The sequence below is a fragment of the Vanellus vanellus genome (genome assembly GCF_965231255.1).
Source record: "Vanellus vanellus genome assembly, chromosome: 16".
Classification (NCBI taxonomy): domain Eukaryota; kingdom Metazoa; phylum Chordata; class Aves; order Charadriiformes; family Charadriidae; genus Vanellus; species Vanellus vanellus.
The window spans coordinates 11,634,889-11,700,768 of record NC_138921.1 but is presented as its reverse complement, the minus strand read 5'-3'; the positions used below and the strand labels follow the sequence as shown (position 1 = coordinate 11,700,768).

The window sequence follows — 65,880 nt, the reverse complement described above, 5'->3', positions numbered from 1 at the left end:
TTTGGAGTGGTATTTTTCCTGGTTTGGGCGTAAGATCTGTGCAAGCCCCCTGATGGCTACATTGCTTGGCTCTAGTTATGTGGAGCGGGACCAGCACGGCAGGGACCAGAGCTTCCACTCTGACGATCCATGCTAAGACCTGAGCAACTGTGTGATGGTAAGGGCTGTCCATATAATTGATAATCTGGCTGTGCCTGATAATGACTTATTCTAGGGACAGGTCAGAATTGTATGTTTTCTGATGGTGGGGAAGATTTTGGTTCCCAAACAGCATTGAACAGCTTAAGAGGCTCTGGCTGGACAGCTGCACTGCAGGCAGAAAGCCCCACTTGAGGCAGACGGGCACCCACAATGCTGTGTAGCTAATGATTGTCACTTTCAGTGTCATTTAGTAGCGATTGCTGTAGGAGCAGAATTATCTGGGGACTCTTCTTTGGTTATGATGACACTATACATCTTATAAAACGGAGCTGAGGTTACCATAATGATGAGACTCTATTAATTTAATATGATATTGCTGCAGGGCCTTTTCATGGATTGTCTGAAAGATTAATATTCGTTAACAGAAACACTTTGGCAAATCAAGTCACCATTTCCCATTCTTCCACTCCACCCCTGCATTTTGGGATCTGCCATTTACTTTTTCCTTCACGCCTTTAGGTTCGTCATACCACATCCATCAGCATGGCAAGAGTTTTACACACTTTTTTTTTTAAAAGCGCTCCAAGAATATCTTCTCTGCTTTGTAGGGCATTGTGTCTTACTATTTTGAAGTCTACTATTACAAAAATAAAATGCAAGGTCATGTTGGGGGAAGAGGGAAATGAGCGGGTCACATAACTGACAACTTCAGGGCTTTTTGGAAACCCACCAGGCAGATGAAAATGGAAGTTTCCCCCATATGTGGAGCAAAAGGGATTTGTTCCCAACTGGGAAGAAACAACCGTTATAAATCCAGATGCCTTCCCCCTTACAGGGAGTGCTGTTCTCTGTGGCTCTACCTGTGACTACCAGAACTCTGCCGTGTTATTTGTAGGCCTGCGCCTTCCCTCGGGTAGCGCTGATGGGACCCAGGTAGCTACAGCAGGGTCGTTGTGAGTGAGGGTCTCACCACCGTGTGAGTTGCGAGTGGCTCTGAGGAGATAAGGGAACCTGTGTGCCTGTGCTCTGGTTCGGCTCCCCGCGAGGCTGCCCTGGTTCCTGCTCTCCAAACAAAAGCCTGTGGACTCTGGTGGTACGAGCTGGTGGTGGCCTGACGCCTGTGGCTGAAGGGAAGACTGCTACACGTGTGCTAATGAGATATCCAGCTCATCTCAAGTAGGAAGGAATTAAACACTTACATAAGAGTTACAAGTGTGTCACTCTGTACAAGTGTCTGGAGTGAATTATCCCCTGTGAGTGAGCGCTGTGGTTCGTCGTAGCAATGCATGATTACAAAATTTAGCATTTCCCATTATTTTCACAGAGCTTCACGTTTGTGCAGGTCTCTGAGTACAGCCCTCTTGTAATACAGGTTTTTGGAGAACGCCCCATGTTTCAGGGTACTTCCTGGCAGTCCTTCCAGTAGCATCATCTGTCCGTGAAGTAATTGCTGTAGTAGGACTTGTATTTATTCAGCTGCTGCCTGTAAAAGGAGCAGAGCAAAACACAATTATTCTGTTTAGAAAAGGCTAAAGACACAGAGGTGTGCTTTTTTTTTTTCCTTCAAGTCTTCTCCCCTCTACCTAAAAATGGTAACAAGGTGGGCTAAAAAAATCTAGTCTAGTTAAACTGAGGTAGCTGTAAACACAAGGCTGAAGATGGAGATGCTGAGTGTCTCTTCGCAGTGCCATTCTGATCACTGTAGTGGGTGTGGGGATGTCCCACAGTTTTTCAGTGACCTGAGGGTTTCCATGGTGAGCTTCTGCTAGCGCAGCTTCTGGGATGTGGGACCTTTGGGGCCAAGGCAATGGAACCAGAGCCCCACATGTAGGGCATGGCCAGCTGCACAGTATTTAAATATTCCTGCATTTGTCTGGTCCCTAAGTAGGTTGATCTATGTTGTGTGGAGCTGTGGCAAGTTGTGTTGCCAGCTGCACAAGCTACTGGGGAGTGGTGGGGAGGAGAAAGTGAAAGTGTATGTGGAAAGGGCAGAAGGAGAAGAGAAGGCCTGTACGTCTTCCCAGCTCTTCTTCTTTTAATTCAGTATTTTTAATACCCTACTTTAAATTGCCCTTAGCTTTGGATTTATGAACCACGTTATGCTTTGATAAAATAACCAGTCCTATGTACTTACAGGTTTTATTAAAAAGATCAGCAAATAAATATAAAATGAAACCTGCATATTGCTAAACTAATCTGGTACAATTTCACTAAACTACCAGAATGGAATAATGCAGCAATCAAAGGCTGCTATTACAACTGAATCCATAAATCAGTGGATTCAAATTAACAATTCACCAAATTAAACCAGCAGGTAATCAAATTCAATGATAGGGTTGATGCTAAGAGGGATTGCTCTGTGTTGGTCTCATTGGAGAAACATATGTAGAAGCCAGGTCCTTTCAGTTGATGATATAAACCAGTGCTTTGGCCAGTACAGTCCTTCAGCTGGTGAAGGGCATAAGCACATGGGAAGTAGATGCAGATGGGACATTAAATTAAATCCTTCCCAGGGATGTACCTCAGTGCAGACAAATGCAGAAAATTGATTTGCATGTGTATCTTGCATGAAATTATCAGCATCTGCAGCATGGCCTCTTTGAGTCTTGTTCTCTTCTCCGGGTCCTGTTCTTCTACCTTCAGTACCACTGAATCTCCCAGCAGACTTGCTCTGGAGACAGTGATTGGGTTGCAGGCAGCCCTGCAACTCTTCAGACCCCTCGGTGGCTGAGAAAGAGGGAATTTCACAGCCCGGTGTTCCCTCCTGGGGGGTCCTGCTACTAATGCCAATCTGCTACGGACCCATTCATAGCAGAAGGGGATGTATATGGGGTAGGGAGGAAAGTCAGAAGCCATCATGCTCGGTGGTGGCTTGAGGTATCACGATAGTGCTTGGGGCAGTCTGGGGAGAGATGAGGTGACTACTTCCCGCCTCCCCTCCTTCTAGATGGGGGGAGGGGAGTGGGGAGAGGTGAGGAATAATGGAAGATTGGCGAAGAGGATTATAAAGGTGCTCAAGTGACTTGCAGCTGGGGTGCAGAAAGACACATATATCATACTAATCGTTGTTTAGTCTTGTGTGCTTGACAAGTAGAACATCTGTGCCTGGATAACATAGGCCTGTGACAGACTCGGAGGCACACTATCGAACACTCTTCAGGTTCCTGCCCTGCTGTGGGGAAGAACAAAGCACAGTGCTGAACTACACCTGGGTGAATCCCTGATACACAGGCGAGAACAGCAGGTTTGGTAACGCTCCCTGGCAGGGCCCGAGCTCCGCGGCGCCTGCGTTCCTGCTTGCGTGTCTCTGCCTGTGTGCTGCTTTGGAGATCCCCCCAGTTCGCGAGGTAATGAAAAGAAACTTACTCTGTGCGTTCCATCTGTGGTTTTGTGGTTGTTCCTGTGTCCTTCCTGTGCCGGCTCGCACGCTGTGTGGAGCGGGATCCTGCATTGCCAGCTTGATCCGTGGCACAGCAAAGGCAATAATAAATGACCTTTTTACTTCACAAAACCTGCTCAGTTAGCAGTAAGCATATGTTCTTTCAGAAATACTCTGGTAGCAGCATGAGGGCAGAGAGGGAGAGGCCAGCCAGGAAGCTTGATGTCAGCCTTCTCGCTGAGGTAATGGACATAAAAATCTCCATATGCTGAGAAGTCATTTTAAGAAAAAGTATTAACCTAATTAGCCCATTTGTCTCTTCTCTCATCAAGCATCTTTCTAACAACAGTTGCTTCCTGCCTTAAATCAGGAAATTAATACAGGTAATGCCAGAACTTGTGTTTTGGAGTTATTAGAACAAGTCGTCTTGCACTTTAGAATAAATTCACTTCAAATTCTCTCTGCAAACTTGTCTGCTTTGTGTCTGTATGGACTAGGGAATTTCATTGCTCTAAGTTGGCGTAGTGAAAGCTAGATTTGAAAACAAATCTATGGCTTTTTAGTAGAAAGGCGAAAATAAGGAAACCGAAATAATAATGGAATTCAAAACAGAACTTTTATTGGAAAGTGGGAATTCACTTACAGGTAATGCAGGAATTGCCTGAGGGAAAAGCAGTCACACGGAGGTGGCATACAAGCAGCTGCATTTGTGTGTTTAAACAAAAATGGATGGTTGAACAAGGCTTGATGTAATTTTGGTTCTAAAAAGGCCTGCAAATATACTTGCTAGCAATTTCCCACCAGAGCTCGGTGGCTTAATTAGATGAGTTTAGTTAGTTCAGTTCTATACAGCATTGCTAATCTGCAAGAATTGGAAATTCCTGAATCTGCCTCAGATATTGGTGACACAATGGTTAAAAATGCAATTTAAAGGCTTTTGCAGATCCCTTGTTAATGCAGAGCTGTAGGAAATGCCTTTCTCCAGCCTTAGGCTATTAGACAAAATTTGGATTAGGAATGCTGTTGAATGCTACAGAAGAGCAGGGGCTGTTTAGATGTGAAGTCTTTCACTGATAAGTGTCTAAATACTTTGGTTTAAATGGAAACTTGGGAATGTTCCTGGGTTCAAGGATGTGATCTAGTAGAAAATAGTTAAAATCACACCAGGTACCCAGTTCCGAGTCAGTAAAATTCAGCTCCAGAAAATCTTGATCCTTGAGCTCATCTCTGAGTTCTCCATCTAGCAGAAATATTAGCAATTACCTGGCAGAAGATCTTCAAGCTGAAAGAGCCGGACTCATTTGGCATTGTGCACTGCCCCTTAGGACTAGGCACTGCCTGTCCTGGGCTTCCATCCAGAGGTTTCGTCATTATGATGTTTATGAAGAAAAATTCTCATGCATCTATTATAAGAAAAAGATAGCTCCAAGATTTCAAGGTTAATTAAAACCAGGCTGATAGTGGGGAAGACCAGGAGCTGGTGTATTTCTAAATAGCCAAGAAGACGTTTCTCAGGAACATAAGCGCTAACCTGGTAGAGTAAAGGGAAACTACTGAGTGTGCACCTAAGCACAAATCTTGGCCAAGATTGCAGGAGGTGATTAGCTGCTTAACCAATGTCAAGATGTCATCGGCATTGTAAGACTGCTCTGTATACAAAAGCAGGCATGCAGCGCTGTTTGCCAGAAGATGGCACTCAAAGTATGGCATGCTACATGTTTTGCAGTCCTATCTGCTTGCTCCTATTCTATCGGGTAATAGTTTATGCACATGCAGACTTAGAGCTGGCAGAGTTCTGTATAATCAATATAGCCTAAGCTTTTGTGAGCAGCTACATCCTTGTGCCTAAAAGGGATCTGTGATTAAGGAAAATTGTATGGTGGGGCGGTTTTATTTTCCTGCAAACAAGAAGTCACTGCTGAAACGCTTATCTCGGTGAGTGACTTGCAAGCTCGGTTGAGAGGCTCTGGGTTTTGTTGCACAATTCTAGCATCACTCTGTATCTCTTGGAGAGCACAGTTCCACTGCAGTGGAATTCCTCTGTCTGCAAATACGATACAGTGCTGTCAGTCTTTATAGCCACACCTTGAATATAAGAGGCATACTAGCTTTGGGACCTCCTGGAATAATTGAGTGTGTGGGGGCAGAAATGGAGTGTTTTTTTGAATGAATAACAGTTTTAAAATGGAGATGAAAAGTCTCATACCTAAGGTGGAGCTGGAATCGAAACAATACCAATTTCACAATGTGTCTTGTCAGTAGAAAAATTACTTTTAAGGAGGGGGCAGGAAGGGGGGAAACGTGTAGAACTGTTCTCTCCGCTTTCTGTGTCACAGTTTGATGTAAAGAACATCAGAAAAGCTTATGCTAGTTGCCAGTGATCTCTGCAGAGTGTAAATAGCTTCATGAGAGCAACAGTTCTCAGGCTATGGGTGCTCTGTGTGTCTGTACATAACTGAAATGTGGGTCGTAAATAAGGAGAGAAATAGGGCTGGGACTCCACAGGGTGCGAGGCCACTGGTAACTCACCAAGGACCATGTGGGTCCTGTCACCCCAGAGTTATGCTGCTGTTCCTCACACTTATGTCGTGGCATAGGCTATTCTGCACGATACCTCACTGTAAATTGGGTCTCTTCAGTCATATTTCTATCCACAGATAAAGCTATAGCAAAGTAAATGAATGCTGAGGGTATGACACCCCCGACCTTCTTCCTCCCTTCTCCCAGGCTGCTCAAGTCCCTTCCCAGAAGTGCACCCCTCTTGCGTTGTGCATCCAGCTATGCGTGTGACCTAAGGTAACTGTAACTATAGCGGAAGAGGAGACTGCAGTGTATCTCCTCCCTCTCGTACACCCTCCCCAAGTATTTGAATAAGTAGTGCGTAGCTGTGTCATACCTTGCTGCACTGTGACCGCTCCTGACAGAGTGACAGAGCAGCTCTGTACCATCCTGCTAGGGCAGGACTGAAGGGAAGCAGTTAAAGGAAATCCTTACATAGTGCTTGGGAAATGGGGTTGGGTATCGTGTGTAGATTTCCATGCAAAATCTCCTATTGCTTGTTTTGAACATGCAGCAGAGTAGATCCTGAAGTGGTGACTAGGGCATGACTATATCAGCGGGTGTCTTTCCATGACAACAGAGATCAGAATGTGAAGGACGCACACCCCGCTCAGCACCGGACCATCGATTCCCCTCCTTGATCCATAGCTGTGAGCAATCTAGGAGATGTGATACCAACTTTCATACCAAATGTTTTGCCCAGGAATGCTCCAGGAGTAACTGATTCTTTCAGCTGCCATCTTGCAGAGTAAGCAATAAAGAGTTCTAACACAGATGCCTCTTCCCTCCCTCAGCAACTTCCCCCTCCCCCCCCATTGTTATTCCTTTATTTTCTTGCATTATGGTCCATTCACGCAGACTTTCCTTAAGCTAAATGCACATAAAGTTTGTGAGCAGTAGAAGAGAATTACTTTTGCTTTGCAACTACAATAAAATCTTTCTTTTTTTCTCTTCAGCAGCAGAGTTGTACTTAAGGGGAATAAGTTAATCTTTTCATATCAGGGCAATAAAGGAACTGTGAAGTCCATCCAGAGCTTATATTTGGCCACTTGGGCGAGTACAGCTGTGCAGTATTTAAAACCCAGAAACTGCCAGATCTGCACTTCTTTCCCTCATCATTTACCTGCACGTGCTTCTATCGTGCTTAAGCCCAAATATTAATGACTCTCTTATTTTTCTTTTTTCTTTTCCTTTTCTCCTTCCTTCAGCTCTTGGGGAAATAATCCTATTGCAATAATGTCAACATGCTTTAATTTTCCTATCTGGAAACCATTCTTCTGAGGCTGAAGTTAAGAAAACAAAATAACAAGCAGTGGCCTCAGACTTAGTATTGCTAATACTGATTTGATGGATTTACTTTTATCACACTACTGAGCTAAGTGAAATTACAGAAGGCTAGTGAGCAGCCGTGGTTCATTCTGATTCCCATGTGCTGCTCTTGATTATGGCATAAAGACAGGTCAAGTGGCTCATTTAAATGAGTAGCTGGTGAGGCTGGGACCTGTGAAGGACAACAGAGGTTGGCTTAAACCAGAAAAGGCATTAAGTTCCCAACTATGATTCTGGAAATCCTCTCCAGATCTGAGTACACCCACTGAAGAATCCCAAGAGGGGTAATCTATCCAAGCAACCAACTCGGCCTATTGCAAATTTAATGTGGGTCTGGGAACTTCAACTTTTTTTTTTTTTTTTTTTTCTTATCATTGCTTGGTTTAGCTAAACTCTGCCAGAGTCCAGATTTCTGACTTGGATTATACCAAGGATAAGATGGTCTCGTGTGCTAGTGGGTGGAGAACAGCCTTGGACTAGGATTCACTGCTAGTGCTGCTACAGTTTTCTTAGGGAGTATAATTATCCTCTCTGTTTTCCCTATAAACAGCCTAAACACATCCATATAAACACATGCCTCAATGCAAATCCATCCTTTTCCTGCTCAGGAGTGTGAGGAAGCAGCACTGAAGAGCCTCAGCAGACTGAAATGTCCCCCCAAGCTTGTGAGAGACCCAGTGCTAATGGAAGGATCCTGATGTGGCTGAGTCCCTGGGAATCCCTGGCTGCTCTCCAAGGCACTGCATCAGGATGACAACTGAAACGTAGATCTCATTTTCTTGTAATTCATCAAGGAGTCTGCCTCTAATTGTGCGCCTCAGGGGTCCCTATCTGCTTATGCACTTCCCATAACTTAGTAAGTTCTTAATGGATTGCACAGTCATCAAGCTGCAGTGTGCCACCTTATTGGAGTGGCTTGTGTTGGCTTTTCTTACTGTGTTTTTGGGTGGATCTGGGGTAGTTCTGCTGCCTCTGGTGAAGATTTGGGTGTAGAGAGCTCTTCTGTGGTCCTTGAGGAGAAGAAGCTGTCCTCAGGCTCCATGAAAGTAACACAGATGTCAATTCTATCTGGATGCTCATGAGCTGGAGGAGTGAGGTAGAAACAGTTCCTCCCCAGTTAGCTCTTTCTGCTCAAAATTGAACAGATGGAAGTACAACTTACAAACTGAAGTAATGGTAAAAGCAAACCCCTGGGTTACCAAGGATTTGTCAGCTTTAGGCTAGAGAAAAGCATGAGCTTCTACCTGTTTTCTGCTTGGTAGAAGGGCGAAAGTGATCAAAGGCAGAAAGCTTCACTCTGTCATTACAGCTGAAGCTTTTAAGTGTGTCACTGATGACCCATGACTTCCCTGCAGGTTCACAGCCACTGTTCACAGCCGCTTAGTCCTTCTTAAACATCCATTTGGTCTAATGGATGGATTTATTTATTTATTTTAGGAGCATATGTGACTGTGTATTCTGAACTGTGTGCAATGATTTCCTACAAATAATCCAAGTATGTGGGTGGGCTTTTTCTTTTGGTAATGGGCCTCTAGCAGCACTCCAGCCTTCATGGTCCATATATAACAAACCTTGGAAAAAGCAAAGTGAGATACTGTGTTACAGAGAAAAATAAGGGAAGATCTGAAAAAGAGGCAAATTAGAATGAGGGGGAGGGAGGGAACTCAAATGTAAAAGAAATACCATGACCTTTTCAGAAAGACTGAATTGTGATCAGTCTTCTGAAGTTTGATTGCCATTTCTGATACTCCTCAGTTGCGTTTCCTGTTCTTGGCTTCATGTATGTCCATCGTTTCATCTCTGCCCCAGCTACTAAGGTATCTTTGCTCCTTCTTCCTAACTCTGGTTTGAATAACTTTAGATTTTTATTCTCTTTCTGCCATTAAAAACTTCCAGGATTTGGTTTTTGAATATAGGTGTTGGCCAAAAAATTCAGATCCTGAATGCCATTTGTGTAGAAGCCCCACCGATGCCAGTGCTGTCTGCAGCTTCCTCTGACACATCCTTCATGAAACGTGCCTTTGAATTCCAGCCTCAGTGGCAGTTCTTGTGACATTCAGTCGCTTTTTGAAGCTTGTTATGCCACTCTATCCCCTTACTCAGCTCTTAGTTTGATCTTGGCCGCGGCACCTCTTGGGGCGTTTCAAGGCAGGCAGGATTATTCAGCCAGTGCCTGTAGATAGTAGAACATGAAGGCTGGGGCCCAAGCACCGATACGTTTGTCTGGCTCCTTCCTTCTGCTCCCACCAGGCTCTCTTTAACTGCCACTGTTGCTCTGTCGGTCTCTTCTGTATCCCTGCGCCCTGGACACTGCCTATAGTTACTTTCCCACAGGGTCGTAGCTCTCGTCTCTGCTGTGTTGAGAAAGCTTGCAGCAGGGTAAATAAAAACCGATCTACCTCCTCTAGTGCCCCGTTACATGCGTGCTTAACACGACTGAGCTCAAAGGGTGGCATATGTTAAGTGCATCTGCACTGTATGTACAAGATCTGTTAGTTTTGGGAGAAAGCCACGTATCATGTAAGATGAGGTAATAATTTAAAGTGATCCAGGGGCCCATGTAGCAAAAAAAAAAAAAAAAGCTGCTTTTAAGAAATATTTTTAGAATTCCATAATTTTCTCAGGAATTATTCAGAAATCTTGCTCGGTCCTTATTGTTGTATACAAAGTATTATTAGAATATGATTTCAGTCACTCTTGCAAGCAGAAATCAGAGTCCTAAATCACCTATCGCTTCCATATTTAGTTGGAAATATGAGAAAACTTTCTTCCTAACTTGAGGATTGTTACAACTACAAAATTGCCTTGTGCCATTGAGGTGGTGTTTTGGTAAACATGCAGAGTTCTCCTTAAGTCTTGCATATGACTCGGGGATGTATGCTATCTCTTAGGGAACTGGGTAATGATTACTTTTTTTATATCATCATGTACGGTAAATACCAAAGTTTGCCGTCATCTTCACTGCTCAGGCTGTCAGAGGGAAGCCTGAACTTGAACATGTAGCAGCACAGTGGGCTTCCCTCTTTCCTCACTCATAACAGCAGAAAACTTAGTAGCAGAGTGGTGTAGGTGTAGAGGGAGGGCTGCTTTTGGGGAAAGATTCTGTTCTATTTAGTAACCAAGACAGAAAGGGAAGAGTCAAATACTTAGTCCCTCAAATCCCCAAGGTAAATCTGCTGTTGAAAGTTTTGTTCTACAGTTTGTTGCCACAACTCTGTGTGTATACACAAATATTATTCTGGGATTTGTTTCATTTCGGGTTATAAATAGTTGCAAAGTGGAAATGGAAAATATTTCTGGTTAAAGGAGAAACAACTTTATGGATAAAATAGATGGTGTGGTGTTGATCATGTAGGTATTAGCTTAATTATTGTGCAAGTGCTTTCTGAAAAGAATCGTAGAGCAATCTGCTATCATAAAGTAGATTAATTTCTGTACTGGAAGTTCCACACTGTCTGTCTTAAATCACTTGTGGTGCATTAGGTAATAGAAGTAAAGCGACGGTTTGTCTAAAGGTATAATTCTCCTTGATGAAGCTTCCTCAGTAAGTGCCTTCTTGACTCCGGTTTGGCTTGCATTTAAAATCTTTGTGAATGAAAAATGCCTGCCTCGAATCAAAACTTTGAATAAAACGAAAGCTGTTTGGGAAAGTTCTATTTTCTGTAAAACTGGAGGGTTTGAAACTCTTTAATGTGTAGTATGTGGCTAGAATGACAGGGTAAGTGTCTGGAGAGATTCCGCGCACCAGGTGAACGCTTCAGGGTTGATTCTGGTTTTATTGCTCTATGTTATTTTTTTTTATTATTGTTTTTGTTTAGTCTTTAGGGATCTCTGATGGTTCAGGCAGCGGATGCACTTGTAGAGTCCTTGGGCAGCTCCGGCTCGCGCTCTTCTGAGGAAAGGTTTTCCCAGAGGGTTTGTTGCAGAAGTAGGAAAGCTGGAGGGGAGGCAGGCAGCTCCCCTGCTGCTAATAATAATAAAACAAAGCACAGAGGAGTAGAAAGGGGTTTTGATCATGTTTTCCTCCTCTGCAGGATTTAAAGGTCTTTTAACAAGTTGGCAGATGTTAGTGGAAGTCACTTTCCTGTGACCTCAGGAAGAATCTGGACCTCCCTGTGAAGTCTTAATCACAGGACTGACCTTCTCGGAGGAAAAGAGCTACCGTGGAGGGCGGGCAGGGGTATGGGTCTGCCAGCTCTGACCCTACTGCAGGCTGGTCTCTACTTCATACCAAAGAGTGTCTATGTAATGCTCAGCCAGCCAAAGACGCAAAAGCCTTACAATTAAATGGGCAGAACACATCCTCTGTTAAGAGACTGCCACTTTGCCTGGTGTGAGCTGCTGTGTTCTTGAGTTGAAAACGGAGCAGCCGAAGCCGTACATCTGAACAGTGGCAGTGACAAGGAAGGGCATTAAACACTGAGTGTCGGTCCAGGTTTGTGCCTTCCCACTGCCCTCTGAACACAGCCTGTGCCCGGCCGCACAGCATCACTCCTGTGAATGGGACAGAGCTACGTGGGGCTACTTTGGCTCAGTCCCACCAAGGTTGGGAGAGTTTTGGTTTGGCTGATGTGACCCACTGCTGATTCCCACCTGCCGTTCCCCAGTCTTGTTCAGCCTCGGCTCCCGTTGGCAGTTGAGAGCTCTGCCATAGCGGTGGGACGGGAGATGTGATATCTGAGACCGGGCTTTGCCTTTACTGTGGACTTTTGCATATCCAGGGTTGTAGCCTCGTGTCATGCTCAGCCTAGTCTGAGTTTCAATTTCTGCTAGCCAGAAACACTTGTATTAGGTGCTTTAAAACACTGGAAAAGTTCATTAAATAGCATAAAAAGCTGACACTTTGCCCTCTTTAAAGTGCAGGGAAACTGAGGCTAAGGTACAAAGTTATTTTCCTCGGCAGCAGATGGTCCACAGCTGCCCCAGGGGACGTGTGTATGCCTGGTCCCTGTGTCATCTGCATATGCCTTGAGCAATGCTGCCTCTCGCTGTGAAAACGTGTTTGGGTTCAAATAGCTGACCTAGAGCAAAATGACTTTACAGAATGTGCGGGCGGTACCTACCGAATGTATTTTCACTGTGAAATACTCCCAGGTTCAGCCACTGAACAACTCCATCTAATCAGAAGACCTCTCCCTTCTCCTCCCCACCTGAGAGTGTCTTCAGAAAGATTACTGCCCCAATAATTCTGCTTTCTGTCACAGAGGCTTCACTGCGCCATAAAAATGACACCTTCTGTTGTACGTGCGTGCTTCTCTGACACAGATATTTACTCAGCCCCGCAGGACCAGCCTCGTTTCCCGGCTTCAAAGCATCGTCTTCTATCTCCTTCATACATCATCACCAGCAATGCACAGATATTAATAAAATTCAGACAGAGAGAATGATTATTGTTGGTTACGTCAAGTAAATTTAAATGGTTTTGCCTCTTTGGTAAATCACACCCGGCAGTCTTATTTCATAAGTTATGTTGACTCCCAGGGACGGGAAGGTTGTGACTAACAGCTGTTGTTTTTACAGAGTCACTTGCCTTGGCGGGAGGAAAACAAAGGCAGATAAACGTAATGTGATTTGGGGAGTCGCTTAGCGTAGGCTTGTCAAATGGGGCCGTCTAAATCCCAGTGATAAACATGGGCCCTTTGCTGGTTTGTGACCAATAGGAGCTTTTTGTACCGTAAAGTTCAGCTCCTGCATTGGAGAAAGCAGCTTCTAATGCGAGAGCACCCTGTATTCCCCCTGTAAGCGGCACCAGATGCGTCTATTGAATTAAATCCAAGGCTTTGATTTTGGAGGTAACTGTCTTGTAGGAGACAGAAAGCAGATTGCAAGTGGCTTGCAGAAGGCTGCCTGGATTCAAGTGAAGCAAAGCGTTGTTTGGTACTTGTCTGGGGCCCTTGGGACGATGAGGAGAGGAGAGCCGCCGCTCAGGGCTGCCTGAGCCCATGGTGGGGCCCAGCGTCCCCGGGCATGGTGGCTCCACGGTTTTCTCAGTTGGGCGGGGTGTTTGCATTTTAACTCAAGTCTAGGTTGTGTCTTTAAAAAAAAAAAAACAAACAAACAAACCCCAAACAAAAACCTAGTGGACATCTAGGACTACCAAATATGAGACAAACTTATTCACTCAAATGCACCGCCTGGCCCTGAGTTGTACTGAATTCCCAGGAGGTTATTTTTGTCATAAAGTATTCACCAAAAGAAAATGCAACTTACAAAAAAAAAAAAAAAAAAAACCAACAGGAATAAGAGCTTCCAGGCGCTTCTGTTAAACAATTATTTTGCCTCTTGTCTGGCCATGAAACAAAGCACCACTTTCTCTTAACAGACCCCTGCCTTTCCCCATTCCCCTTCACAGCCTTTCTTGTGTGCACCAACCCGTGTTTTGCCCAGATGATTCCCCCCCCCCCCCCGTGCTTGGCACAATGTACAAGTCTTCACTGAGATCAGATGCTGACAAGCTCAGAGTATCTCTTGGCCTCTATTGAACTCAAGGGAGCTCTCGTGGCCGGCTGCCTGCTCTCTGTCTGGGGAATGCTGCCGGCATCGGGGAGTGCAGACCTGGGTGCTCATCTGGCTGCCAGTGCTCCAGGCTCCCATGAGGTTTGGAGAAGTTGGTGGTCCGTGCTCCTTGCTCGAGGCTTCTCTCTTTCACGCTTATTTGCCTCAAGCAGCTCTAACGGCACCTTTTGCTCTGCCCCCATCTTTTCATTAGGTAGTAACAAGCCATCCAGGCACTTGAGTTGGAGACTTTGACACTCAAATTGTTTCGATGGTAAACTTGTTCCTGCACAAGAGGCTTGTTGCCATCAAAGCTTCTTGTAAACAGTCTTGGTAATTACAGCTCTCTACAGCTGACTGAATTTTCTGCTTGACGTGCTGATGGCCTTAAAAATTAGGAAAGAAAACGACTGCTACAGAGCTAAAAAGCTTCTTTCTAAAGCTCCAGTGTGTCCTACAGCTTGTTGGGAGGGTTGTATTAGTAATTCAGTTGTGTTTCTCACTCACTGACTGAACTGAATAGTTGGGTGGCTGGCCAAGGGGATTTTATCTGGGGTTGAATCAAAATCTATTTCATCCTCCCCCCACCTATCCCACTAAAACAAGTCCACTATAGGTTCGTTGCTTGGTTTGCCTTTTTGGATGTGAAATAAACTATTAAACTTCCTCTTCGTTAAGAGCATTCCTAAGCATGCCTATTGTTTTGATATAGCTTTTTGTCCCCCAGGTCCTAGTTCAAATGGCTTTAGATTTTTAATTTTTTTATTTTTAAACTCTGTCTGTTGGATGGTGGCTTTTCAGAAGAGAGGTCTCAAACTGCTTGTACAGAGGTTGCTTTGCAGAATGTGACCAGCCAGATTTCTGGCTTGAGCAAGACCCTTCTCCATTTGTTTCCCAAATGAAGCTGGACTTACCCTTTTGCTTAAAAAGAATAAAAAAGAAATATCCCCTCCCTCTCCCAAGTCTGCAGTTAAAGTCACATTGGATTCTTTGGCCTCAGCAAGTTGTACCATCTCACCATCTCAAGCTTTGTCACATTTAATATAGAGTTAACTTGATTTGTGGGAAGGAAACTTCATGGCATAGAGCACGGTGGGTTTAGATGGTGCATAGAGTCATTGCTGCTCTCCTTGAGCACTCAAACTCCAGCGCGTGACACCGCTGACCTTGGGAAGGGATTACATTAAGGCATGTTGCTTCCGTACTGAATACTGTTTTGACAGAAGTGTCCCCCAAAAGCAGACAATAGCTGTGCTGAAATCTTCAGGCTTGTAAAATGGAAGAAGAGGGTAAAGAACTGGAATGTTGTGACTGGGGTGATGGGGAAAGGTGTGCACCTCTGGACTGCTCCCGATTAACAGCTCGAACCCAAAGTACCCACTCAAAATGTTACAGCGGCTCCCCTTTTATTTCCGCACCAGCTCTGAGCAGCAGCAATGCAGTCAGCCAAGTGGAAGACTTAACTGAGCTTTCATTTCTGGACTGTTCCCCAAGAGGAGGGGAAACTCTTGGCAAGGGGACAGCGGAGTGGGAGCTCGTAGGGCTGCTGCGCATCTCCGTGATTAATAGTGCACTGCAATTTCAAGAGCTGTCAAGCAAGCACCTCTTGCCTCCGCTAAAAGTCAGTGTTTAAATAGCGCTTCTTGCTGTCGGTGTTCCTGAGCTTATTTGGTATTCAAGGATGCAAAGAGGAACATAAATAATTTGATATTCATACTGACAACTCTAGGCACTGCCATAGCCCCAATTTCAACAATGTAATGGACAGTATGTTATCTCATAATGTGTTTTGAGATCAGAGCTGATTTAAAGGTTGTTCATCCTGGGAGAAATTATGCTGTAATTGAATTTATCTTGCATTTATCTGTTCAAGGAAACATAACTACAGTTTAAGGGAGAAAAATACATCAAGGAGCTAAATTTTTATTATCAGTTTGTATAAAAGTTACAAATTATTCCAACAACCTTCTTCCACTGAGCTGTATTATTTGCTACATAATTGAAGTCCAGACTGGAAAATAGAGACTTCTTTCAGCAGATAAAGCTCTACACCTTTAACTCGAAGGATGGCTGAAGATGACAGTGGGGTGAAACAGCACAGAGCATGGAAATAATGAGGTTTAAGTAAAATGGATTAGAAAGTAGCTGTCTAGGGCTTAAGGGAAAAAGAAATGTTCAGCTGTGAAACATGGAAACGGAGCTGATGTGCTTGGTGGGGGAAATGGGTAGGTGGTAACTCCTGTCCCTGTTAGTTGGCCAGGACTGGAAGAATCCCTTATTCAGGTTAACAGATGGGGAAAGAGCACGTGAGAAGCCACTGGCTTCTGAGAGTCATGTCCCAGGGCTGCTCGTAACCAGCCTGTGCTCCCTCCAGGGCATGCGCGGTCTCCCAAGCGTGGTGGCCTGGAAATGGAGCAAGAAGTGATGTTTGAGTATGTCGTCCACTCTTGGCAAGTACAGCAGCATGTGGCAACAGTGGAGCAAAGCTCTCCCTCTCGGGCATCTCTCAGTACTTGTCCAAAGTCAATGCAACGAATGTAGCGGAGTGAGAGAGGTGAAATGACAGGACCAGGGACACATAGCAAACTTGGGACAAAGCTGAAGCTGGAAGGTAGGAGCAAGCAGCGCATGCTGTGCCAGGCTGCACGTGGCTTCAGTAGCTTTGAGTTTCCGGATTTGTCTCTGCCCATGGGATACTTCTTTCCAGAAGCTCCCCAAGCCCTGGCTATGCTGTTTTCCCCCAGTGGCCAGACCTGGGCTTTGACCATGAGGCTTATGCTTGTGAGCCCTGGCAAGTGGCTGAGGGGAAATGGGAGGATGCCTTTCGGCATACGGCACTGTCCTGGCAGTTTCCTGGGGGGCTGTCTCAGTGCACCTGGCTCTAAGTCTTCATACTTATGTCCACGTGTACGCGAGACTTGTAGAGCATATAGAGGCAATGCTGAGACATACTGCGGAAGAATTAGACACCGTTCCCGTGACCAGATTATCTCAACAAGCTGCTTTTAAAGGGAGGATTGCCTTTAGCTGATCAAAATGCTCCTGAATGCGGGTCTCTATATCTTTGTTTCCTCGCCCAAATATTGCAATTTTGATAAAGGGAAAAGAATTCGTTTACCCCTGAGATAACAAATTTTATGCTAAATTTCAGCCAGATGGTACAGAAAACAGCTGAGAGATTATAGCCCCCAAACCAGGCTTTAAATAGAAATGATAAGTTGCTATAAAGCTGCCACTAGCACTGTTCTAACAATGGAAGAGTTATTTCCCTCATTCACTTTCCCGTTCCTTATTATTTATCTTCCTGTTCTTCATTATCCATGTCATTTCACCTCTCCCGCAGCTCATTACATCAGAGGGAAGAACTCTAGCCTTAGAGAGCCCCAGGAGCAGCAGAATTTCATGCTTTGCTCTAAAGTTTTTTTCAAAACCTCATCTTTTACGTAAGAAAAATAGTCTGAAAGATGAAGCAGCCTGGGACATTGTGCATCAGATCTGCTCCAGTGCCAGGGAAGAAGTTGCTTGGATGATCTTGGTGGCACTAGCCCTGCTCATTGCATCAGAATTTACTTGTTTCTGGAAACCTGCAGCCTTTTGGGTTTGTTCTGGCCTCTGAAATTCTCCCTTCCTGGGACACTGGCTGTGTGTTGCTGGACACGGAGTGGGCAGGGGACTGCAGCCCCTGGACAGGACATCTGGCTTTGGCGCTCCCTCTTCTCTCCCCTTGTGCTCCCTCTAATGCAGACTCTTTCCAGGACCGCATGCGAGCACAGTCCGTACAACACCCTGCTCTTCTGGGGGCCTCTTCTGTCCTGGCCCCATCCTGCTGCTCCTTACAGGGAGCCAACTACTTGCATTGAGCTCTCCTCAGGTGTCCCCTGCCCCAGTGCAGGCTGCTCAACCCCTCTGAGGTGCCAAACTATGGTGCTGTGGGGTTCCTCACTTGCTTCCCTCCTTTCCTTCATCCTGCCAAAGATTATTTGTAGGCCAGCCGATGCTTCATGTCTTCAAGTCCCACTCTAAAACTGACTGTGGGACGATAACACTCTTCTCAAAGTATTGTTTGGTTTTGGTTAGTGGTTGTTTTTTTTTTTTTAAGCAGCACTCCAGCAAAATATTTATTCTCTCTGAGAGCTTCCACAGCCTGAAGTGATTGCACGAGCACTGAATGTTATTTTAGTGGCACTTGAGCACAGTCAATGTTTGGACAGTACCAAGAAAAAAATCTGGCAGCCTGAGTGATGCTTACAGACAGAGCGGGCAGAGCAAGCCCGCCGTTTGTCCTCTGTATTCAGGGATGCTCCCTGGTGAGGCTTTTACCTTTGTTAAGACAGTCACTATGAAAATGAAGTGGCCTGAAAAATCCCAGCTCTGGGAGGCTTTCAGCTCCTCGGAGATAATAAAAAGCAAATAGATGGCAGAACAGGCAGCAGTTGTATGAGTAACCTGCCCATCCTATGAGTAACCTGCCACTCCTTGAGTGTTCATGGGGCTGAGCCCCAAGAGGTGTATTCGGAGTTGAGCTGTCCCCAGGCATAGGCTTGGGCATGTGTGGGGGAGGCGGGAGGGCAAGGAGCACTAAGCAGGGGTCTAGGAGAGCTGGCTTGGATGCCCACCTTCCTCCAATCTTCCTAGGTGATCTGGGTAAATTATTTGCCCCCTTGGGTTCTGCATGTGGGGTGTAGATGTGGTGTCTGCTGTCTGACATGCCTGTCTGGATGAAAAGCGACCGGTTAGGTTATGTGCTTGTACAAGGTCAAGCACAACGGGACCTTTTTATTCCTGATTTTAGACTTGAAGATGGTGAATGGGGTCAGGGGAGGGCGGGATGGGAGCTGAGCCTTGCTAAACTGCCCCACCGAACCCTGTTACCTGCTTAGAAGTGGTGGTACTCTGCTAATGTGTGGTGCTCCTTGCCAGCTTAGGATTTGCCATGCTCTTATCCTCACCTCTGCTCTTGAGCCTTAGCCCTTTTAGTGTGGAGGAAGCAGTGATGGGTGGGATGAAATGCAGAGATCTGATCTTGTGTTACCAGGAGCGTAGGCTGATCCTTTTGAATGTTTAAATTAATTTCTTCCCAAAAGAGGGCAGTTTAGGCTTCCACTTCAGGAAGTCTGTCCCTGTTCCCAATAATTGACAGAGATAGAAACGTGCCCACTCCAGGGTTCTGGGAGGGAGCAAAATGGGATCATGTGACCCCCAGATTTACACAAGCGTCCCCGATTGGGCTGCTGGTCTTTGGTTTACTTGGGATACAATCCATGGTTCTGGTGTCACGGCTATGAGTGGTGCAAGTGGAGTACGCGTAGGCTTTGTTTTAACTGGGGGAAAAACATTCATCTATCTCTTTACCTGTATGTATTGGATCAGTTAAAAATTCCAAGACACTGGGAGTTAACAAATTGGCTGAACCGTACTTGTGCCACCGGTGGAGCTCAATAGTCCCCCAACCTTGATTTTCTTTTTTTTTTTTTTTTTTTCAAACAACCTTTCCAATATTATTCAATAAAACAGCTTTTCAATTTAATGCATCGTTGCCACTAGATGACCATAAACTCTGAAAGCACACCCAAAGCCCAGATGATTTTTAATATTTTAACACATGCATTTTCACGTCTTAGTTCCACGAGGGTTTGCCTTGTCTGTGTCCCTTCAGGTGACAGCAACACTCAGCTTTGCTTCACGGTTCTCACAGCTTCAGACGAAGCACAGAGTAGCATAGCTGACAAGCAAGAAATAGAGAAGCAAATGCATTGACTGATACGGAGTAGGGCTGGAAAATCAGTTTGATGGAAAACAAAAGGAGAATACCTCTCGGTATAATAAAATTTGCTAGTGGCTAACCAGTTATCACCTGAGCTGCCCTGGGGGGAAATGAAGTTTGATTTCCCAGCTGGAAAATTTCACTATGGTGTTAGTGAAGGGTTTAGGTGGAAACAACTCGGGGAGGGAGAACATATTTCCTTCAAATGCTTCCTAATACACAGATAGTAGACTGATAGCAGTGACACTTACTCAGTTTTTTCTTGAATTTCATGAAGTCTGGGAAAACTTCTCCAGGGAGCAGAGGCTGCCTTTGCTTGTTGAATGGTGCAGCCATGCAGAAAGTGGTGTTTTGGCCTTGGGAATGGAATAGCAAATGGAATAGGTAGGATAGCATAATCAGTGCAAGTCTGTAATTTAAGTATGACCATTAAGGGAAAGCTGAATCCCCTCCATATCACTGAAAGGAGGCAAGGGGAGAAGGATTGAACTACTCAGGAGCCATTCAGGAGGCCCCTGAAGACGCTGCACTTCTCTTTTTCAGGTCAGTTGATCCATTCTGGCCACCTGCAAGTGGGATGCTGCTCCCCCAAGTGCTTAAATGAGAGGTGTTCATAGCATGCAGGATTGAAGCCCAAAGAAAGTCCTGCCGCAAACAAACAAAGCCAGTTGTCCTATAGTTGGCTTTTCTGGAGAGCCTGAAGCATCCAAAATACAGACAGAATTCTGTCTGTGTTCTGTCAAAAAGCCAGCAGACTCCACCGTCGCTGCACCCGGAGATGGCAGGCTCACCAAACCCAGTGATGTGCTCGGAGCTGGATCCGTGCACGCTCAAAAGGCAGTTACCCTGCCAGGAGGGTGAGTGCTAACCACGGGCAGGACGGCAGTCACAGTCTCTCCCTGCTGGCTGGCGCGTCCGAGCCCAGTGGCAATGGGCTTGGTGGTTGGCAAGAATGACACAAATGCAGATCATCACACGGGGTGTACTGAAGTGGTACCAGAAAGGGAACACGAATATGCGATTCACGAGGGGGAAAGTATACCACGTGTCAGGAGTAGATAACACCCGGCCAGACTTTGACTTGTGCTCATTCACAGAGGGGAAGCTTTTCCCCCTACCCAGTCTGGCCAAGGCCCATTGATGCACGGGCTGTGTGGAGGGTTTTGGACTGCGTTCCAAGGCACAAACAAGGTTATTCAGAGCACGTGTGCTCTGGACTTGGCTGTTTGGTGTGGAAATGCTAAAAAGTCATATGTGCTGCCACAGCATGGACTCATTCCTATTTCTAATCTACTAAACTGTACAGTACTCTAGCACTAGATACTCAGTCTTGCCTCTTTGCAGCTGAAGGTTGAAATTCTCATGACTGAGACACACCTGATACACAACTGATGGTGCTGAGTGTACCTACCGTATGTGGTGTAATGTGCAGTTGTAAGCTGTGGACTGGGGAGTGCAAGGACTTCTGTACTCCAGTTTTGGATGAGAAGAGAGTGTAGAAGAGGCTTCGGTGGCTAGTGAGGTGCTGCGGTCCATGGTTAGGCTTTGGTTTCCAACAGGGGTATGAAAAAGCTTTAATTGCTAGAAGAATTTCACATGTGGCTATGCTAATTATTTATTTGTCTCTTATTTTGCCACACTTGGAAGAGAAACACAATAATTACCTCAGCCTGTGATTACAGTTTACATGAAGATGTCTTGAATCTGACAAGATGTTGATTCTATTCTAATTCTTAGTTTAATCCCTTAAAACAAAGACTCTCAAGGTGCATTAACACATTAATGAATTGAAGAGAGCCTCAAAATGCCCCTGTCGGATAAATCAGAATCATTGCGCTCATTATACAAATGAGGGGAGCTGAGGCACAGATAATTGCCATAGACTTGTTATTTGACCTTGAAAAAGTCCTGTCAGGTATCGAATTGAGGTCTTTCCCGTCCCTCCCGCTCCCCCGAGGCGCAGCGGTGGCCTCCAGACGATGCTGCGGAGCGAGGACCCTCCGCCAGGCTCCTCTCAGTTTGTGTTTTTGGTAAACCTCTCGATGGGGTGTGGAGTGACTTCCACAATGCACGCTAACAACACAGTCGCTAATTTCTGTAGTTACAGCACTATTTCCACGGTGACAGCAAGAGTAACAGTAGAAGGGACCAAAGAGTTGGGCTGAACAAAAGCCTTGTGATATTAAGTAAAGAAATGGATGTTGCTGAAACGCGCTGTGCAGCTGCGCCTTAGGCGATGGCTGCTCTGCAGCCCTCCAAGGATGCTGGGACAGATGCAGTGAGAAAATAGTTATGTTCTGAACTGCAGTCGAGGCGAGTGGCGAATCACTCAGTGGCTCATCACAGAGAAGTTGCAAGGTGCGTGAGAGTAGATTGAGGCCATTCCGCAGTGGGAATTGGGGGAAGAAGGGGAATATTCAGCTTGTGCTGAGCACGAGGGTTTTTGCAATTGTACCACAGTGGTATGGGGAGATGAGGCCGCTCGCTGTCACTAAGCATGTAGGATTCTGCTAAATTGGAAACAAGAAAAAATGCAAATAAAGCGGTGGGTTTGATCAATCTCAGGCTTGAGACTCCTCCTTCAGTGACATTAATGTTTTGAGGAGATCCCTAAAAGACAAGTTGGGAACATGCTAAGCACTGAACAAGCAGAAATCCTGAACTGAAGTGACTTTTATTTCTCTCTAGAAGCACACTTGGCTTACAGAAAGACGAGAGAGTGCTGGGGAAGAGGGAAGTAATGCCACTTAACACAAAAGACAGCTGAACTGTTTGCCAATTTTGTTTTTATGGGCATCACAGCAATAAAGGGTGAACTTGCAGAGAGGCTGATTCTGACAAAGGCTATAAATATGAGTTGCCTTTTAATTGTGAGCAACTGTGATGAACCCCAAAGAGAGGGGATGGGTGGGGGAAAGGGCAATGGTTCTCTTCTGCTCTGAAACACTTTGTCCCTCGGTGCCACTTGGAACGGGCTGGAGGCAACGGCTGGGGCACGGCTGCTTTTCCTGCACAGCAATAAGAGCTCTGAAGCAGCAACCTGCCGGGTCACAACATCAAGTTCAAATTCAGAAGACGGGAATCAGTGGCAATAAGTTAAACCTCCCTCGCACCCTGGTGAAGGCCCACGGGGTGCTGACTGCGTGCAGAGCCCCCGGCAGGGCCGCAGACCCGTTTTCCTCCCGTGCCGGGCGCAGAGGGGCTGGGAGGCTGAGCCTGAAACAATGCCACTGCTGACACGAGAATCGGAGTTCAAAGGCAGATTTGCCCAATGACAAGGTGTTGGCCTGAATAGGTGTGACTTTATCTCAGTTCATACATTAACAGAACTCGGCTGATTTTATTTAAGAAAAAGCTGTAGTGGAATAAATGGACATTTTCTAATACCATTTGAACCTGTTATTTTAATTTGCATCTCATGCCAACAATGATGGCTTGATTGTAAGTCAGCCTCTCAGTAGATAGTCCCTTTACTATGCTCACTGCAAACAAATCTATTTTAAATCCTGGCAACTAAGGGCAAACATCTCCGTAAAATACCTAGAGCTGGGCAAATGCCTCAGCCAGTCTTTTCCTTCCTTCTGTAAATTGCACTTGAGTACAGCTCCAGCTACACTCGCATCGCTTTTGTGTTCTCTTCCCACGGATGCTCTAGTTTTGTTTTTTTTGCTGGCATGCCAGGCTCTTAAGTGGGCGTAAGGAAATGTTAATATGAAGTGAAGTGTTTTTCTTTCATGCCTGTCCCTGAGCTCCCAGCCTCCATCAGGGCTGGATGAAAAATGACTAAAAATGTTCATCTTCTTCCCTCCTCCCCATGCGCTTCCCCTCAGTAGATATGAAGCATTACTAAAACTGCTGTAATTTCAACAAAGCTTAAGGGAAAGCAAATCACCCTATTTCCCACATTCAAAAAAAACCAAACCAAAACAAACAAACAAAAAACCCAAAACCTCACCCCAAAACAGTTCCCTCAGCCCCAAACTCTTTTTTTTTTTTTTTTCTTTTCCCTTCTCTGTTCGTTGAGGAAACTCAAGCGTTCTGGCTACAGCAGCCATCCGCAGGGACTGCAAGCTGAACTCCTGTGATGGAGACGATGCCTCTGCTCCTTACAGTTTAGTGTTTGGCATCCACATGGGTTTCAGCAGGAATAACCAGTCTTGGTTTCCCATTGCAAAAAAAACTTTTAAACAAAGACTCTGTCATCTACTGCACAAACCTGAATTACGTAAAAGAAGACTCAAAACAATACCATGTGCCTCTCTTTCACAATAGCTAGTAGCATCCTACTCCCTACGAGCGGGTCTGGCTCTCTGCTAATCTAGGCTTCCTTTAAACATCCCGGGCACCGTGGATCTCTTGGGAGCCCACATCATTCTGGCAAGTCCTGCCTCACCGCATGCCATTACCCAGATGTCCTTCTGTGGCCAGATGCTCTCTTTTGCTAGAGTAGCATCATGCCTAGCACACACACAAAAGTTCCTTTCTTGGTGAGCCCTTAGCTGATCTCCGTGAGTGGAGCGGAATGAACTCCAAGCAGGGTGACAAGGTACACCCGTTGTGGGCAGAGCTGCTGCTCTTCGCGGAGGGTTGGTAACACCGGATCTGTTCAAAGCACCAATGCCGTTTGCAGTGGCTGAGGGCTGTGTCCCCTTCTCCCACACTGCTGGTCACTGCTTGACTCCTCTTCCTTTGCACGGCACAACGTCCCCTGAAGCATTTTCCACGTGCCCTTTCACAGAATGGGGGGTATGGAGGGCTCGGGAGCGGGGTGGGCATACACAGGACAGCAAGGGACGGTTAATACCGCCTGTCCTTGACTGCTGCTATCTGCAGCCAGTCTGCATCTCTACGTGTTCTTTCACAGGCACATTTTAAGTTGCTACGTGTATATGAAAAGCAGACAATAGGGTTCTCTGCCTGCCAGGGACTCGAATCAGGTCAGAGAAGTGAGAATAATAAAATATTGTTTAATATACTGCAATAGACGCAGCAGATGTTTAACTACCTTTCAATAAAAATGACCCCATATCATTTTATTAACTTCAAGGATGCATTAGTCTCTTCTTCAGAAGGCAGAAGAAAATACATCTATTGTATCAAAAATTAAAGAGGAAATTGAAGGAGGATGTTATCATGGCATATTTTCCCACTTCATAGTCTGTAGGACTGAGTGATGCAATAGCACAATTTTAATTAGAGGCAGCTCCTGTCAAGGCTTGCTCATCTGTGCAAAACTAAACAAAATTAATTTGAACCCCAAATTAGCCATCTTTTCCAAAAAACATGAAAATCAGGCTGCTGGATTCAGCGTATATTAACTGCTCAGAAATCCCAGACTGGTGAGGGTTGGAAGGGACCTCTGGAGATCATGCAGTCCAACCCCCCGCCAGAGCAGGGGCACCTCCAGCAGTGGCACAGGACACGTCCAGGCGGGTTTGGAATGGCTCCAGAGTGGGAGACTCCCCCCCCCCCCCCTCTGGGCAGCCTGTGCCAGTGCTCTGCCACCCTCACAGCAAAGAAGTCCCTCCTCAGGGTTAGATGGAACTTCCTATGTTCAAGTCTGTGCCCGTTACCTCTTGTCCTGTCACTGGGCACCACTGAAAAAAGACTGGTCCCATCCCCCTGGCACCCTCTAAGGATTTACAAGCGTTGGTAAGATCCTCCCTCAGTCTTCTCTTCTCTAGACTAAAAAGCCCCAAGTCCCTCAGCCTTTCCTCATAAGAAAGATGCTCCAATCCCACCATGTCTCAGTAATTGCAATGAGATGGTGGCCCTGTGACCACACACAGATCTCTAACTCCTCTTGTCTGTTCCCTGTGCTGTGTGCATTAGTGTATAGGCATTTCAGAGAGGCCACTGAGTGTGTGGTTTTTGCCCTAGAGGGGTGGTGGGCCTTCCGATTCTCAAAAACACTAGCACTCTGCCCCATAAGTGCTGAGCTACTACGGCCGGGCGCCTCTTTAGCGAGCCCAGTTACATGCCCATAGCTCTTCCAGTCGAGTTTAAAGCTCTCTCAGTGAGCCCTGCTAGCTCTAGTCCTACAACCTCTCTCCCCCTGTGAGACAGGATTTTCCCGCCTGCTACCAGCAGGCCTGGTGGACTTTTCTCGTGTATGCGTAGGCAGCAGCACTATATGTGCGAACATACATAGGTAAGGCCACATAGTTTGGTGATAGCTAAGAGTAGACAGATTTCCCTTGATAGCCAGCTGCTCTCTTGGGTATGGAAACTTGTAAGAATTAGAAAGCGTAGAATCTGCAGACTACGTCATCGGTTTTTCCACTACAGCAGCAGGAGATAGGAGACTGCATTGTTTGGTGCTTGAGAGCACTTTTTCTTCCCAGGGTTCACTGTGTTGGTCTGACTGAGCACGAACTCCTGCTAACATCAACTTTCCATGGCTTGCTGAAAGAGCTGGTTAGGATGGCAGCCTCTAGGAAGCCACAAAACATTATGGGCTTTGGGGTGACAAGTACTCCTACCATAAAACATGAAGCAAACGCTTGTTTGCAGGAGCAGGACCTGAACTTTGGAACACATCCGTAAGGTACAGATCTATTGCTTTAACTGCATCAACATACAGACTTTTGCTGCAGAAAGCTGAAAGATGGACATGAGCTGAAATTATTATTTTTCAGGATGCTCCAAGTGCTTTTCTTACTCTGTGGAGTGTGTTTTGATGTCTTCCACTTTTACTTCAAAAGGCTGTTTGACCACGTTCCAGTTTCACAGCCTTATAAAAATATTTGAAGTGTTCCAGCAACATGAGAGTGCTTTGCAAAGCACACAGCTATTTTAAATTATTGTAGTGCTTCATGCTTTTACAAGTACTTGAATTTGGACAGTTTTGTATCATGTAGAACAATTTCATAACATTAGAGATCATCAAATTTGATGAGTTGGAATTTAGAAATGATGCTTGTGGACACGCACAGTGTAATTTTTGGAATTATTAAACTTTTGAAAACCTGTAAAAGCATCACTGACGGGCTTTACCCACCATCCTCCTCTGTTCCTGGGCTAAGTTAGTAGCTGTAGGTGATGTTAGACCGCTATACAGCGTAAGCATAGGCTACCATAAGACAGCAAAGAGGGGAAAAATTGTAAAGGTTAAACTGCCAAGATTCAAGTCTGTTGAAAAGGGACTTACTTAGGTGCTTCTCTAGACTTTTAGTATCTGTTTGGCTTCTCTACACTGCAAAAATGCTTTAAAATTCAGAGTTTTGCTTATTTTCTGGTGTAATCACTTGTCTATGCTGACTTGCTATATTGACCCTTTAGGTTCAGAGACAAGATTGAATTGCAGCACTTAAACAATTTATTATGTATCTGTTGAGCTCATCAGGAGTTACAGGAGGGCTTTCAGCCTGCCCACCACGCGAGGGGATACAAGGAAAAACAATACTTGCGCTACAAGGGAAGGGTTTGTGTTCAGTCATGTTACTTCACAACCGGGAGATTAAAATGACGTGCAATTAGCAGGGACTCAGCCAGTGACCACTGAGTTGTCAGAGGTGACTCAAACATGTCTCTAAGCTCTCCTTTGTACTAGGAATGCTGTTCTCATTTAAATTAATCCAGATAAAACCTGCTAAAACTGGTAGTCCATCCAGAATAAGTATCAATATGAGGAGTTAAGGCAGAACAGCTACTGACAGACTAAGCTTCTAGATGTGCTCCTAGGTATCTGCTATCGCAGCCAATCCCCAACACAAGCTCCTATTTAGTTCTTTATGACTACTTGCTCTACCTCTTTCTTCTAGTCTGGTTTAGAGTTATTCTTCAAGAACTGATGTTAAGATTTGAGCGCTCTGCTCAAATGTACTGCTAAATCATCACAGAGAGCTTCTGCATCATATCCAAACAACCTATGTAATTTTTTCAGCTTCACCTTTGAAGGATGAGACTGGTGTAGCCCAGTGGCCCACGATTCCCATCACTACTTAACTTACAAATCTAAGGGTTTGTGTTTGAATAAAAGTCATTTTTATAATCCGCGTAGTCCAGACTGTACACTAATGATTACCATAACAAGGGGTTGTGTAATGTACAGGGGTAAGAGAAGGCAGTTCTAACTAACCATGCAACATGACCACGAAAGGGTTAGACCTCATTGTAACTGGTTGGGGGGGGGGGGGGGGGAAGCCCAAAGGTTATCTGTATTGTCTGTTAGCACTGATGTTAAATTAAACCAAAGCACGGCCAGTGATTTGTGCATCTTCTGCAGTGCAGCCCTGTGAAGTATCTCCATAGGAGTTTCACGTAGCAACAAACAGTGAAGGACTTAGAAGATGCAGTAATAATTCATTAATTTTAAAGCTCCTCACCTTATAACTCTATATGATATTGTAAAAGCTTGGGTTACAGTAGAGATCACTTCTGCTGATTTTATTCAACTTTTTTTCTGCCATTTTAAGTAATTTACCTCTTGCAGTGCTTGTGCTGTATTTACAAGCAGAGGAACACCTGGTTCATGTTTCTGAGTTATGCCTTTGAGGTGAAATGACTGCTGTTTGAGTGTAATCATCTGCCTTCCTTTAGTCCTTCAGGCTTTTAAGTAGAAACATTTGGGTTGTTTTGAATTCATTTGTAGAAGAATCAAGATGAAATTTATCAACCTCAAATTGCAGATTACAGCCAAACAGATGAAATACGCAACCAGCTTATTTCATCCAGGCTGGTCTGCAGAGTTCCAGACCTTCAGAAATTCAACCTTTTGAAATGTCTTCAGGCTTTTTTGCCTCAAGACAGACATCTCAAGACATATTTGCACAAGATGCCACAGAAGTTGAGAGTTTGCATTGAGCCTAAATGTTGTGGTTGCATCCCTCAGGTCTTGTTCCACCTAAACCTACAAACAGAATCCCCACAGAGGATCACTTGTCCATTTCTTTAATTACTTGGAAGAGAAGGGGAAGGTCATGTTACCCCTTTTATCCCAGGAACTCTAGTCTCAAACCCAGACTATCACCTCTAGTTATAAACTGCCCGCTATAACAGTGCACTGCCTCTATAGTCTTCTGTGCCAACTGGTGGATGGAGGGAGCAGAAACAAGAAGAAATGACCACCACCACTGATTTTGTAAAGTAACAGTTAATTGAATTCTTTCCATTAGTGACATCTAATTCTGCATTAATTCTGCATTAAAAACCTAGGAAATTTGGGGACAACTATCAAAAAACCCATTTATTTTAATTTGAGATGAGCTGACAGATATTTAGATGGTATGGAGGTTATCAATCAGTAAAGTCTTAAGAAACAAGCAGAAAAACTCCTGAGATTTAACATATGAGCAATACTGGAATTTGCTGAAGTCAATGAGGGCACTGACGTTTATGCAGCCAAGAGCTTGATGTTGGAGTATAATTGTTATTGTGAAATCATACTAAATCATCAAGCTATTAAGGTGTACTTAACTGACAATATGTTACACTAGAATAAATAAATAAATAAAAAGATAAAATAGATAACTTCACTATTAGAAATGCTTTGTTAGCATAGCTTTACCTTTTAAACCACCAAATACAATAGCCAAGCCAGTGCTCTGCTGTCATCCCTAAACTTCAGACAATTTTCTGCTGTGACAGAAAAGAAGCAGCTCCCCCAAATGTATGGACGAAGCTAGAAAAAGAAGTATCATATCTGTCATAACATCACGTGAAGTTGTGCATCTGTACATCCGCTTTATGCCATCTTTTGACCGACTGCTTTCCACTTTCTGACAATTGCCCTTCTCCCCAGAGGTTGCAGTGTGTCAGGAATTGAGGGGACAGAGCTTATCGAATGCTTGGGGTATCTTTCAAAGGAAAGAACAAGAATTTCAATGTAAAGTTGCACTTCATAGGCATCACTAGGATCTCACTCATGTTCTATGGCTCCAGAATTACTGCAATTGCGTTATCCTCTGCCTGGCTATAAGCAGGATGAAAACTCCCTTCCCAATGTGTCGTCTTCATTATTTCACTCCGGGAACTTAATCCAGATTTTTCCTGTGCAGGACATTAGTTTGCCAGGCAACTTTAGGAAGTTGTGCTTTAACTCTACATTGCTTTGAAAAAGTTCTAAAATGTGAAATTAATTAACGGGAACCCTTCCCCACATTTTAATTATCACAGCGTCTGCATAGCAATCTGCCTAGAACTCGGAGCTATACACTAGCCCGTAGCATCTTCTCCCTCCAGCCCCTTCATCCTAACTCTGAGCAGAACACTGCTCTTCATAGATGCTTAGTTTGCAGGCTCGTAGTTTATAGCGTCTTGCCTGACAGTAAAGCCATTTGTCATTATGATCAAGTTTAAAGTTATTATTGCTTAAATATGCTCTAGTCATTTTGTGTTGATACACAGTATTAATCAGTTTCCATAGCTACAGCATGCAGAACAATTCAAGACCTTAGGGGCTCCTGAGAGTTCAACCCCAAGAGAAACCTACTCTTGAAAAGGCGATGGGATAGATAGGAAGAGATTGTGAAGTACAGCACTAGATGTGCAGAGACAGTCAAGCGTATTTCACAGCTTTCAGAAAGCATGTTATCTGTTTGAAGTTCCATCTTCAAAAGCCCGAGCAATATTTACCTTGTTTTCCCTTGCTCATTAAAGTGTTCTATTCCCTGTCAAAAGTGATTTATGGACTCTGTTGTATCACTAAATCTCATTACTGACTAACACTTCCTAGTAAGGGGGATGAGACGTCTTATCAGTAAAACACTGTACGGTAGCTATGCACTAAAGGAAGAATACAGTATAAGAGTATGTCTACACTGTGGACTCAGTGTACCTGCAGATTCTGTAGACTAGACCTAAGACTGCTGGCTGGCTGATGATGACATGTCCTGTCACCTGCTCTGCAGCAGCAGAGCCAGCCAAGGACCGTCCATACCAACCTACACTGTAGTTCATCCAGTCTGCATCTAGCCAGCTCAGGACGGGCTACAGAAACTGCAGGCACGACTCAGCTGAGCACAGATGTTCCTTCCACTAAAGGACATCCATTAATGTTACATACACCTTTTGAATTTATTCACTGTGGGAGAATGTCCTGATAAAGGAAGCATGTTTAAAAAAGAGAATAAAAATACATATAAGGGAGTACATCCCCTTAATCAAAGAATGGAAAGCAAAGTAAGCTTTCATCCTTCAGGGTATAAAGTAGCCACTTAAACTTCCTCGTTCTTTCTGTTCTGATCATTCCTCAACAGACTAGGTTATTTTACCTCCTTTTTCAAGCATTACTACAGCCACTGGCAGAATAAAGGTAGTGGGATGGATTGTAATTAATTCCCAATTCTGTGCTTGTAAAAGTGTGATGTTTTTCATCCTTCTTTATGATCTTCTAAATCCAACAGACTGTAGGTTAGAGATTACTAGTCATGTAGTAAGGCTCATTTGAAAACCACTGTAAGTGGATCCAATTACTATGTAACTAGGTTTTGATAACTATTCTTTACACTGGCTTACACATCTACGCTGTGAATACTGTAATGGAAAAATTAATTCTGAGATGGGACAGCCTATTAAACCAGATTGTGTACATGGCATGAAAAAACAGCCAGCAGCCACATTGTATTAACTGCCAGTGGGCAATCTTGACTGAAAGAACTGTTCGTTGCTATTCTGAACTTAGTGCTACCTCGAGCAAAGTGTCTATTTACATACTTATAATTTAACAGCTTCTGACCTTAATTCTTTTCTCTATGCTTTCACTGCAGTTACATCCTTGCCCTGGGGCCAGCAGCTACCATGCTCTCAGGTATGTGCATTATTCCATCAGCACCGGTGAGTGTTGGTCTACAAATTCTCTGCTTCCTCGCAAATGAATTTGCATCTCAAACTATTGACTGTTCAGATGGAAAGCATTGCAATCTGTTTCCCCAGAGGGTTTGTCTGCACTAACATAACTTGCCCTGCATATAAACAAAATCACTAGGATAACATTTTTCAAAAAGCAATTTCAAACACAAAAAAATGTTAAGAACTCCATGCATCTTTTAATACAGGTTTATTGTTAAGCTGAAACCTTGTCTGACAAGTGTCAGCCCTGAGCTACTTTTGTTAAAAAACAAAACCACCCAAACAAAGCAAAAACTCACAGAGTTGACCACAGACTTTTAAGGGAAATACTGATGGATGCCTCAACTACTGTAATTTCGTAAGCAGAATAAATGAAAAAAAGACTCCCCTTTTCTGAGGAGGGATATTCAGAATAGACTGTGGCCACAGAGGCACGAGAAAGCAGGTCTTGCCGTACTCTTGAAAGATCCACAGTTATATGAGCAATGCATCCACCTTAATAGTCTCAAATGAAACACAAGGTCCCAGGCAGCTATTCTTCATACATGATTAGATTATAGCTTGCACAGGCATTATAAGGTACAGACTTATACTTTTCATAATTCTTTGAGTAAAAGTACTGAACTTTAATCAGATAGATACCTGCTCTCATGTTGAACAAGTATTTACTTTTCAATGTTGTGCTTTGAATTTAAGACACCTGGAAAGTCAGAGGCTTAGAAACATCCATCGAGGTGACTCCTGTCAGATCCTTCTATTGCACTGGAACAATCTAAGAAGTGAATGTAACTAAATTCAGACTGTACACTTCAAGGTATTTCATTAATGAGGTGCAGTGCTCAGTCACAAAGTTAATTGATTAGTCTTATTCCTGTGACTGGAGTGGAAACACTAAAAGATAAGACTGGGAGGAAGAATCGGCTAAGCCTTTGAGTCACAAAAAGGCCTTATCCCTTTGATGAGAAGTGTCAGATTAATCTTCGTAAATGGTCATAATTACTTGTGCCTGGAGCTCAGCCAAGTCATTCCAAATAAAAATTAAATTATGCAAGTGATTGCATGTTCAGTCTCATCTCCAGAGTGTCAGAACCACCACAGCCCTACAGAAACATGTAGACATTTACTGTATGCTTCTAACGGGGTAAAAGACATTTGCCTAAATATTGAGTATGCTAACCTAGTATTTATTGATTATCTTTTTCCTTAAATAACAGTTTCACTAAAGCCTGCTTACACAGACTGTCACAGTTACTGTTAGACACCTAGATTCTTCGGTATCTGCAGATTACTGTCCATTCTTCATTAAACTCAGTTTCCACTATAATCAGCAGATAATATCAGATGGGACATTTATGAATGCTGTTGAAAAATTTTAGATCTTGGGGGGGGGAAATGAAATCAATTAAGTTCACTTACTGGAAAAGGGATAAGCACAGAGACACAGAAGCTGGTAACATCTAACACCAGAAGTAACACTCCATTTGGGGGTTCCGAGAACAGTACTAGTCCTTCAGAAGGAAAACTTCTAAAAGCAAAATCTTCATAAATCTATTAGAATACTACCTAGCGGGCACAACCCAGCTCTCTCCTGTGTTTATATGTACTTTGGAAATTAATGAAATAAGCATGAAATGCTACAGATTCATCCCCATATCAGCGGTGCATGGCTGAAACAGCATACATTCAAGAAAAATTATTTGGTCCCTGTATGTTCCTTATGCAGCTTATACCATCTTAATATTAGGCTTTTTTAGCTGGTTATAAATGGGATATTGCAGAAACATAGCATATGGAGCTTTTAAAAAAAGTTAGAAAAGGAAACTAGGTTTTCCTCATATGAGATTATTCCAATTTTAAATCATACTAAGTAATGCAATAGCTGAAGCATCTCCACTGATTTATCTTGGCAAAGACAGGCCAGCTTGCATACTGCTATATTATCTGACAAAACTAATAGGATGCCAGTGTACATTTAGAAATCTAATAGGATTCCACTATATATTTAGGAAATAAAGGACAAAATATTTGTAGTATCATTTTATTCACCTAGAAACAAAGGGTCAAAAGTCACAGCATGGAAGTTCATTTTATTTTGTAAACTCATTAAAAAGATGTCCATGTACAAAAGAAGGACATTTTAACAATGTAAATGCAGACAAAGGAAACTATAAAAATTCAACACATTAATAAAAAGTTGAGTTTTTATTTTCTTTCTGCATAATTCCTTGCATCTTCCATACCAGCCTGCACACAATCTTAAGTACAATTGTTAGAATCATTAAAATTCAAGAGGCTGAACACAAAACCATTTGCTCTGCTATAGGAATGTGTTGCTGAAAGATACAAACCCTGTAGCATGTTAGCTAGAAGTAAGACACAAGACTGAAGGAACTGGCTGAAAGGCTTCTAAATTGTTATTGCGCATTCATCTTCTCAGAATTCAATCTCAGTTTTCTGCAAATATTTAGAATATTCCTTAGGGAAGTAACAGCATTAAACTGAACAGTCCTTTGTCAAAAGATGTATGTTTCCATATTGTCCTAATAGATCTAATGAGGACTCAAAAATAAAAACATTTTGAAGTAAAACCATTTCAGTCCCAACAAGTGTTCACTGTGCACCAAAAGTTGCAGCAGCTATATGACAAGCTACTGTCACACATAATCCAGTCTTCAGTACTGGATACTCTTGGCTGCAAGTCTGGACTTAAATCCTTGAGATGCTGCCAGTGAAAAGTCAATTATAAAACTACATTTCTTTTTAATCTGAGCTAATCTGCAGTTTAATTTGTCCCTGTTTCTCCCCCCAAAAATGACTCTCAGGATTGAAAATTTATTCTTGTAACCACTACTTGAGGTTTCTGTAAAATATTTTCTTTCCTGTGTTCTCAATGTAGGCTTGAGACTGTTGAGTGTTTCTCTTGATCTGCTGTTCTTCACTAAGCAGAGTTTTTCACTTAGGAATAATCCATGTCACATGTGACTTGTTATACTCAATTTCCAAGTGTAAGTGTCCCAACTTTCAAGAGTTAAGTAAACTTCTCACAATTAACAAAGAGCAACTCGAATGCCTAGAGTTAATACATCTCCAAGATTTGTGTTTATCCTCCGCCACGACGTAGTGCAAGAAATGAGCCCCGCCAACATAAGGCACTTACCTGCGTTACACGAGAGGGGGCAGGGGCGAGAACTCCTGTAACATGCAAGTCTAGTAAGAGTCTCACTGGAGAAAACATAAGATCTCGCAGGCTCAGGGTGCACTGCCACTTCATTGCGTACTGCTGTAATAAAGTCTGCCCTGTAACAGATATCAGATCCTCCCATTGGCAGCCACTTCATTAATCTTCGATTTTTGATGATCATATTTCACAGAAACAATAAGGAAAAGCAAGAGGGTTGCTCCTTGGATAGCAGCCAGCAAAAAAAAATAATAGTTTAATTGGCAGCCATTAATATTACCTAGAAAGAATCGGGGAGAAAAAAATAAACATTAATAAAGATTACACAAATAAAAAGGTCGATCCCTTCAAGCTTAAGTAGTGACAACTTTTCTGGAAAACATGGGCAAAACCAAACCGAATCACATTTCCATCCAACAGCATAATTGCAAAATTTTTAATTATCCAGAGAAAAAGATAGAACTTCTGAGGAAGATGCACACAGTACAAGGATTGCTTTCTTTTGTGCTTCAGTGCCTTAAACCAAGTAATGTCCCTGAAGAAGGGACATACGCTGTTACTGCATGGTTTCTTACTTACAAAAAATTGCTGGAAGCTCCTCTTACCACTGTAAGAATTTTGTGCAAGCAAAGACTACCCACATACAGCAGTCAGCATACTTCATGAGGGTCAAAACAATTTTAAAAGGCTAATAATCTTCCTTTCTTCCTCCTTGCCCCCTCACCCCGCCCTTTTTATTTGTTTTTTAAAGTCTGGTTTCTTATATTGCAAAATTGCAACGCTTTGCTTACTTCAGACAGGCAAAAACCTCAATGTGTATATATTTCATGTATGATTTACTCTCTTTGTAATGTCAGTAATAGAGATCACTTATCAATTTTTGAGGAGACAGCTCATTTCAAAAGCAAAAAAAGAAAACATCCCTGTGCTGTGGCCAGTAAGTGGACTTGAAAAAGAAATTTTTGCAAATAAAGCCCTGGACTGTAAACTGTTCAGAGACAGCTCCCAGTGAAATGCAGCACTCAAGATCGAAGCAAAGCTATGCTCATACAAGCTGGTAACTTAAAGCCTTTACCAGCTTCCCCAGATATGCTTTTAAGGGGCTTGGAGAATACAGTGAAGTGATAAGGCTTTGGTCACAGAAAAAAAAAAAGAAAGTCTCTTATGTTTTACAGCTTAATTGAAACAGGTAAAAGTATGATTTTTTTTGTACTATATTTATTAGAGAGCCTTCTCCAGTGGCCTTTTCATCCCTGCTTAATGCTATATGGTCTCTCTGCATCTGGAGGCCTGTACCTCCCTTCTCTGCTAAGTCAAAGATAAAATAAAAAGAATCAAAAAATGAATGCTATTAAGGAAAAACTTTGGCACCTCTGTAGATAGAAAGCAAGCAACTACTGAAATTTTCTCTCAGCCTTCTTTTGGAACAAAGCTTAGAATTCATGAAACCATACGTGGTTTCTTTTTGGTTCAATTCACCTTCGACACTCCTTGAAAGTTGTTACAAATTAGTGATTTGTACCACATTAAATAATGTTAAATTAAGAAAGCTCATTGCTAAAACATTATTCCTCTATTAATATTAAGAAATGTGCACTAACTATTGCTGTACTTCCAAGAACAATACATTGTGGCTCATTTCCAACATGCCACATGAGCCACAGCCAACTGGACCATTATGATTATCAAAAAGGTTAGAGAGTAAAAATAGTCAAGTATACATCGACCCTACCAAGCTGTTCATGCAGCATGCCTATAAATGTTCAGATTAAATTACTTTAATTACTGAAACTTAAGATTCAATTAAATGAACTTATAATAAAATGCAGTAAAATTAAACAGAGTCTTTCTTTGACATTTAAAATACAATATACATGTGAATCTCCATTTCAAGAGCAGACGTGTTTAAAGAGTAGTAATTATCCTTTACGAGATGGGATATTAAACCCATGAAATCTCAGTTTTTGTCAGACAAATAATAGTCATTTCAATGGCAGCAATCAACACTGAAGTGCCAGCAGAATTTTCTCAGTAGACCTTGGAGGCAGACAGTTACCTCAAATGATACCATGAGTTAGCATAAGCAGAAGAAACTTAGTGCATGCATGTGCTTATAGTTATTATACAGCATCTAATGAAAAATTCAGAAGTCATTCATTCATACACACTCCTCCTTACAATTCCTACCCTGGAAGACCTAAGTAAATTTTACATATGAGTTTGTTAACTTTCAATAATGTTATACCAAATGAAAATTGAGTTGTAAGCAGTTACTCATATAAACAGTTAAAACAGCAGCTACTGTGGATGCTACAAATCAAAATCACCCACTGAGCGCTTCAACCTTGAGCCAGATGCATAGCTGCTGAGAAGGCTCAATTGTGTATCCAGTCTTTGGATTAAGAAAGGTAGAAATACCCAGTTCTGACAGCTGTCCAAAGGACAATCCACTGAGCTGAGTACCCTATTCAAAAGAGATGACCAATGACTCATGAAAGGTAACATCTTCCAGTTCTAGCTGACTCTGGATATATTTAGCACAACCTAAATATTTTACAGAGACAATATTAGGCACTGTCTTCTCTTAGGCTGCTTCAGAAAACAAAGGCAAGAGGCTAAAAACCCACCATCAAATAGCACATATTTGTGTGAAATTATTATCCTCCTATTGAGCACTTATCAACTGAATTATCTCTACATAGAATTGCAGAAAAAGATGCTGTTCTAATTTTGAAATTGACTGGGGAAAAAAGTCTCTATTTGATTAAATTTTCATTTGGTGAGAACACTTCCATTAAGTTAAGGCTACTTGTCATCTCTTGCAGTTTTTTAAAGAACAACTTTTAAACCAAAGATGACAACTTGTGGTACATGTACTGTTCCAAACAACATTACCTTTTGGTAGCATGCAAATCAAACTTAAATGGCAAATTATCTCATACCAAATTTAAAGTAAGTTCAGACTGCACATTTAAGCCATGCATACACAGTAGGTCTAGCATACATTTTAAGAACTTTTCACACTCCTTCTGTTGGAACTAATTAGCCCATTGATGATGGTATGATTTCCTGAAATTCCCAAGGTGCCACCTACTGGTGCCAATAATTATTTTTAACTTCAACTGGCAAGACAAAGTAGACGATACATTAGCCTTGAAGAGTATAAATAGCTAGCAGACAGAAATGCAAAATGAACTCATGGTAATTTCCATGAAGTCTCCTGAAACTAGGAAGCTGAATAATCACTGAGAGATGGGTACATTTTACTCCCCATGAACACAGAAAGTAATTTCAATACTTTACACCAAATATATCCTTCCACACATAATTCAAATACTTTTTACTAAAATATGAAAATGTATAAGTAATTTCTGATGATGAAATGGAGTAAGGGCTTGGCAGGTAATTGACAGGCCCTGCAGAGGCAAAACACTACATGCACTTTTGCCAGGCTTTCATGAGGACCATGTATCATTTTGAATAGTCACATTACTTCATACTTACATGCAAGATGAAACTTTATCTTTAACAAAACAGTAGACAAATTATATTTTTAAAATAATAACCTTGCTAAGATTCAACAGTTCCACATGGTTGATATTTAACTGCTTCTGAAGGAAGCCTTCTCCTTTATAGACTATGAATTCTCTGAAAATAACTTACCAAAATCTGTGTGATTACTCATCCAGCCAATTTCTTTAATAGACACCAGTGCCAACAATCCAGAGCCAACAAATGATCCAATCCCCGAAAAGAAAAAAAACAGCCCCATGATAGCACTCTGCATAGATTTGGGAGCAGCTGAATATGCAAATTCTAGACCTGTATTAAAAGATTAAAAAAAAGTGCTATTGGAAGATCTAAGAAACAGTAGTTCATCCTAGTTCAGGGTTAGAGAAGTTACAGGAGTTTACTACTTCTGGTATGTTAAAGCCCTAAAACTAGCCTTGGATTTCAGAAGACATGGAATTGAGGTAGTCGATCCCTATCAGTTCCCAGTTCCCTCTAATTGCTTTATGAACTCTGTTAAAGGTCATCAATATATCAACCCATTAAATGGACAACATTTGAGACATGCACTTTGATCTTATTAATATTACATGTGTAAAATCAAGAAATCTTCTGAGGCAGCATATTCATTTTTCTGTCTAAAATTATCCTCAAAGAAATTTATTAAATCAACCTGGCAAGTTCCATGTTCCCCATTTTACTGGTTTCTATATTGCCTATCTGTTGTGCAGTATTTACAAAGCACATGGCATTCCCTGCTGAGAACTAAGTACTCAAGAACTGAAGGTCACTCTTGCATTGACCATGAACATTTACTTTGTACAGACTCAGTGTCAGTATCTGTGAATGTGCAGACAGAGAAATTAATTGTAGCTGGAAAGGCAGTAATTAGTTTTAATTTAATTTTGATCTAGAATTCTCTGAGCCCATTGCTTGCTGGCCTATTCTTTTTAAGCCTTGTAGAACTGCAACTTTAAACTATCCTCACTCAAATTTCAACCAATAAAACCAAGAAAAACATACAAGTGACATCAATTTGAAAAATCTGTGCTACTGCCACAGAATGCACTGGGTTAGGCTCTGCCTTGCAGAGACTAATGCCCATGATTAACTCTCCTTTTTAGAATAATACTCCTGTCAAAAATCAAATGGGATTAATCACCAGAGACAGTCAAATACATTCTTTACAGAGCTTTTCTCTGACAGGTGAAATGCTTGTTTCAAAACAGTCTGCTTCATACTGAAAATTGATACGACTTCACCTAACGTTTTTCTTGGCAAAGAGAGCATTATAGACCTGGAAATGGCACAAATCTTATGTCTTGCATAATAAAGGTATGCTTTATTTTCACCATTACTGGTACTTGACTTTTGCTACTCTAGACAGAGTTTAATAGAAATACTCTGGCATTTCTTTTCAAGAAAAGGCTTAACACTTCAAGCCAGATAGGTCAATTTGCCTGTTGTGAGGGATGAACTTTATTCTTGTAAAAGAAACAGAACTATATGTTCTGACTAACAGCATTCTGCACTGCCACCTGAGAAATCTCTGATAACCAACACACTGCTTCTCTTTTGCTCTGCAAAGCACATTAGAATGGACCAACAGCAACCTGTCTGTGATTCCAGAAGGGAACTGAAACATTCTTCGTGCAACTCAGCTGTGTGGGTTCCTGTAAATTCAAACTGTAACAAGACAACATCTACAGAGATGGAGAGACATCTGCAAACGAGAGGTGGGGGGGAATTATATTTATTTTGAGAATTAAAACCAAATTTTTCTCCTAGGCTTTGCCCCTAATATAACAATTCAGATTTTTCAAGGACTATTTACCTGGCCAAGCTCACTTAAAGAAAAAAAAAAAAAAAGAAGAATAGACTACTCTCAGGATACAGTAGCTTGTTTTTTAACCTCTTATGAAATTATCATAGCTACCACAAGTCTGCAGAGTATCAGTCACATTTTGGTCTCCAGGCTTTTGTACATTCTGTACAAGTTAAGCTCATGACATGAAAGGATCTGGCCCATTTCTTCTCTTGTTCATTTTACAGATATACTGGATGCGAGTATTACTGCTGGAAAAAGATCTTAAGACTCAAAACAAAACCCAAAATGTGTGTAACACTATGCACTTTTTGCAACAAATTAAAGCACGTTTCTAAACCTGAATAATGTTTCCAGCAACCCTAATATTTAAACTGCCGTAGAGAACATAAAATCTCTTCTTTGCCTTCAGAGATAGTTTTGCCTCCTGGCAGCCATTGATAACAATTTCATGCTACCTCCTACAAGCAGTTTTGAAATTAAACCCTCTAGTTGGTGTTGTCATGTGAGATTATGATTCTGAGTTAAATAAGGGTGATTTAAGAGGATTGACAGAATAACACAAAAGATAAATGCAATGTGTGTCATCTTTTTAAAGGTACCTCAGGTGTAACTAATGTGGCTTAATAAGAATATGCTTGGTTTTACAGTAAACAAAAAACCAAATGTATGTTTCTGCTCTTATATTTAGTCCCTTTTTGTTCACAATAAACATTTCCAAATCACTATAGTTTTGTAACCATTAACACTTTGCTTATTTTAAAGCTGAATTTCATAGCACAATAGATGCCTTTATCAACTTTTAATATCAAATTGGTAAAGTATACTCTATAACGGCTTGAGAGGCCTTCTTAAAGATACTAAGAATTCAGTTGAGATAACAAATCAGAGGCAGGGAAAAATGCTTTGTAAAACAAATGAAATTAAAGTGTAATACACAAAGCAATTGAGATATGCATAGAATTTCTGGTTCAAAGAAAGAGAAACCTTTGCATTTTTCCTAACATTGACCAACAGTTTTGGAAGTTATAAAGCTGTTGGTACAGACCCAGTGAGTGCAGAACAGCAGCATATTCACATAAGACTTTATTTCTCAAGTCCATTAAGCAGTTGAAAAAAAGAACCCTCAGACTGGAGTTCAACAAACAGAGAACGCATCAAGTCCTTGACCTTTCCACAAGCTGCAGACAGGTTTGTTATTTTTTCCTTGCGAACACCTACAAACTAGTAACAGTGCCTGACAGAGAAACAAGAATGTGTAAGAGGGAAAAAATGTCTTTATTTTTGCATGAACACTTGCATTTCTCATAAGTTATCACTAAAACTGTAACTAAGGGTAAGAAACTCATTCTGCTCTATTGATAAAAATGCTAAAAACAGCCTTAGTTTTAATAAATAACTCAATTAGGGAAGACTTCCATCTTCAGATTTTGATGTGTTAGGATTTGTGACGGGTACTGTTCACACATAATGAAATGTACTGTAATATAGGACAGCAATGACTATGCAAATGCGTCCTCTAGCAAAGGATACATATTGACTGCACTGCTAAGGCATGCTTTCCATTTTAGAATCTTAAGTGTTTAGTATCTTGGGTCTTAGTGATCTTTAAAGATAATGAACTTACTAGTTGTTACTGAAGCAAATTAATTCAAGGACTTGCCTATACATCACTGGGGGTGGGGGGTGCGGAAACCACAAGGTGAACCAGGCATGGGACCCTTATCAGGCATCAGACAATAGCCTCAAACCTTCAGCCATACGACGCTTACAGGTTCCTCCACAATACTGACTTCTGCAGTACAAAAAGTGAAGAACTAGGATTTCAGCTCGTGCAATCCAGCAGGACCTTATGTGCTTACTGTCACAAGAGTTAGTGCTAGGTGCTGGTTTCCAGGTACACGCCATGTGCACACATAGGGCTAACTGTTTGTTGGAGGACCCTGCATTCACACTGCAGACGGAAAACTCCCAACAACAACCTGGTGTGAGACATCAGCCTACCGTCCACCAGGAAGGAAATAGTACACTGGTGGTGCATTTGAATGCATACCGCAAAACTACAAATACACACAAGACAAAGCCATATCTAAAAAGAATTTCTCCAACATACTAAATAACTGAGGTAGAGTTTAATACGTGATGGATATGTCTAATTCTTCCAGTCACATGAAATCCCAGGCCAGACAGCTGGAAGAAAAGCTTAGAGGAAATGAGCAGATAGGAGAAAAAAACAAAAACAAAGAAAACCCACTCAAACCAACATTTTGTTCTACCTGCCAAGCAATCCAACCACCTTGTTTTATTTCCTAACTGTGATGAAAGTAGAACACATGTAACCAGAAACCTGATGGAGTAGAAGCTCTCTGTTCCACTAAGAGGGGAACAAATGGGCCATGTGACAGCTGGGGCTACCGCCAGCAAGATCTTACAGAATCAGAGAATCTCATTTTAACCCACTGTGCTCGCCCAGCGTGAGGAATGAAAGTAACCTCCTACAGGGGAAATGAAAGCAGGAAATTTTGTCATAAGGAATCGAAGAAAAAGAGCTATATGCAATGCCAGTATAAATGGATGATCTTCAAAGTTCAATACTCTGAAACAGTATTTCAACACATTAATAAGTTACTATAGTTAAGCAAATACTAAATTATTTTTAAATCAGGTCACTGGAGGAGTTCCAATATATTACATCAGGCAGCTCTGCAATTCTATTTAAGTAGTTTCAAAATAGCTACTTCTATGATGGTGAAAGGTTTCTGTTACTGGTAACCAAGCATTGCTACCAAGCACTAGATATGTAAACACTGTGCTAAGAGATTCACAATAGCATTTCACTTGTTTAATCATAGCAAACCAGTGTTAGGCGTACCACAGTGACAACAGATAAATTGCCTGTGCTTTCTTCCTGCTAATGAGCCCTGCATGTATACGAAACAGACCAGAAAATAAGATTTTATAGTCCTACTCACCCTCTCCTCCCACTTCACTTTCAGCTTAAAAATCAATATGATCATACAGCTGTCCACTGCATCACACGGAACAGTATTAAGAAATCTAAGATCTCTTGCATTTGTTCAAGGAAGGCAAGATTTGAACAGTGTTTCAGTTTGCCTAGTATCACATTGAAGTACAAAAACTATAGAAAAACTGATCTATAAACAAAGCAGATAAAACTGTAGAAAAAATAGCTACTTCATTATTAACATTCACAAAAACCTAGCTTAGACTGAGTGTCACGTAACTTATTTCAGAGATGTAAAAACTCGAGTTACATGAATTTAAACCGGTGATAAATCTTTCTAAAGATGGCTTATTTCTTCCTTTTTCCCCTCAGAAAAGTGTTCCCACTTACTAATTGACTTTCTAAACTGCCAGCTCAGTTTTTAAGCCAAAAAATTTACAAATCTTATTTGCAACACAGAGGAAGGTTCAGAGGAAACAATACTGCATTAAACCTATTCTTTAAAATACAATATTGAACGAGTATATTGTTTTCCATTAGGGCTTGCAAATATCCAGTGCTAACTGGATGACACACAAATATTTAAATATTGCTCTGCTTGAAATTCAGTCTTGAAAACATATTCTTATATAGCCAATTTTCAAATGTGAAAGACAATTGTGTGCTTTGCCACTTAAGTTATATTAGATGATATTGTATTTGGGAACATTAGAGCTTATTTATGACGATTTGAGAGGTAAATATTTATTTTCTAAGAATCCATCATTTATGATAGATACAAAAGCAGATTTAAAACACACAAAGACTCTTACCTGCTATACTTGCAAATATTTCACTGAATCCAATCAGGACATATTGAGGAATCTGCCACCATATTGGCAAATCTGCAGCATGGTATGTAACATTTCCAATTGTCTGATTAATTGTTTTAACCTTTACAATTTTCAGTCTGTTGCTTTCCAGAATTCCTATATGGAGGGAGGGGAAAAAAAGATTGACCTAAGATGCAAACACTGTTTCTTCATATCAAGAACTAAATTAGGATTCAGTCCTGCATTGCAATTAGAAATTATAAAATAGGAGTATGTATTTCCTTATTTCCTAACATAAAGCATTTCAGACTACTTTTGCTATTGTTATTTCAAGACATACAGTTCTTCTGCCATAGAATTAGTGATTATATTCCTATTCAGTAGCAATAATTATAAACATTTAACCCTTTTCCAGATGGATTATCTGAGAGCTTTCTCATACAAACTATGTTGTTGGTTTTTTACAGACAATCCCATTTTCACAAACTACTACTTTGCAGTGTTGATCCATTGCACCTGCCACTATAGCATTACTAAATTAGAAACCATTTTGCTTATTGAAATGGCTACACTACTCCTGCAGAACTATGAAAACCCTCTATGAATGTCATCATGGCATTTATATGACACTTATCATCCCAAGAGATCCAAAAGCTCATTAGAGCTTGATTTACAAGCAGTATACTGCATAGAAAGCACCTCATGTAGAATGAAAAACGGATAGGATAGTGCAAAATACAACATTTGTAGCTTGCTCAATACAACAGTTTAGAGTAGAAAGTGAATATCAAATAAAGCTGTTGGGTTTTTGTTGAAGTTGCCCAGATTAAAGGATTTGCTTCACTGTTACATAAAATGCACAAAATAGCTCATAGTTAATAAAACTCTCTGCTTTACCCAGAAAGGACCTCTACAGAAGAGCTCTCAATATCCTTGGAAATAAGGTGGATTTATTCATCACCAGTTCAGAGCAGCAAGGCTGAGTCAATGACACTACTCCCTATAGTACACGTTACACGCACGTGGCCTCCCATTTACTGCCTGTCAGTTTCAGTCTCTTTCTACTTATTGAGCCAAGATCTGACCTAATCTTAGGGCACAAAATATCACTCCTGTTGCAAAAAAAAAATTGTACAAGGCTTAGATACAGTGCTTCATGGATATCATACCATGTACAAGTGATTACATCTGCTTCCTCACTTCTAGCTTTTTCTTTCCTAGAGGCTGACACAAACATTTAATATGATGTTGACTGACGTTATTGATAGCACTTTTCATATAAACAAGCACAAGCAATTTCTAATGCACAATTTAATATCTGTTCTCCTGTTTCTTCCCAAATCTGTGACGTACAAACCTCGAGGGGCCAACCAAATCACCATCTCTCTGCTAAGTGACAGTGTTCCAAGGGAAAGGCATGATGTTCGCCAAAACCACCTCATACTGCAACACAGAGTTTCTTATTAGTCCTGGTCATGGCAAGAGACCCAAGCTGGGAAGAAAGCATGAGGAAAGATCCATGTAGTCCCTATATATAGTCTGCAGTTGAGGCCATAACCAATCAAGAAGTTCTAGAAATCACATGCTTAAGAATAACATTGTATTTACTTTCAGAGCCAGGGCTCTGAAAACCAGACTGAGGGAGTGCACGTTAACAAGTGACTTACAAAGTAAAGTGAAAAGGATGGAAAGCTGTATTTGCATAACCTACGTCTATTCATTCATAGCAGTTTGGAATCTAGTCAAGTACAAAATCTCGCAACAACTCTACGGTCTAATCTTCTGAGACACAAGAGTTGCAGAGGGAAAACAGTTTAGAAGTTTGCTTAAATGATACCCTGAGGCCCCAAAATGTTTCTTAAAAAGTGTTTTCCTTAATAACATCTGTTTTTGAAGTAAAGACTGTTCTGAACTTGGTACCTCTTAGTTCCAGGCCACCACATTTTCTCTACCACCCTCAGTACTTTTAGGTGACCACTCACCCATCTTATTTTTAAGTATCTTTCTTTAGCTCTTCAACCACCTCAGTGCCCTTTGAACTATGAAGAACTGATGTTATTAAAATAAGCTAGATTTCTTGATGTTTTGGTTTTAATACAGCTGACAAACATTTTAGAGTGGAACTTAATTAAAATGTAAACATATCAGTACAGTCAGCTAAGAACTCAGACATAACTTCATTCATATACATTCAACACAAACTTATTGCACCTCAAAACGTAGTGATCCTTAATGTGTTTGATACTCTTCCCAACATAAGCACATGTAGGAGGCACTTAGTCACACAGGAGCATAACTATCATATACCAAACTTTCCCATAATTTTATCTTCAAAGCTGAGTACTTCAGAATCCAGAATCTATTGATTCTTTCTTAGGCTTTGACAGACAAACTTCAAGTTTAATCTTACAGTTTTAGTAGTTAAAAGAATCTTAAGTTACTGCTATAATTGTTTAAACTCTATAAATGAAGTAGATTTTCCAGTTGAACAACCTTACCGCTGCTCAGAACTTACAATAAAATGCATGAAGCACAGCAGATGTTCATTAAATCTAATCAGTTGTATTCTCACACAGTTTATTAGATATTTAAAATAATCTAAACAATCCAATAGGCAGCCTAAGTAGTGTCCAGAACTAATGCCAGTTAGATAAATAAGTTAAAATGGACATATGGCAAAACCAAATCATTAAGAAACTTCTAAGATTGCAAGTTAAGATATTAACATCTTCATACATCTAAGATTTTAATCAGTATCTCTCTCTAAGGCAGAAATGGTTGGAAGTAATGTTGTATTTTAAGAATATTAAAATATGGCTTCTATAAACATCATTTAATGAGAAAATAAAAATTTTATGAAACATATAAACCAACAGAAGCTTTCCCCCCACTAGAAATAAACAGAGTTTCCTATGCCCCAAATTTGTCACAACTGAAGCTCCTGAATTCATGTTATGACAAAGGGATGTTAAGTTACTCCAAAAGGTTAAACTTTCCAACCAGATTGCAGGTAACCACCCAAAGACTTAACCTTCTCATTTCTACTGTAGAAGAGTTAGGGGAGGATCAAACCAAAAAAATCATGCATTAAATTTGTAGGTCAATAGAAAACAAGGCATTTGAAATTTTTAAGAATTCTGCTACATGAAACCATTCACCAACTAGCTATCATAGCTCGATATACCTTTTTTCCTCAGTACTAATAAAGACAGATATTGCTGATTTTGAATTCACTTATACGTGAGCCAGCAGGTTCTATTTAAAGAGCTGACATTTAACTGTTTTACATCATCATCTTTTGCTGGTAGCAGTGTCCTAAGAAACATGGAATAAGAGAAACATTCCTATTTTAAGTTTAAATGACTTTGCTTTAAGAACTTTACTTGCCCACATACAAAGTGACCTTGGCCTAATAAGGTAATTATCTCTCTCACTGAGAGAAATCTTAATAGCCGTATAAAGTGTCCCTTTCTCTAAAATATAGGAGATTACAAGTGCTGAAATTAATTTATTTAATGCTATAATGCTTTATCAATATGTTCATTACAATGATACTAGGTGAAGGCTATAGGTTCTATGAAGCATTGCTCAGAGCTTTTCAGTTCCACATCAGCAGTGCTTAACAACTTTAAATCATCTCAAAAGGAGCTGATTTATGGTTTGAACAGAGTTGCCATCTTTTTCCTTTCATGCTATGGCTAAGCTATTTTACACTACAGTAATTCCCAAACATTAGGGAACATTAAGGTAGGGGAGAAAAAACCCAAAGTGGGAGGAAACTCTTGTTCAGCCATAACCTAACTTTATTATTTCAGATCCAGGGAAAGGATTTTAGGTAAAAATTCACTTTTTTAATACCTGGAAGTCAGGCTATATGAAGGAACATGCTTATTTCTGAACTAATGTTTTTCAAGATAAATAAATTTTCAACTTCCCAGACAAATGGTTGATAAATCAGACAACATGGACTTCCGCAATACCATACAGTTTATTTTAGGAGGACTAACAACCTTATATCCAAATACTAGACACTTTGTTCAGGCAATCCAAACCCTGACCATGAAGTTAAGGCATTTGTTGAGAAAATATGGTCAGAAACCAAATAGTTCTCTACCAAGCATACTAGAGAGTAACATTGTATGTGAAAACCTTAACTAAGAAGTTGGTTTTAAAAGATATACTTGAGGTCTGTTTCAGGTACGAAAAATGGTCCAATTTTATTGCAACCATTCAAAACAGTTAAGTGAGGTTTTGGATAAAATCTCTTTCATTCTGGGAAATGCATCCATGCAGTTGCATTCTAACTAGCCCTTGAAAAACACTTCTGATTAATCTTGAATTAAAGATTCATGAAGGTTTTTTTTAAAAATGCTGTTGTCAGTAGCTGAATAAATAGCTATGTAAGTAGATCACACAGTTGTTTTTCTTACCTGCAGCAAACGCAGAACACATTACAAAGAACATTCCAACAGCAATTCTCTTCAGTGAGGATGGGAGCAGGCCATTCCTCTTTAAAATGGGGTCCACCAATTTATCTTTTAAGGGTATTAGGATCAGAATAAGCACTGCATCAAACATAGTCAACCAGGCTGCTGGAAACTGAAAGGATAGATAGATGACTTAAGTTAGCAATTTCATACTGAAGGGTTGATTTTTACCATTATTTAACAAAGGAAAAAATATTTTCCATGAAACACCGAGATCCAAAACAAACCACAGTACACTGATAGACACTGGGAGAAGAAAACTAAGAGTGTGTAAAAGCTGAGGAAAACAAACACGCAGCTATTCAGGTTTTCATTTAATTTAGCAGTTCATAATTCTGTTAGCTCAGAAGCACAACTGATTCCTCACCATAGTAACTCCAACAGTATGACATATTCTCACTTTTCAAGATGCATCTCCAGCTGTGCTGAGGTGGGTGTTGGGTTGGGGTTTTTTTGGGGAGGGCGGTGGGGTGGTATAGGAGCTTTCTGCTGGAACTGAAGAACATCATGTGCTCAGAGGAAAAAGGTTCTTTACACAAAAGTAAATAATACTGCACATAGTTCCAAGGAAAACGAGGAATAAGAAATTACTGGCAGATGAAGAGAGTACTCTGAGAAAACAAAATGCAGAACTCAGCAAAGACGCTTTGCAAAGGATTATTTTTTTTTTTTTAAGATTTCTAAGTTTCAGAGGTTCATATTTTAGGCCCTTACTCTGAATTAATTTTTGTTAAAGCAAAAGTTAACTATATAACTATAACTATATAAATTCCTTTTGAAAGATGAGATAGCCATTAGCATTATTGCAACATCTGAGTTTTTCTGCATACATCTTGAAATATGTTTAATGGAAAAAAATCACTGTCCTTAGGGAGCTTTTCTGCCATTAAGATTATTTTAGTCATAGAACACCTGTCTGAGGAATGATTGATTGTGCCACCCAAATCTAGTAAACAAAACCGTACAGATTATTTAAATGAATACATCCCAAGATACATTTTTAAAAGCATTACTTTAAAAGTCTAATATTAATGGCACACAGGTCAGGAAGTGATTTAATGCAATTAAATAGTCCCTACTGTTGTGCTTCCAGTGATATACTTCAGTCTGACAGAATTAAACCTTTTTCCTACTTCATTCATGAAAAATATTTAATAGCCAGGTTCTGTAGGTCTTCTATTATTAAGCATAGAACTTTCAGAAACATGCCACAGAACAGCAGAAACAGAGTTTTACTAATGTAATACAGAATTCAATTAAAATTAAATTACGCTTGTCAGATGAACAAAGATTATTGTGCAAAACGTGCATCCTTCCTCATTTGCAAGACTCAGTAATTGACAATAAGATACCTGTCTGTATGAATGAGACAATTTCTACCAAGCTTAAAACTACAAAGTGCAAAAGCAAGAGTTAGCAAAACACAAGCCTTTAGTTCTTCATAATCACAGAATCATAGAATACCAGATTGGAAGGGACCTCAAGGATCCTCTGCTCCAATGTTTCTTGGCAAAAGCACAGTCTAGGCAAGATGGCCCAGCACCCTGTCCAGCTGAAGCTTAAAAGTGCCCAATGTTGGGGAACCCACCACTTCCTAGGAAGATTATTCCAATGGCTGATTGTTCTCATTGTGAAAAATTTTCCTTTTGCATCCAATTGGAATCTCCCCAGGAGTAACTCATTACCCCATCTTTTCCATGTGACTCCTTGTAAAAAATGAGTCTCCATTTTCTTTGTAGCCACCCTTTAAATACTGGAACTTGGTGATGGGGTCTACCCTAAAAGCCTTCTTTTCTCAAGACTGAACAAAGCCAATGCTCGCAGCCTTTCCCCATATGGCAGGCTTCCCAGTCCTTTGATCATCTTTTTGGCCCTTCTGTGGACCCTCTCCAGCTTGTCCACACATCTTTTTTGCATAGCAGGGACCAAAACTGAGCACAGGATTCCAGGTGTGGCCTGACAAGTGCTGAGTAGAGTGGGATAATGACTTCTGTATCTCCGCTGGTGATGCCCTTGTTGATGCAACCCTGCATCCTGCTGGCTTTCTTTGCTGCAGCTGCACACTGCTCATTCATATTGAGCTTGTTGTCCACTAGAACCCTCAGGTCCCTTTCCGCAGAGCTGGTCCCCAGCCAGGCAGATCCCAGCCTGTGCTGCACTCCTGAATTGTTTGCTCAGGTGCAAGACCTCACACTTGTCCTTGTTGAACTTCATAAGGTTCTTGTTAGCCCACTCTTCCAGCCTATCCAGGTCTTCCTGCAGCGTTGCTCTCCCTTCCAAAGTGTCCGCTTCCCCACTCAGTTTGGTGTCATCAGCAAACTTCATTAGGGTGCACTTGATCTCATCATCCAGATCACTTATGAAGATAATAAACAGCACTGGGACCAGTATCGATCCCTGGGGGACCCCACTTGTGACAGGTTGCCAGTTTGCAAAGGAGTGATTGATCACCACCCTCTGGGTGGGGCCTGTCAGCCAGTTCCCACCCACCGCACACGCCACTTGGCTAGACCCTAACACATCAGTTTCTCTAGGAGGAGGCTGTGTGGAATTGTATTGACAGCCTTTGAGAAATCCAGGCAGGCAACATCTACCACTCGCCCCACATTAACTGAGCAGGCTACACCTGGAATTGTAGCAGGCGATCAGGTTTGTTAAGCACAATTTGCCCTTGGTGAAGCAAATATCAAAGCAGCAGTTGGCACTTTCAAAGGAGTTTGCACCAAGAGCACCAAGTCTTTGACTGACATCAAGCCATGTCCATATTAGGCTTTGTCAAAATCTCCAACTAGCATTAGCATATGAATGTGGCATATTTTTAGCACTCTGCATGCAGACATGTTGTAACAACAGTCATTAAAAATACTATTGCTTTCTTGCTCTGCATTACAGTTGTCATTGCCGTTCTCCAAAGAACCCAGGCAAATGCCTTCTGGTTCATACTTTGCCAATCCCAAGAAGTTATGATGATGGTGCTAAAACCGAGTTCATCCTAACCTCTCTCTAACATTTCCCAGGCATTTCAAGATCATGGATTTGAAAATGGGATAAGCTGGTTTGGATATATGAAAATATTCAGCAGTTTGATACATAAGATTACATAAATTGCTTAGCAATCTTTACATACTTTGAAAAATGCACAGTGAATTGTGCTGAGCTAGTGAAATTCTTGCTTATTTTGAAATATTTAGCAAAACTTTAAAACTGTCAATTTCCCTCCCTCTCCCATTCATCTTTTCGTTTGCTTCAAATATCATCCCAGGATTACCCTGTGTAACAGTCTGTACAAAGACTGATTTGCGTAATTACAGTCAAGGATATAGGAATTTTTTGTCATTGCGGAATTTGGTAAGAAAGAAAAGAAATACCAAATGCCTGTGGCACTGCTGTATTTCATACAATCAATCACTTGGCATTTTTTGTTGTTTAAAATATATGCATTTCAATTTTCTACTCTATCAGGAGCCTGCAAATTAAAAGGGCATACACATATTTCACTCTCTTCATATCAAGGGAAAATATGTCTTTATTAGTATTGGGCAGAGGTGCCTAGAAGAGCTTAAGGAAAACCTAGACCTGATGAGGTACAATGCTGCTCATGTAAAACATTCTATTACCACCCCTTTTCTAAATTACCTCAAATCACTTCAATTTGAAGAAACCAAAGTAGTCAGAATTGCTTTCAAAGACACTACCTACATAATGTAGGCCAGCATCCTTCAGGTAGATCACATACCAAGGAAGATAGCAAAAATCAAATTAACTTATTTCACTTATGCTGTTAGATCACAGCAAAGTATTTCAAAATAAAACAGGAAGAACAACACAATTGATGCACTGCAGAAAAAGGAGCCAGTCACTGTTATGCCAGATAGAAAGTCATTATTTAGAAGTATCAAGACAGACTAGGATCATCGTTCCATTATCCTTGCCCAAAACAATAAAAACAGGTAACTAACTTTTAAAGCCACACTTTTAAGTTAGAAAAAGTGGCTACATAGCAGGAGTTGTATTTTAAATTCTTTTCAGCAAAAACAATGAAAAAAAATTTTTAACTAATTTAATTAAACATAACACTACTTGAAAATAATTCTAGCACCCAAAAAGGCAGTGAAGAAGAAAGCTCAGTTTGATAACCAAAGCTCCATGTTCCTTTCTACACAGTAAATATTCAGGCTGACAATATTTTTAATATTCAGACTGACAATGGGACTCTCAAGTCCTGTGTGCACTGTTAGAAGAAAGATAATTCACTTCTCTAGTCCAACAATGACAACGTTCTACCAAGACATTCATGCAGTTCCTAATAACAGAAAAAAAACCAAGAGTCCCTTTTCATATGTGAGCAATAGAGATGTGAAAAGCTCAATGAAAAGAGCAAGATGGGTTACATATCAAAATTTAAATATACTAGCCTCTATTAAAGTAGAATTAGGTATATGCTGAAAAAACCCAACCACATTGAATATAGTCCACAATTAAAATTGACGCAACTAAAACAGAAGCCTCAGACTAATTAGAATTTTTGAATAATAAAATATTTTTTTTAAATGAACATGCAACCCAAACACCACAAAACTGAACCTTGAAATGAAAGTGGCAATGGCTTTCCATGCCCAAAAGCTCTGCAAAAAAAAATAAATAAATACATAAACTGAGAACTCGGTTGAGGAAACTTGCTTTGGCTCCTTTTATTTATGGCATGCATTTAACTGAAGAATTCTCAGTCTACTCTTTATTTTTTTTAACTGAGTAAAAGTAAGTAACTAGCATTCAGTTGGTTTAGAGGTCTGTCTTAGCCAGTATCACTAACCTCCACTAAGCCTTCACCTGTGATTCAGAAGCAGCTCAGTTTTCAAGGAAGTTCACAGAATCACGGAATTTTCAGAGTTGGAAGGGACCTCTAGAGATCATCTAGTCCAACTCCCCTGCTAAAGCAGGATTGCCCAGAGCACATTACTCAGGACTGCATCCAGGCGGGTCTTGAAAATCTCCAGGGAAGGGGACTCCACAACCTCCCTGGGCAGCCTGTGCCAGTGCTCTGTCACCTGAACCGTAAAGAAGTTTTTCCATGTATTTGAACGGAACTTCCTGTGTTCTAACTTGTGCCCATTACCCCTCGTCCTGTCACTTGGAACCATTGAAAAGAGCCTGGCTCCATCCTCCTTCAACCCACCCCTTAGATACTTGTACGCCATAATAAGGTCTCCCCTCAGCCTTCTCTTCTCCAGGCTAAAGAGTCCCAGCGCTCTCAGCCTTTCCTCATAAGGCAGATGCTCCAATCCCTTAATCATCTTAGTTGCCCTTCGCTGGACTCGCTCCAGCAGTTCCCTGTCCCTCTTGAACTGGGGAGCCCAAAACTGGACACAGTATTCCAGTTGTGGCCTCACCAGTGCAGAGTAGAGGGGGAGAATGACCTCCTTCGACCTACTGGCCACACTCTTCCCTATGCAGCCCAGGATTCCATTGGCCTTTTTGGCAACAAGGGCACATTGCTGGGCCATGGATAATTTACTGTCTACCACAACCCCCAGATCCTTCTCCTCTGAGCTACTTCCCAGCAGATCCGCCCCTAACCTATACTGGTGCCTAGCATTCTTCCTCCCCAGGTGCAGGACCTTGCACCTGCACAAGTTCAAAGAAAAATTAAGTACAAGCATTTTTATTTTTGATTCGTAAAAGAAGTCTGAAGCCATTCTGTCTTATTGATACTAATTTTTAATAAAACAGAATAAACTTAATTTTAAAAGAACACTTAGTAAGCCTGTTAATAACTTACATTCATACTTCTTGTTTTTATTTCTCAGTACGGTTTCTGCAATTACATGGTGCCAGCCTTTCTTGAAAAATATTGATTGAACAACTTCCTTCAATATGCCAAACTGATTCCAGGTAAAGTGAATATTGATTAAGCAGTATGAAGTTACAAATGTATCTCACATTCCAAATTTGCAAATGCTAATATTTCTGTTAAGTATGGGTATTCCTACTGAGTTTGTACGAATTCTTATGTACTACTTACAACATTGAAAACTTAGGGCATATAGATTTATGAGCTTTCTTTAAAGATCATACTTTGTCTGCTGAAGGATAAAGACACATAATTAAAGCAGTGAAAATTATCTGAATACATTCAAAACAGAATACTGTGAATTCCATATACAGCTAGGTATGCCAAAATCTGTATTATGCATCATGCTTCTAAATGCCTAACATCTGCGGCCACCAATTCCCTTTAGCTACTACCTTAACTTTCTGGAATTTTTTTTTTACAATACTTACCTATTTTACATCTCAACTAAAGAAAACATATTTTTCACTTGTTTTGCCCTACTTACCGTATGAATAGAGTTGGTGTCATTTGATATTTCAGGAATTTTCAGATGGAGACTTTGCAATACATACGTTGTCTGCATCTAGCATTAGGAAAGATGAGTTGAGATTACTTAGACAAGGAGTACTGAGAGCAAAATATTTTTACATTTTTAATAATTAACAAAGATTATACCAGAGGTAAAGTGCTAATATAGCAAAACAAAAAGAATTCTTGTTAAGAAAAGCTTGCAAAGTTCTAACCCCTACATTCAATTTTACTAAAAGCACAAAGAATCATTCATGTGACTTTAAAAACAATTCCTGCTTTTCTTTCCCCCCAAACATATTTTCTGTCCTAATTCATCTCACTAAAACAGAAGAACCAGAAAGATACTAATTAAAATGAAATCTAGATCACTTACCCTGGCCTATCTGAATCAACTGCAAGATGAAACAAAGTGCAATATTTAAGATCATTTGTACAACTGTTAGTTTTAACTATCATTTTAATGATTTTATTTTCTTTTCTATTTTTAAGTGAAAATATTATTTGAAAGAATGCTTAGTAGCCATTTTTCATCTCTCAACTTCACGATAAGTTTCATATTTATGAAAAAGCCCCCAGAAAAATGTGAAATTAGATACTTTGGCATGCCGGTAACCTAATACAGCTTTCCACAACAGTTTTATCTAGCAAATAAAAAAATTCAGAAGAAGTTACTATCCCACATTACTATTTTTGCTAACTTAATATTACTAACATGATTTTCAACCACAGGTTTGTGAAAAGGAAAGTAGTTAACATTATTGAACACACTGGTATTAAACAAGTCAAACAGTTTATACCAGAGTTTTGAAAAATCCTCTGCAATATTCATCTTCTCTGGAATCACAGCTACTGAATGCTCATGTAAGTAAACCTTACAGAACAGTTTCCCCCAAAAAGCTTTTGTGTGTTTCCTCCAGGTAACTGCTCTGGAGGGTGATATTCAGAGAAGAGTTAGATTTGTAACACAGCCTTAGAAGTGCAACTTTTGAAGCTAGTGTCTGGAGACCTTTCAAATGCAGCTGGGAGAAGAGGAAGTTAGGATCCTTACATTAGAAATTATGTTTTTTAGACATGTAATCATATGGAACTACTCACTTGAAAATACACTGTCCAGTAAGGTATTAAAGCCAAAAAGACAGGGATAATCTTGACAAGAGCTTTCACATCTTCTACTTTGTCTTCTCTGAATGGGCCCCCACGAGACAGCTTGGCCATCTCAAACAGGCTTTGCTTGTGAGGTTGATGAAGTACTCCCTGGCCTTCACTTTCGAAAAGAATTTGAAACGTTTAGTTAAACAACAACAAAAACTGACTGAAATGACAATCTTCTGGTACTTCTTTTCATTATAAAAAGCTCGTGCATTTTCAAAACAAGTTACTCTTAACAGCAAAAGAACTAGGACAGAATGGATCATCAACAGGTGAAAGCACAAGCTGAAAACTTCCACTGTAAAGATTTCCTTATTTCCCATCCTCCCCCCCATGCATAAATGACTGGCACTGCAATATGGAGAACTTAAGAAACAGGATCACAAAATATAGGTTATTCCAATTCATTGAACTATTTTGCAATCTGAATACATGAAAGCCTGTTGCAGAGGAGGCACGTGACATCTCTTATCATCAGTAACTAAATTCAGACACTAGTATTCCACATGCATCTCCTGAGAGTGGAGTAACCACTTGGAAAGCAAAAAGCCGGTACACATTTTGGCTACCCATCAAGCCACTTACAACATTAAATGCAGATGATAGTGTTTTTCAAATCAGAAGGCATCCCATATCTAAGCAGAAAGAAAGTTAACTAATGCTTAAAAGCAGCATACTTGGGTTATGCCAATCTTCCAGAAACTCTGAACTGGCAAGACATAGTATTCAAGTGAAAACAGCAGACTTGACCTTGCAGCATGGACATCCAGTAATCTCAAAATGTGCCTCTCTCATCCCAGGACTCCCAGAAAATATCTCCCGGACTTCAATTTTCTCAGTTCCAGTTCTCAAAGCAAAACTGCATATTCTAGTGTATTATCTAGCATGACTTACTGCCACCTAGTTTGAACTAACTAATTCCAACTCTTAGGCTGATTCACTAAATTCAGACTATAGAAAAGAGCTCATTACAAACCTATTAGTTGAATGTTCCGCGTGTCTCTTTCTTGAGCAACAAGAATATGCGAGAATTTTAAACATGTCTGTGAAGGCACTACCATCAGGCGGTTTTGTGATGAAGAAACTCTGACCACATAAGAAAACCATGAATGAAATCCCAATGCAAACTGTTGGGATACTATATCCAATAACAAAGCTCACATTCTGCTGAATGTATGCAATGCCTCCCAGAGAGAGAATAGCTCCCAAATTAATGCTCCAATAAAACCAATTAAAAAATCTTCTTGTGGCTTCTGGACCCCGGTCTTTGACCTGGAAAAGATTAAAAACAAGCCATTAAATTTCTGAAGAAAATGAAGCCTGTTTATTAGAATTCAATCAAGTTCAATGCAATGAAGAGTTTAGGTTTAATTTAGAGTCATACTGAAATGATTTGAGTGTTTTGGACCTAGCATGGTGTTTGATGAAATGACACCTTACCAAGCTACCCCATCGTATCAGTGACCTTCTAAAAGTTCTGCATAGGGATAAAAAAGTCATACAATACTAAACTACATAGCTTTCCCATAGAGGCTGTTATTATTTCTGCAGCATTTCTCTAGACAAAGCTTACTCAGATTAGTGTCCCATAGTCCACACAGAAGTTGAAACAACTAATTTTTAAGTAAAAAAAGAAAGGTAAGCTACCTAAAAATTCATGTATTAGTAGTATCGCAACAATTGCTTCTTCCAACTGCATACACGTAACAGTTAACTATATTCCATTTTCTAAGCCTCAGATGACTACTTGGTAATTAAAGCACAAATTTAAATTTTAACACAGTCCTAATGCCTCTCATCAGAACATAAATTGAAGAATTGCCATTTTGACCTTTAAAAAAAAAAATTTTGGTTGCCTGAGGTGTCACAAGGCCCCAGTAAACATTTATCCCTCTATTAAGGCAGCACTGTTCATAGTGCTATTTTTCTGCTTGAAGCTCTCAGTGTCTCTCCAGTGAAAGTAAAGACATCCTTGGTTTATGGAATTATCCTGTACAGTTTTCACCACCACTCTTTATTGCCTACCGTAAGTCACTCCATGTTTTGCAATTAAATCACAGGAACCCAGCATCATTCATAAGATGTGACATAAGAGAAATTAAGCAAGTTAAAATTCGAAATACATTAAAAAGACCAACTAGTCTGTAGAAGAATCCATAATACCAGATTTGTCACTGGTTTATGACAGAAAGGCCCTTAACAGTGACTAGCAAGTCAGTGCCATGCACCAGTCTTGCAGAGTCAGTTGTTTTTGATTTCTAATTGCAAGTTTCCCTTCCTCATTTGCCAGATCTTCAAAAGATCTGTGTTTAGTTTGCAATATGAAAAGTAAGCTGTGTCTTGAAATAAGTTTTTAACATTGTCAGTTCTGATTTACAGCTTCAAGTTTCTCAGTGGAGTACAAACCCATCTGTATCATTTAACCAAGCCTAACAAAAGAAATTAACTATTCTTATGCATAGTTAATAGCATTGTTAGGCATTCAGGTAGGTCTGTTAGCACGTCAAATACAATCGCAGAGCCTAAACCCAAGAAATTCTCCCTTTCCAGTTTCAACTTGGTAGTCATTTCCTAATTTTAACAGTCATCCCCTGCAGTAGTGTATCAAGCTAGGAACTCCTTCTAAACTCCAAAAGGCAGCAGGATATTAGCAAACAATTACATCATGGTAAACTTCGATAAGGGTAAGAACAGAGCAAGCACAGCATGATGCTTCTATCAAGTATTATCCCAGCCTTGAACCATTAGCTCCTGAGAAACTTCCTGAATCAAGGATGGCTTCTATCTACTTAATAAACGCAGCAGATCTCCTCTCTGTGAACTTGTCCAACCTGCCTCTGAACCCAGGTCAGCTTTTAGACTCCATAATATCCTGTGGCAAACAGTTCCCCAGCTAATTACACAGTGCGAAGAACCACCTGTCTGCTTTGAACCTGTCCTGTACTAGCCTCACTCATTTTACCTAGTTCCAGGAAACGACATAAGACAGCTGAGCTTTACACCATTCCCGGTCCATTTCTGCCTTGCTTCCCCTGCCCGTTATTTCTACAAACCACTGTCACTTCTTCCTTCTAGCTGATTTTTCTGAGATAGGAAGTTGTAGGCTGTTTTATGATGCCTTGCATGGAAACTACTATGTCTGTGGCCCTTCCCTGAAACTTCCTTCCCCATCTCCAGGATCTTTTTTGAAACAGTGACCAAAAAGGAATGCAATGCTCAAGAGACAGACACACCACACACTTAAAATGAAAAGAATCCATCTTGTGCTTCCTTATCAAAGTATATATACACACTAAAAATCACATCACAGCCACATCTGAAAAGTCATTTTACTGACCAACATTAATAACTTAATAAAAATCACACTGAACTACCTGGTAGAATATCTTGTCAAAGTGGAAGAACTGTGACGACGTCTTACCAAAACCATAAAACATAGTAGAGTTAAAAGGTAATCCTTGTAGTTCCTTTCAAAAATCGCATCAGCTGCCCCAAATATTAGCTATATTACATTTACAGCAGACTACTCAAAGTTTCCCCCTGCTGGCTATTACTTAAGCTGTGTGACAGCACAAAACAGATTGGTTTATTCTCTTCATAAGTAGACACTACATTTTAATGAGGGACCAAGAAGAAGCAAATCATGTTAGAACTTTATTATTTTATTTTTATCAAGGACAAGTATTTTTCACAAACCTGCAGGAATTCTCCTTTTCCCCCTTATGCTTGCATTATTTTCAATCACCCAAGCAGAAAGAAAAATCTATCACTCCCTCTGCTCCATTTCATCCGTACTCAAGCATAGCAGCACTCTCCTTGTGGTACCAGCACCACCAACTTCACTATATTCTTAACATCCTACCAGCAACTGCAGCAGGAAAATGATGCACATAAATAGATCAAGTATGGTGTGGGTCCTGAATCGAATCTGTCCTGTGGTCTAAGCGTTCCACATCCCTGCACTGAAAGTCAAAATAGGTACATTTAAAAGATTTTGTCCCCATCACAACAAAACAGCTTAAAAACAGTGGGAGTGCCTAAAAAGGAAAAATATCACCTTAGATTTACTATGTTTTAGTCAAACAACTTACCCAAGGAAAATGCAAACAATATCAGCGAAATGCCATGGCTAGAGTGCAAGGCTTCCTATCACTGAACGAAAACACTGTAGTAAAACTGTTTCAAAGGTGCCCTGACTTGAATGAACGTTAGCAAGTATCTAATACACACAATTTATTTGCTCTAAGTAACATGCTGTTTTTCAAATGAGCTCAGATTCAGGCATTTTCCTCAGAATTTACAAGTGTTGGACAGCTGTCACTTACTTAGATCAACTCCCACTGCATAGTCTCCAGTTCACCGTTATGCATTCTTCAAACCTCACACAGCTTTTTTCCCTACTGAATGGGATAGCACATCATCCTCAAAGAACACTAAGGAAAAATCCAGAAGTGTTTCTACTTCAATAAAAATACAGGATGACCTACTGTACTGTGCAAGGAGCATCCCAATTGCCCTAAATTTTCCTCTTTTAAACCATCAGGAAAATTTTAACTAAAAGAAAGAGCTCCCCCACCCCCACCAAAAAAAAAACCAAAAAAAAACCACTAAATAAAAAACCCACACCAGAAAACCCCACCAACAAAGAAATGAAGGAAATGAGCAACTCTAAGCATTCTGGCCACAGCTGCTATGATGGTCATGGGCCACGTGTCAAGGCTGCCTACGTTCAGGTGGGTCTCTAAAGAGGAAATAAAATAATCTTGCTACTTTCAAGATATCTAACATAACTTTTTACAAAAGAAAATCTAACCTAACACTCGATTTTTCTACAGTCCAAAAGGTATTTTTCTTGATATATATGATAACTATCCTTTACATATAGTTAATCCAAATGCAGAAAGAAAAGCGCAGTGACATTCTGGGTTTTATTACTGGAACCTACACAGCACTGGATTTCAAAATAGTAAAGGAATAGTTCTGAAAATCAAAATTTCTAATACAAAACCCATATCAGACTGATTATGGTCAGATGAGATATAATTATGACCACAGTTTTAATGAATCCTGAGTGCCTGGAACACTATGTTATGGGAATTGTGTAATCATTAGCTTATTTACAGCCACTTTCAGCAGAGGATACATCAGCTGTGTAACTCTGTACTGCAGTTCTCTAAACTCATTTAGGATATAAGGTTAACCTCTTATAATCAGAACAAAATTTTAAATGCAACTAAAACAAAAAAAGAGAGAAAGAGTAACTAGATCTTTAGTTACACCTGATGAAAAGTCATTACAAATATCTGAGTGACAGCAACTTCCACAGCACAGCTGTCCCTAAGGTTAATAATTAGACCTCATTCTGACTCAGAAGAAAGATGATCACTTGGGGAATTATCCCTCCCCTGGATTTTTCAACACCAACATCTTTCTTAGGACATGATCCAGATACTAACCAAAGCAGTTCGTACAGCTTGAAACCAAAAATATTACTCAAGCTCAAATATTAAGATTCTATTAGATTCCCTTGATTTATATGTAAAGAGACAGGAACCTATACAAGCATCATTGCTTCTCCATAGTTCCTGTGTTTAGATGCTTTGCTTTGTCATTAAGTAATTTCCTAGATCTGTACAGCTAGGTCCGTTTCAAATAAATCATTACTGACAGGATTTCTTATTTTTGCCACAGCTGGTGCCTACCATTCCACTGTGACATCTGATTTCTGACATCATCTACTAATGATCTCAAGTATCTCCTAAACCCCAAAGTTTCAGAGTTCCAGTATGTCATAATCTTCCTCTCTTCCTCTTCACATCATGACCGACCCAAGGCTATGACCTCCTATTTGACTCACATAAAAGGAAAAAGATTATTTAAAAGTTACTGACATTAGCAGTCTTCATTTGTTCTTGCAATCAACTGACAGTCACAAGCAACAAATGTAACAAAAAACCCCAAACTTATCCCAGCTAACTATGTAAGCAGCCACACAACAGAGCAAGGATGAAAATGTAGAAGCTTGCGCTTCTCCTTAGCCTACAAAAGAAAGCACAGTGACAACAGTTTTCCATAGATTTCCGTAAATTTTCCAAATTTACCCTTACAGAAATCTGACCTTCTAATCCATCACTACAGACACCAGTTATTCTTTGAAAGCATCTGGAGAGAGCTCAGTAACAGAGTGATACAATAGTACTCAGTTGCTACATAATTTCAAATTTTTATACTAAAATTTGGCCAATCCACATTTCAAGTCTGCTTCCTCTCACTGGTGTCATATCTACTCTGTTTCAGTGGGAAACAGAAACAAATTAGTACTGCCGATGTGAATGCCACAACTTTAGTTTTCAAACTGTTATCTGCAGAGTCTTAGACATCCACGGTCTCCTGAGAAGTTCAACAGCAACACAAAAGTAACCTGCTGTTAGTGACCTTCAATTCTTTATACGTGATTCCCCATCCTTCCCCAGAGGCTGGAAAATCTAAGTTCTACAAATAAATAAAAAAGGTTGACAATCACTCTGAAGCTATCTTTACACCAGCAATTTCCAATAGTGTCCTGCCTCTGGCAATGCCACTGGTTTTAACATAGCTAAATGGTTTTAACATAGCTAGAAGATTTATGGCAGGTTATGGACTGATGCATTTAATGACTGTAAAAACAATTCCGAAAGAAGATATACTGTGGGTTAAAACCAGCATCTCTATAACCACCCCCAAAAAAATTAATCTATAATTAGAACAACGATTATAGCTGATACTAGATCAGTAGTCTACTACTAATGTTGACTTCAATGTTGAAGCTAAAGTAGCTTTCACAATAATGAGGGATAGTCATATTGTTTCCTAACTACAGAAAGTCACAAACTGCTACATAGAACAGGAAGTGGCTGCAAAACACTCACAGTTAAAAGGGGAACTGGAAAGTTCCAGGTTATACATATCACATGATTATAAACACTATTCTGAGAATCATCAGTTCAGATTTAGACCTCTACGATGGATCAATTTGCAACTTCTAGAAAAATGTCTCTTATTTATAAACACAGTTAAGTAAAGCTGGTCTATACCTAGTTTTCAGTAACTGTTTTTTTGCTAAGCTGATTGGCAAAAATCACTCTATACTAAGTCTACTTAGTCACTTGTAGCAGCACTTCTAAAAGCATCCATTTAACACAAATTAAGAAATTATATCTTTTTTAACTTCAGAGGAAAATAAGTATTAGAATTCAGTTTCCAGTTTTCCACAAAGTGATTACTTTCTTCTACGTTAAAAAAAAAAAAAAAACAACTACCCTCTTTATATTTGGGTTCTTCACCCAAATTGTAGATCATCTGTTAAAAATACAAAATTTACATGGAAATTTTTCAATGAAAGGTAATTAACCATATCTGAAAGGTGGCTCATGTCAACTAAAGTACACGATATACAATTCGTATTTTCCTTTGTTTGGTATTCAAGGGAAAGAGGACAAACCTTATCAGCACACATCCAGCCAAAACATGTTTGCATTGTATTCTGGCCTCCCAAGAATGTGACTCTGGGAGAGAGACTTTATTCTCTGCAATATATATCCATCTACCCAGCAGTTTGCTACATTCCTACGCAGGGAGAAGGCACCCATGAGGGCCCAAAACTGCACAACAAGGTAAGTGGTATGCTGTAATATATTTAACAATAGATAAGCCAGAAAACAGAGAAAGGGAAAAAAATCAGTCCTCAGCAGAGCTCTACTGATTATTATGATCCAGAAAGAAGTATTTCTTTTGCTTCACCCTACATAAATCACTGTGAATTATCTGCAAGCCCAGCCAAAAACTGCTTTCTGTGAAATCCTGGGGGGAAAGCCTTTAAAAAATCCAGCTACAACAGCTACACTTCCATTGGCAATGGTTATTCTTTTGCTCTGTTCCTGCCATTATTTATCTCTAACATTTAATGTTCATAAAGTGTTCTGGGGATAAGCAGTCACTTTTGAAAAACACCTTACAACATAAAGTCATATTAAAGCTATTTCACCTGATGGGCTCATGCTGGCTTAAACAGAACCAATACACTGGGGACACAAAAACCTAGGCTATAATAATGTTTTACGTTTATATACTGTCTTTCACCCAGAACTCCAGAATTTATAATACATGAAATGCCAAAGAATGACAAATGTAAACTGCACAACAGAGGTATGTTTGGCAAAGATGTTGTGGTAGATACTACCTCTCACAAAAAATTTCATGGCATTTCTGATACCTGTGCTAACCAGAACTCAATGAGCCAGTAAACAGACACGCAGCTGGATCGGATGTATTTTACTTGCTTTGTCATTAAGAAGGGTTTGGTTAGAAAAGCTGCTCAGAATCTAATAATCTAAAATTCTCAATATTTAAAGCAGAAATTATATTCCAATTCAACACCCACAGTCAGCATACTACCTTAGGGCAAGATTGTACAATAATACATGCAACAGTGCATTCCAGTTGATATTGAACTATGAGCTGTCTCTCAAATATCTGCTGCAAAGCCACTTGGTTCTGCAGTGATGATCCAATGAATGATATCACTGAAGTGGATCTGAGTAAGGTCGTTTGACAGGACATGTCCTTATGAGAACAGCCCAGGTAATATGTTTACCATGTTGAGAACACCTTCCTACCCATCATCCGACACAACATTGGCCTGCACAAAAATACCACTCAAGGGCACAGTGCAGAACACAGGGAATACCTAAAGCATAAAAAACTATTTGTTCTCTATCCTTCATTTATCACAGGATTATAAACGCCTCTGACCACTGTCCTAGAAGGAGCATGCTATCTTTCTCTAAGCTAAAATGTGTATCAGGTATTCCACCTGATGAGCTCTGAGGTCAAATTAACTGTGTACAAACTCCACAATGGAGAATAATTAACAATCCACTTAGTGGCCATTAAGTATTCAACCCAACTCCTCAAAATGGTGATGGCTTAGCCAAATCAGGTACAAGGCAGGGCTACGAGAAAACCAAGGGTTGTAAGAGATCAGACACCGCACAGATACCAAAATTACATCAAACAGGGTACAACTTAACAGCTTGCACTACACAGGGAACAAAGCTGGATGATCTGATTCGCTCTGAGACTTAACATGTACAGAGATGTGAATCAGTAGGCGCACTGTCCATCCCACCAAAGCAAAGCCCTCTGCATGACTGACAGCCATCCCCTGGTTCAGATCCGTACCCACGAACGATTCAGCAGCTGCTGAATAATACTTGACCTGGTCTGCCCCAAAAGGGGTGATGTTAGCCTTGACCGACCCGACGCCCAGCCCCACGAGTACCAGTCCGATGAAGGTGGCGGTGGCACAGTAGCGGGTGGCTCCCACCTGGGAGCAAGGCGCCATGGTGGTGTTGGCCGCTGGTGAGGAGCAGTTCTCTACAGGGAACAAGGGGATGTCCCCGCAGAGGCCCTGGCGGGTGTGTGGTGCAGCGATGACAGGGAAGGCCAGCATGCCCAGCAGGTAGAGCGCCATGCTGAGCAGGATGGTGCCAAACTTGCCCAGGAGGGCATCAGCCAACCAGCCGCCGAAAGGCGACACCAGGTAGGTGATGCCCATGAAGAGCAGCAGGGCCTGGCTGGCCTGGGCACCCTCCCAGCCATAGGGAGGCCCGTTGAGGAAGAGCACCAGGTTGGAGGTGATGCCGTAGAAGGCCACTCGCTCCAGCAGCTCGGCCAGCAGCACGGCGGCGCAGGCCAAACGCCGCCCATGGAAAGCACTGCTCGCTGCCCGCCCGCGCTCCCCGCTGCTCAGCAAGGGGCTGCGCTCGCTCGGCTCGGCCTCCTCCATGACAGCGCCTCCTTCCCGGTCCACCCTGAGGAAACTTCGCCGCGGTCGCGCGGCGGGGCCCAGCCCGGCCCGGCCTGCCCACGCGGGGGACGGCACGCCGCCATTGGCTGAGGCCGCCGTCGCTCTGCAGGCAGCGCCGTCACGTGGACGGCTGGGCTGCAGGGAGCGGCGGCTGAGGCGAGACAGGGCGGGGCTCGCGGCGGGGGTGGGACATGGCGGACCGGAAGTTGTGGGGTGGGTCCGCCCGGGGGTACCGGCTGTAGGGGCAGCCCGGGGCGGCTGAGCGGATGGACCACCCGCGGGGCGT

General features: G+C 41.1%; 1 protein-coding gene across 1 annotated transcript; it reads right to left on the bottom strand.

The window, feature by feature from the left end:
* Nucleotides 1-33,487: 33,487 nt before the first annotated feature.
* Nucleotides 33,488-65,573, bottom strand: SLC15A4 (solute carrier family 15 member 4; the record flags this gene model as incomplete). The annotated part of the gene is made up of 8 exons (XM_082491818.1): nucleotides 33,488-34,915; nucleotides 38,299-38,457; nucleotides 43,748-43,903; nucleotides 48,178-48,346; nucleotides 54,573-54,650; nucleotides 55,694-55,862; nucleotides 56,724-57,019; nucleotides 65,004-65,573. 8 exons carry the CDS (start codon nucleotides 65,571-65,573, stop codon nucleotides 34,767-34,769), a joined length of 1,746 nt encoding a protein of 581 aa, XP_082347944.1. The 3' UTR covers nucleotides 33,488-34,766.
* Nucleotides 65,574-65,880: the final 307 nt, after the last annotated feature.